This window comes from Trichoplax adhaerens, genomic scaffold, assembly GCF_000150275.1.
Source record: "Trichoplax adhaerens TRIADscaffold_1 genomic scaffold, whole genome shotgun sequence".
In the NCBI taxonomy this organism is placed as follows: Eukaryota; Metazoa; Placozoa; class Uniplacotomia; order Trichoplacea; family Trichoplacidae; genus Trichoplax; species Trichoplax adhaerens.
The window spans coordinates 726,121-788,644 of record NW_002060943.1 but is presented as its reverse complement, the minus strand read 5'-3'; the positions used below and the strand labels follow the sequence as shown (position 1 = coordinate 788,644).

Below are 62,524 nucleotides of genomic sequence, written 5' to 3'. Positions count from 1 at the left end.
CTATGTATTTGTTATTCAAGTTACCACCCTTAAAATATGCGTAGTAGCAGTCTAGGGTGCAATAAAGATCAAGCAGCCTTGTCATAGTTACTGTTGGTTACCAACTTAAGCTTTGGTTTTTGTATTTAGTAGAATGGGTACATTGCACTGCAATATTAATATTATTACAGGAGCCAGATATTCTGATCATTTAGCATCTACTATTGAAAAAAATTTATTGTGGAAATGTCAGACTGCATGGAAAATACTTAGGAATAGACTAAAGTACATCAATGCTGATTTGTATAATATTTAAATCTGATATTAAGAACTCTGTCAATGTTTAGATACCAAAGAAAACTGCGCTTTGACTCGAAAGGACTATTTAATTGATTTCTAGAAAGGTAAGTAGTGTAAGAAATATGCATTAATAGTAATTTTAAAGAATACTATTTGCTAATGTAGCATCTAGGAATTCGCAAGTATGACACAAGTTATTTACTGGTAGCATTACATCGATGAAATAACGGTCATTGAAAATATCATCTAATATTTTTGTGTGGAAGGTAATAAATATTGTAAGACTATCTAGGAAGTTTAATTGGATTTAGGTAAAAGGGATAAATTTGATCGTACAGTACTTGTATTAATTTCTTGAGATAACTGACGGCAAACTTCACGTTGGCAATAAAATGATATACTTATTCGTTTAGGGTGATATAAATTATCTTACAGGCATAATAAAAGAAAAATGATACCAAAACATCCAAACATCCCCAGCTACTCAGATCAGCGAGTCTGATTTCATTATCATATTGTAAAATGCTAAAAAAATAGGCTGCTATTCGTTGATTTCGTAAAACAGTCAAACAAAAGAGAGTGCTTTGTCACTTCGTTAAAAGTTATATAGAAGTTGATATAATGTCTAAATATTGAATAATGACATTCACGAATAATTTCCTGTAAGTACTTTATCTTTGCTTAGAATTGGAATAATAGATCATTAAGTCAATATTGTATACTTATCATAACGCAAAATCAATCCCGGCTGTTTTAGAATATTGAATGAAATAGATAATTTGATAATGTTGTTAAAGTTGCGTTATGCTATATTATAGATATAGAAAAAGAACAATTACGAAAGCCATAAAGACTTTCAAATTGTATGAAGTCATATCGCCATGGCATAAATTAGCATATTATAGCTAAACTATCGATAATTGGATTTTATCAATAGAAATACACTTTAGTGGTAAAAAATTTGGAATGATGTCGAAGATTTTCCTAAAATATCATACTCAGTACATAGATAATGCAGTAATCTATAAAAGTCTGCAAAATAATATAGATAACGGTATTATCAGCGAACATCAAACTATGCTATCTAACGAGAATAAGATCAGCATTAGTCGGTGATAGTCACCATGCAACACAAAGGAGTAAGGAGGAATAGTAATGCATTTGTAAAGAAATTGATCAGAAATAAAAGGTTCTTTCTGTTTTACCATAGCAATATCGCAAGTCCGACTAATACTTAAGAGAGATTTACCTCATTATCCATCATAAAATTATTTCTCAATTAACATTAAATACGTGGTAAGATTCAAAACGGGTGATAGAAAGTATACATAGAATCCCTGCCCATCGATAAATTAGATTAATTTTTCTTACAATAGTGACAAGTGTAGCAGGTAAATATGGTGACGGCACCGTAAAAATATCTTTCTAAGAAAGCAGGGAGCTTCCATCGACTAAGGAATGGAAGTTTAAGGGAGACTATTGAAAAAAATATTCGAATACCTAAGTTGGTAGATAAGCCAGATAAAATACCGGTGTTAAATAGAGGATAGAAATTTATATAAGAAAATAGAATTAGAGATGAAGATTGATAATGAAATTGATATTCTTATGTAACGACTTAAAAATTTTCATTTTGAAGACTGACTGTTCATACAAGTGTAAATTTGTTAACAGATTATTTAAATTTCTATTGCTATTACATAGAGGTTCTTATGATATTCATGACTACGATCAAATGTAATAGTGGTCAATCGAGAATAAATTAAATAAACACGACTGCGGTAATTTTTATGGCCTGAATCATCCATTATCGATGGCCGTCGATTGTGAAAAGATCCTATAAAATTTTCAATAAATTTAAAATAATGCTTACCTTAGTATTACCCCAATTCATGGCCAAAGTATAATTCGATAATATATTTGACTGGTTATTAATGTGATCTAAGGCTAGCATTGCTCCGCTAACGGTACTACCACCATACCATCCTCCATCGACACTAAATGAAGCAGCTAAGGTTAAAACTGATTGATTCTGAGTGACATTAATTGCTGGATAATTATGCAACTGTTGGCCTTTACAGTAGGATATTTCAATCATCCATAACATAAGTGAAATATAAGTCCACATTTCTCTCTAGTTTACTGTTCTTGAAAGAAGTAAATTAAAGAATTGTGATCAAGACCAATATCTTTAAGTATAATAATGACTTCCAGGTCTTGCGGGGAAAGTCTGTTTGGCCTAACTTTTATCTGCAATTTACTACTTGCTTCTTCTTGTCGCTCTATTTTGGATTTCTGTAGTACTGTAATTTATCATACGATATTTTATTTTGGTATAGCTCAAATTGGATGAATTAAAAATTTTCAATTCAAATTTAATGTCTATTAATTTAAGTATTAGATGGATATATGAATCAATAAAGGATTCCAGCTTGCAGGATTGGATATCTCCAACTATTAAGTAGACTATAATTTGTATTGTAATTTTGGAACAATGCATGGTATTTGTACAGCAATATTATTCGTCTTATTGTATAAATTTTTGAAAATCTAGTAACATGTGACGTATTGCAACATTATTCAACTACTTTCAAATTCATCAATCAATGTATAACTTACTTATTATTGTAAAGTACTCATTAGTTATTATGCTATGGTCCTGTTCGTCTATCCTATATAAACAATCCTTAATTAGTTGTAATTAATTATTAATATTGCCTTAGACAATCTTTTGAAATATCCAGATCGTGACTATAAGAACTGACTGCTGTCACTCTTACAGATTGGAAATAAACATCGCTAAAATTGATCGAGTACTTTATCACCCTACTTATTGCATTCTGATGAGGAGATATGCAGAGCAACATACATAGAAATACTACTACATAGGATCGACACTGCTGACTTTAATATTGCCTGGATCTTACTAATTATATAATATTACGTAATACCTATGACCGAAAGGGAAATTAAATGACATTGACATATTCGTCAAGAAAATACAGCATACGAAGCAAATCAGATGAGCATGCTTTAATAGCATAATTGAACAATCAAATAGAATAATAATGTTACTTTCGTTCGATATGACTTATCTTTAAATTATCACAAAGTATTATCCTTTATATTGATGATCGATAGATACCTTCACATTTTACAATTATGCAATTTATATCAGTATCTGAAGATAATCTAGCACATAGTCTGCTATCCGCATGAATTAGCAATGAAAATATAACAGTTACTTTAATACTCCAATTCCGACTTCTTCGTCTAGCAAACAGATTTTTAACTTGTATTTATATTTAAAGTTAACGTAATAGAGTTAAAATGACACAATTTATGTCGGAAAGCCTCCGAATCCTTTCGCATGCTTTCGATCAGAAAGAAATTTCCTGTTGTGATTTGCTCTAGATGATTTATGTCTTTCCTTATTACGTCTATCTCTCACCTCTAGATAAACAATTATAAAAAAATTTTTAGACCTGAACATTTAGGCAATTATCATGAGAGACGGTCTTTGTAAACGCGTACGACTTTGACTTAAATATGGCAGGCTAGTAACATAACTATAGATGGATTACAACGAATTAACAATTCTAGCTAGTAGTAGCAGAAGGAGCACCTTAAAATATTATTTTATGAAGGGTAGCAATGAGCTAATTATACAGTATATATTACTGGTAAGTCAGTTCTTACCATTATTATTGCCATTAGTGTTATTCCGTTGATCGTTACCACTACGATTAGATTGTTGCCGCGCACCACTACGCTTATTATTATGGGCACTGCCATTGGCTATATTGCCGTCGGTGGCCTATAAAATAGTAAAACAGCACTCTATTACTATCGCTGGAAGAGATGAATGCTTTTCACGATTTTAATTCCTTACAGTAAGGTGCAAAGTTTTTCAGTTATACAGGTGACAGTACAATATGTGGATTATTTATCAGATAAATTATACCTTGTTTGGTTTAGCCTGGGTTTTCGCATTACTAGTGGCAGTCGTATGGATTGTATCAGATTCTTGGTTGTCAGATTCATCGTCTTCCGCATCTCTCGTATTCTGCAACACCCTCGGTGTAACGAAAGGTCTATTTTTAAAAGGAACCGTAGAAATCATCAATACTGACTAGTAAAAACTCCTTTAAGGGAGTATTTAAAATCTTTATTCGGCAACGTTTATTCATTATAACAAACCTGCGTTGTATTAGGTCATCGTCATGTCTGACAGCGTCGGCCGTAACGGCGACTTCAGCGTCATCGTACGTGTCATCATACTCGTCCTATAAGTCAGTATGTAAGGAGGAAAAGTTTTACTCGATTATAATAGTCTATACTAATATCTAAATTGCAGCCAAAGTAACACTATAAGAGTTTGACAGATACGCTACATCGTATTCATCGAATCTTTCGAATACGCCCGTTCTTCGCATAATTTCGACAACAGAAGTATCATTCAGAAAATCATCTACGCTCTTATAAGAATTTCTAGCGAGGTAAATTGAAATAAATATCATGATTTTATGCGGACACATTAATAAATGACTTCGTGCAATAGTCGAAAAATTACTTTTTTCCTCGATGAATTCGAGAAATATCAACATCATCCCTATGGAACACGTCAAATTCATCGTAATCGTATACAGAAGCACGTTCGCTTAGTTGTGGTTTAGAGTTGCTATTAACGTAATCCTCTCTATAATGATACAGATTATAATTACACATGTCAAAAGTTGGTTAGTCCATAATGTAATCCAGAAAACTTTCAAAACGTTTTTCAACGAGCCTAGATAAATTCAGATCAAGTCGTTTTAACGAGGCTGATAATTGATCTTCTAGTATGGCATCAATAACTTTATCGACATCGCCATTGTACTCATCTAAAGATGCCTAAATTGATCAACAATTTATAAGAATGAGCCAAATTACCGAATATTAATTTAAGAAATACAACAGTCGTAGATTAGTTTTGAAAAAAGAAAATCGAAGAATACAAGGATACTTGTATATGCTTACCATAACGAAGCCTTCACCTAAGTGTGGGAGAATATCACGCACTCTTAGAATAGCAGTTTCTACATTGATTTGTGAATCGGTTACCTACATTGCATTAATCATCAAAACTTAAGGATGTACTTCAGGCAGAAAAATGTGATCAACGTCTTAGCATTTACGTTAAAAAGCCTTCCAAAATTACCGAAGCAACTGAGTCCTCAATTTGGTTATCCACGTAACCAGTGGCAACTTCTTCGGTTTCTGCAGGCTTATTGCTATCGCATAAAAATGATACTTCCTGACATACTTGAGCAATTGCTTCAGAAAAGTAATCTACATTTGATTGATCTCTAAATTTAATTTACATGCTAGTTAAAGAAATTAAAATAAAGTGCTTGTACATCTATTAGCAGGAAAATAGTTAATAAATTGGTTATAGATTTATAAAAGTAAGGATACATATTGCCGGAAGAGTGAAGACGTTGAAGATCATCTTTAATGCTAAATAATCCATGATAGCTCGCTATAAATCTAAGATTAAACACACCATTACTATTTACTTTGCTTTACGTGACACATCGCTATTTCAAACACTGTCATACTACACCTTTTATTTGCCAAGACATCAGCAATAATCTGTAAAAATTTGTTTACAGTCTTTTGTCTTTCGTCTTCATTTACACTGCAGTACATTGAAAATAATTGTATAATTTGTTTACTAATATACTAACATGTCTGTGTTCATCGATATGCGCCTAAAAGGATGTCAATAACGAATGATACCTAGTTACGACTGGATCCAGATAACAGGTAGTGAAAATGTATCGACATATTGTTATCGTTTGAATTTGTGATGATTGTAATCGGTTGTACACCAGACTGAAATCAAGATATTTCACGATTAGAATCAAGTAAATTGCCTCTTAGCTGTAGTATGCAGAGAGGTTTACAATTATTGCTAAATATGATTTTGCACTATCTATGCAGACCTTATTTGATTTAGATTTGTTTCTGCAAAACGATGGTAAAGTGTTGGAAATATACTTTCGTACATGTCAGCCAACCTATTGTAGTAACACAACAAACATGTCCAACATCAATTATTAGTAAAAGGTAAAAATAACGCTGATTTTTATGTCAGAAACCTGCGAATAAAGTCGTTTTCAGATAAAATACTTGCTGCTTTAGGATAAACTTCTAAAAACGAGCATAGTGTTGCCATGGTATCCGATAAGAGGAGAACTAAGTCTGCAACTTCAGTTCTAATCATTTCTATACTCCTACAATAGGTATTTTACAACAACACCTTTACTTTACAAATGCTATATATACGTAAAGTAGTGTAAAAAGTGAAAAGATTATGTGTAAACTTAAAATTTATAGTCCATTAAAACGTTATCGATGATTAATGACAAATGCCAATATATGCTTTCACATAACTATCGATAACCATCTGCTGACTAATGATAGATTACCGTGATTGAATTCGATTGTTGCGAGAGTTTATATCTGCTATTGCGGCTACGATGCCATCAAGCACCTGTACATCAAGTACATCAATTGTAGTGTTGATAAGTTAAATAATAAAGAAAAATTTCATTCGTTACGATCAATGATGAATTATTTTGAAGATAGTATCAACCTTTGTAAATGTCGGAATACAAATCTTTAAATCGTTAATATATCTACCACAGGAGAAAGGTAAATTTTACATATTAGAATCAATATAAGTCAAGCCAATCATTTCTATGACACTAATACTGTACCGTATATTGTCGATAGGTTCATAAAATAGACTTACTTTGGTTGACTGGTAAATATATTGTCAACCATTTTTTTGATTAAGGCTTCGTTAGCAGATTGGTAAAGCAAACATATATCCATGATTTTGGGTATATCAAATACATAACAATCATATATGATTTGGCCGAATTCATGTGGAGAAAAGTAATGATTCTAAATTGACGATTGAAATATCAACAATAGGAGTTGAGTTTAAAGCAATTTTTAATGTTAGAAAATAAGGAGACATGAATTATCAATAATAATGATTGTTATTGTGACTGGTATACTGAATTAAAAGTCAATCCAGTACGAAGTGGAGTACAGTTATTACGACTATTTATTGAATGACAATCAGCAATCTGGTACTACCTTGGATTCTTTATGAGTAGACAGTCTGAGTAAAACTATGAAAACGAGCCGATGTACCCGCCGATGAATATCAAGAATCTGTGATGGTAGTCGCTTCCATTCTTCAAGACAGCGTGGAGCGCGACTTAAATAAGAATCTAAAAATCTTCTAATAGAGCTATCATGTAAGACCTAAAAATAATAAGATAATTCATTATACGATCGTTTATTATCATGGAGTGAGCATGTCAATGAATAATTCAGCTATTGCAGCTATCAGGTTAGGAATAGACGAGATAATATACACGATAAAACAAAATGATTGATAGAATCAAACACGATACAGTAATACTGTTATCACTTATTGTACACGTCTAATGCAGTAACCTGAGTCCAAAATTGTGGATGAGATAAATGTAGGAGTTGTTGTAAGTCTTGCTCAAGTAATTCCATGGTTTCAATCCATTCACTTTCTATACCGTCGATGTCGATGTGGGAATGAAGATCCGTACGTTGGCATAAATAATTTGTAACCGATCGAAGTGGTCCAGGTAAGGAATATTCAAGTAAGTTTAAAGGCTGAACCGATGCTTCTACCTAAAAACGTATTTAACATAGGCATCATCAACATTATGCATGGATTTCAACCCCAGCCACATTGTCATTCATCAATGCATACCCGTATACCGTATCTGTTAACATACTAAAATCGATTACACTATATCGTTGGTTACGTTTCATCATGGCCATTGATTAGATTAACTATATTCGATTTAGGTGTAGAGCACTTTTGCCTACTATAAAATCTCTTTGGTGTAATCCTAACAAGTAACAATTATCCCATGCGATCCAATCTCGAGTGTCTACAGTACTACAGTGGTTGGATATCGCCTTCAATGGCATGACTCAATCTGGCTGGAATTGAAAATGATTTTATGACTGACCTTTTTGGATAGTAGTGTCTTTTTCCAATCACTTTGGCTTACAGCCTCAGCCATTTCTATGTAATTATTGGATATCACGATCAGAGAGACTGGGTAAAATGATGTATTCAAGTTAGCAAAGTAACTACTCCATGTTGACCAAGAAGAGGAACTTTATTATTAAGCAAAGAGCCACTTGGGCCTTTCTCCGCTTTCGTCATCCGAGCATGCTCAGAAGTATTTAGTCCATCTTTTCACTATTATAGTACGTATACACGTCTGCTGTGACTCAGTATTTGTATAGCATGGATGATGTCAGCAGACATTTCTATTGGCGTCTCGTGACTACAGTACCCGGTACAGTGTGCAGTACACTATCGTCATGCAAATTAGCTGCTCATACTAATAGCAGTGCGGTGTACGATTTCAGTAATAGCGTAGAGTAGAATGACTAGAAAAATAGTCAGCCTCGTCATTGACTTACTGTCATCTGCACAGTGCATACTTCCACAGTATGTACTGTACACTCAAGCACTTTTCGTATTGTAATCATTGAAATAGGACCAGGACTGGACCGGAACGGATCGGACCGGACTGTGCTGAGGGCTACTCTTGTACATTCCCGACCAGTCTTGGCCGTGCAGCCTAAACCAAGCTGAAAATGAAGATGATGGAGGTCCGTAGATAGTCTTGAGATAGTCTGATTGCAGCTAGATCGTCCTTGCTAGTTGTATCATCAACCTAATCTTATGGAATACTGTAAAGTCAAGTTTGCAAGAAACTATAGTTTTGGTTGTATTTTTGACAAGACACTTTGTCACAGGCTCGCGTTAGCATGCTACTACAGCTCAACTTTTGCGGCAAAACATGCAATCATGGACTACGAAATTCCATGCTATAGTCTATAGGTTATATATATATACTGTAGAACATTCTATCAAGTGTCCTATATACTGGAGATTCTTATTTCAGGGACATTCGCACGTACAGAAATAATGTTAATAATTCATTTAGATCAAATCCAATTTCAGCAACTTTGCAAAATGATGTTTTGACAAGTTTGCGGCTCACCGTGCAGTAAATAGTACAGCATGGTAAAATATTATACAAAGAGTAGAGTACATAAGACTTGCGGACTGATTGCTGTCGATAGCCATTTTGGTGTCCCTTTCTGTAGTCCAGCTGAAATCTTAAAAAGGCGCAAGTAAATATAGTATGACATAAACCTCTGTGGTAGGAATGTAACAAGTTGTGTGCGTGCACCAAAAACACGACTACGGATTATTACTGGTACTGTACTAAATTGTCCATGCTGCAAGAACGCTATAAGATACATGTCGGATCTATCGCGAGTTGTAACGACTATTGCAATAAAGTGCAAAGACTTCATAACTGTGATAAGTTTGACCGGCTTTTAATCCTTGTTTATTAGCGGACTAGTTCATAAAAGGTAATAAAGAGTTTATCAGTAAAACAATTATTAAAAAAAGTAGCTAGATAACGGTAGCTAGATAACGGTATACGAGTATAGTATACTCATATGCTAGTGCCATGATCATAATCATAACTGTGAAAGAATTTGACTGGCCATTAAACTTTGTCTATGACTGGATTAGTTGAAAAATGCTGATCAGCCTACGGAAATGGATATTACTGGTTGTTCGTCATAGTATTTAAACACTACTTGAATGTTTTTATTAAACTTCTTATATTCATGTTGCTGGTGTATTTGCAAGTTGTAGAATTGAAATTTAGCTAAAAGTGAAAAAGAACAGACCAAATAGAAACTATTCCGTCATGTTCCTTTATCACATCAATAGCAAAGATTGCTATATAAGCTTGGTATTTGCCTACTGGCCTGACCAGTTTATATTTCAATACTAAAAAAGATTCACATAAAATAAATTTTGAACTATCTTAATCTACTTGATTAACAATAGTAAGTCATTGAATTATCATTCGCAGCGATGAAACACAATTGAGCTAGAATATTGTAGCATCCTAATTCTGTCATTAAGAGTTCATCAATACAGAGATCGTCATAAAATCGGGAAATTGGTATTAGAAAACGAGAGTTAGGATTCTTAGCGTTGTTTATTTTCCATTTATATACGATTAGAAAGTATTAGCGGGTAAAATTAACAAATCATATCAATTATAAAGGATTTCCTCGGAAACCTAATATACAATCCTAGAAAATAAACTTGTATCAAAAGAATTAAATCATTAAAATCTTGTTCTAGACGGTGAAAATGTTATCTTCTCGGTTATAGTTTGAATGAATTTCCTCTTCTGCCTGCCATATTGTCCTTAAGTTTGTATAGATTATGTAGGAACAGTAAGGAAGAACGCCTGAGGGGCTATGATTGTTCTCCGTAATTAGAAATTCTGAATCAAAAGTAAATCAATGTATTAATTGATGTTTCCATACCTCCAGGAAAAATAGTATTGTTTTAGGCATTATGATTGAAAAGATGCCATTTTTGAGTTGAATACAATTACTACACTAGGATATACAATAGCAGCCATGACTAAATAATTAGGTTGTGCTAAGCGATTCTACCATGGTTGCCTTAGTTGTCAAATTGTAGTGCGTCCTAGTCATGAGTAACAGACAAGTAAAGGGTTCTTATAATTTTCAACCGATGCTGCCCATATCCATTAGGTAGGCGGCGTCTAATAAGGACGATATGATTTTAACAGTACGAAGCGATTTCAGATAGAAGGACGAGCATTGATCCAGATTAGTAGAGGTGTTATTGGGATAAAACTACGCTAAAATTGGTCAACTTGCTGTAAATTATTGAATGGTTTAGATTCTTAACCTTGGCGTAAGTAGAAGGCTGAACTTGTGATAAAATCGACTATTTACGTCTAATTTAAATCTTATAGGACTAATCTTCATTGATATTGGGCTCTAACGAAAGAATTTATTTATTTGTAAAGATACAAACCAAAACGATGCAGTTTATTAATTTATTAACTTATGATTAGTTACTACTGAAGTGATGATAGAAACAAGTAAGCTATGCGTAATCGCAATGCTTAGAGCATAGTAGTTATCTCGTAATATTGCAAACGTAAAATATGGGGCGTTAGAAGAACTAATTCTTGATGACATGATCACTTTAGAAGCAAAATGATAGATTACTTAATAGAGTTGTGATAACGTTTTCTATCCACACTTTCGATCTTAAAAGTAGTTGCGATCAATGATCGTTAAAATCTTATGTATTCACAATCGTTGAAGACAATATTTTGACCTTAATATCGTTTGAAAACAAACTCCAGAATTAATAAGAAACTATTACAGTCCAAAGCCAGAACTACAAAGTTATCCTCTACTATTTACCTAAATTCTAGTTTATTAAAAAGCCATTAGTTAATTGATTTGACTTGGTTACACTAGTAGGCCTCCAAGCAAAGACAGATGTTGAGCCCGCGATTTTTTTCTATATACTTCATCGCAGTCTATATTTCCCCCTTTGAAGATAGTTATTTACTTCCATATCCAACATTCATAAACTAATGTCTGGGAATAAATTACACTTGCAGATAGCATTAGATAGTATCGTTTAAAATTATCGTCAACAGATTTCGATACATAATCTAATTTATTCTATTATTATTATTAACTGCATATCCAGTCAATTTACTTATCGTAGATCCGTAAGGTATTTTAAACATAAAGTCTTGGTTATTTCATACAAGCAATTCGTGCATTAAACACCAATAGTCTATCCCATTTATCGACGTTGTGATCATAATCCTCTTTACATAGCTGATCTCTTATTGTCAATATTTATACATTGACACCTGTAGCAGTGAGGTTTACTTGCTTCCTTGAAGCAAGTATAACTTACTTTTATTTCTTTTGATTATAGCTTACAAAAGTAGATGATAAATCAATTCTATCTGAAACCTTAGTTATCGCACGCTATGATATTTACTATTTAGTAATACGAATATAATTCACTTGACTACTGTTACAAGTTATAATTACTAGTCTTGTAAACAACATGATGAAAAGTATTAACATTCAAGAGCCTAATACTCCTGTGAATTTAACGATGGATGTTATGTTTGCTCAAATCGAATAGTTTCTCGTTGCATTTTAGGCCAATGCAGTTGATGACTATTAGAAAATGAAATTGTCAGATTTAAAACATATTAGGAGTGTCAATATATCCTTCAATAGTGACTTAATTAAATCTATCACTGTAAAGTAAGAAAATTTACCGTTTTTTTAGAAGTTGCAATAGACTTGGTCATAGCCTTAATCTTCTATGAGCAATTCAAGCTAATTACTCCATGTGACATAAAAATTTACTCCAATACACGACGACTACACATTCATATTTAATTCAATATTTGTGGTAACCCTTTCAAGTAGCAGTACTTAAGCAATTCTTGTTCAAGATGTGATAGAAAGAAAATACTTAGCGATGATTTTTATTTACTATATTAACACTACTAGCTCTGATTAGCTACAGAAAGTTATCATCCATGTCGGAAAATACCCACAAACCCTCTGGCCAGTCTACACTGCCATTTCGACAGGAAGCATTTGATTGGGATGGTCGACCATCTATAAATCTACTTGAAGAGAGGAAAAGACTATTAAGACCGAGGAAAGCAAACTCGAGATTACCATCTTATTGCTGCAGTGTGCGTTATTTTATGTTTTTCATGGTCATTTTCTGTGGAATAATCACCATGGCCACAAAAATCAATTTAAGTATGACTATCGTAACGATGACATATCATCCTAATGATATTCCCCCGCTGGAGAATTCGGTAAGCTGCTTTATCATCCATCATATTGCTTTTATAACATTTTATTAATAAAAGCTTGACATCATTGATCATTAATTGATGTAGTAACGTAAATCAAACTTAATTCACGATCGAAATGCTCTGGAAAACTTTTATATGTTGCCATTTTACTCTTAATTCAGGTATGTTCTCTTTCTAACTTCTTCGCTATAGATTTACTTTTTAAATTGGACATCCACACAACAAGGTAAGATGGTCTCAGTGCCCTGTTGAGCAGTCGATAATCGGCAAAAGAGATCTAAAGGAACCAAAATCGATTGCTTTTATATTTGACACTGAAAAATAAGAACAATTTAATACTAATGTATTTAATAAAATTTGAGTCTTTTACTCAATACTAGACTTGTATTAAACGCCGTGACATTAAGCAGTAATAGTAGAGTAAGAAACCTTTAAGACAAATATTAATGTACTATTTATGATCTATGTATATTTACTTAATCATGAGGCCATAAACATTTCATTTTTAGTCAGTACAATTTCATGTAAGACTGCTGAAACTATTATTGCCGTATTAATCAATTTCGTAGTAGAAAAACTTTGTTCATACTATATCTTACCGAACGATATAACTTTAATTCAAAGATAATCTCTAATTTTTATTCTAATCGACCATCATGATAGTCGTGCAAGTAGTTAGAATCCTACTGCATTTTGATAATTACTATGTGATAGACAGCAGTTACTTCCTGATTTAGAACTGTTGTGGCTTATTTCGTCAGAATCTGATAAACTTCGCTACAATTTCGCATACGAACTTATATTGAGATATAACCATAATTGCGATGTACTATTCGCTATCATTCTTAACGAATTACTCCATCAATCGATCCTCCATACCTTTAGGTATTGCGCTTAGTGCCGTTCATTATGGCCAAATTGTTATGCAGTTACCTGGAGGATGGCTAGTTACACGAATAGGTGGATGGAAAGTTTTGTTAATTGGCATATTTTTGAGTTCATTATCGACCATCTTTCAACCATTGGCGGCAATGTATAATTTTACATTATTCGTAGTCTTACGAGTATTTGCGGGCCTCTGTCAGGTAAGCCTATAACACCTATATTATACAAGAATTCTATTACAAGCATTTATCATCTCCATCTTTTAGCTAATAACTTTTGAAACTATGTTCACGAAGATTATTACTGTATCGCTTGTCATTATATTCCCAACTTTACTCCTAATCACTTAATTGAACCATGATTAGGATAGTCTGAAAAATTGATTTCTAACCACAGAAATAGTACATAAGCCCTATCATGCCACATTTGAATCGATAACCTACAAGCAGTACTGTTGATATAGCATTCTTTACGTAATTAATACAGCAATAGACTTAAACCTTTATTTAACAAATGCTATTGTCGAAGAAGGATAGAGACAAAATTACCCTCATTCATATTGTTTAAAGCGTAGCTTGCAAACCCTACAGTAACCTAAATTAAGTTAACATCTATCTATTGGGGAAGCGATTTATTAGCAAAAGTACCGTACGGTAATAATATATAGATAGTTCTTACTGCAAATTGAGTCAATTATGGACCACTGGTTATCATATCTTTCATTGATTACCTATCCCAAGTATGGCCCTGTAAATGCTTACGTAGTGGTAGCAACACCTGATGTTTTGATGAAGGAATGCAATTAAATTATACATAACCATAAAGTTCTCAGCTTGATATGTCAATAATGTGGAGTTTTAAGTCACGGTTAAAATTTTGCAGACAGAATCGTTCCTAACCTTAGCAGTGATGTGCAGAAAAAAAAATAATCTCTATTTCTTCCGGAAAACAACTACTGTAACTAATCCTTTAGCATTTATTATTCCTCAAGTGGTCAAGTAGTGAAAGCCACAATTAGGTGTCTTATTTCCCATCCTTTGAATCAAATTTCTTTCATTCTGATGGCTTTCGTGTCAATATCTTATTTACAGTCTGATAAATTCTGATCTATTCGTTTTACCGGTACTTGAAATTTTTTATGTTATTTCTTGCATAAAGACTCCTTTCCATGCTGCTGTGAATGATCTATGGAGTCGGTGGGCTTCTCCTCAAGAAATAACACGTTTCTCGGTAGCTCCAGCAATAGGTATGTGAATAATCTGTGATGCACCATATCTCTTTAACAGCAGAGTTCTGTATCTAGCTTGAAGTAAATATTTTTCTCTGATTTGTTTACTGATCACTTGCAGGAGAAACGATAGGATCATTTATGACCATCTATTTTTCTGGATATGTGCTGTATTATTTTAGCTGGCCTACCGTGTTTTATATTTGCGGTAAGAGAATATATATTTTGAAAAGATTCTTGAATTATCTGAAAATAAATAAAGCTCTATTTAATGTTTCTTATCAACATGAATTCGTCGAAACTCTTATAGGTGCTACAGGAATAATTTGGACCATGATCTGGTGCATGTTCTTTACAAACTCACCAAGTATACATACATTTATTTCTTATGATGAAGCCGAATACATCCAAACCACGATTGAAGATAAGCAAGGACCATTGGGATATCAGGTATATTTTATAACGAGGAACTTTTCCAAAGGCAATTGAATTCGATAGCATTAGCTTAGTAGCGGTAACCTTCAATAGTAATGAACGTATTTTATCTTTTATAATTGCTTTGAGCTACCATTTTACCAAATTAATAAAGTTTATCGCAAGCCAGTACGAATAGGCTCTAGATTTCGTATCAGCGTTAAATAATATTATGTTATTTTGATCATACTAATTTATCCATGATCATACCTTCACTAAATTTTAATTTGGTTGGTAATAAGGCTAGTCATAAATGTATCAATACATCACCGTTACTTAAGTGCTATGATTAAATCTGCTGTTTATTTACAAACAGTAAAATCAGAGATAGTTTAACTTACTTGCCAGAAATAATTCTCTTTACCAAGAATATCTGCAGTATATTACTACAGCAGCTACAAATCCTAGCTCCCGCTTAATTTAAATATTTGCAGCTAATAAAACTAGTAATATAAGATTTACGTTTATTACATTCTTGTGGAATTAAACTCATCATTCTGATTATTTACTGCCCCTTTCTGTCTGTAATCATAGCCATACAAGATACCCTGGAGCTCCATTTTGTGCTCAAGACCTATCTGGGCTCTTGCACTGGGAAGCTTTGGTTTAGGCTGGCTTAATAGTATGCTGATAGCATACTTTCCTATACTATTTTATATTTTATACGACAAAAAAATTTATTCGGTAGGTTTATCATTATGTCGACTAACACATTACGAGATAATAAATATTGAACCTTTTCATTTATGAATATGTTCACTGATTCTAATTACATTTTTTTAACAATTAATCGTATAAATTTCTTTCAGATTGGATTACTATCATGCATACCATTCTTTCTCCATGCAGTTTTCATGTTACTATTTAGCATATTAGCTGATAAATTAATTCAGAATCACTTCTCTAAGACCGCTACCAGGAACGCGTTTCTATTGTTAGGTAAATAATACTCATTTGTCTTGCAGTCGCTATAAGCCTGCTTTTATGTTATATTTATGGAAAAATCGATTATAATCATTCAAAACACAGCCATGAAGAACATCGCTTTGATCATGTTGATATATAGGCTCCATTGTGCCCGCTGGTAGTCTAATGTTGATGACCTATAGCAGTGATCAAGGTATCCTTATTACAGCCTTGTACCTTATCGTTATTATCGAAGCAGCAATGTATTGCACAATCATGGCCAATCCACTTGATATAGCACCAATCCATGTTGGAATTATTACGGCTTTTATTGACATTTTCAGTAGCTTAGCATCGGCTATAAGTCCACTAATAGCTGGTTTTATTATAGAACCTGAGGTAATTGTTTTGCTTATTTGCTAGCTTTCATTAATGATAGCCAGATTAACTAGGTTTTCTAATTCCCTGAATGTACGCTGCACTGATATGGCATGCTTGATTTAAAAATTGTCTGTTGCTGTAGTGTGGTATCTAAGTTGCAATTTTCTATAATATACAATATCGATTAAAATTTGCTCTACCTGTGATTTGTAGAACATACACAGTTGGCATACTGTTTTCTATGAAGTTGGAGCAGTTTTAACGGCATGCAGCCTCATTTACCTAATGTATAGTTCAGCTGAAATCCAGCCATGGGCAGTATATAGCCTTAGCAAAGATCTTACCATTTATAGGACCTTAAATTCAGATGAAGAAACTGAAGAAACGCCAATTTCAAGCATATTTAATGATTGAAATCCGACCAAGAGTAAATAGCATTTGCATTTCAATCTATGATTACGAAACTTCACAATTTCTGTTATATTTTATTAAAAGGTGAATACCTAATTACTTTTAATTAAAACAACGAAGGTTTAAATAATGAAATGCTTTATAAAGTATTTGTATTTCGGTACTGAGTACAGGTGATAAATTAAATTGAACACCGTTTTAATTTAAATGGAGCATGAAAGGCCTAGAATATAACTTAATTTCTTATTTTTCAGCTGTTGTAAATGTAATTTAAATTGTTTGCGAAATAACATTTGCATTAAATATTCCTAATGAACTTTCAGTCAAATCGCAGCTGATATGGTCCCGATCTAAATAATATAAAAAAATATAATCTCTGCGTGACCTTCAATTATCACCCCCTTTTCATGTCTTGACGTATATATTGCCTTACTTATCCTCTCTTTATCAGATAGGTTGCTGTCTATTCATCAATAACATCGGTTAAATTTACAGATTTGATTATTATTTATATGTATCCGTAGACGGTACGATTTATATCAAACGATTACTTTAAAAATATAATTTATTACGCACTAATATTTTCTGGACTATTGCGCATTTAGTAATTTAGAGTAATAATTGATTTTAATTGAGTGGATAGCCTAATGATGATAATAGGCTGTCAGTTTCTTATGCATTTTCATTATTTATATATATGCGCATAATATGCAATTTCTATAAAGCTGCTTGTTTTAAAATTAACGATAATTAATAACGTCTTTCCAAATCCATATTTGAAAGTATCTAATTTACGAGTCGAAGCCTATATTCTCACTTGCTGTGAATTTTAAATGTCACTCATTTCATTTGAGATTACAACTCTGTTCGACGAAAAATTAGCATTACCCACCGATAATACTAAAATTTATATTTGGTAAAGCTGTAATAGCCTGATGTTCTAGACCGGCATCTTTAATGATCAAATTTGAGATATAAAATATCGTTGATTTCATTTGAAGATCATTTTATGCATTAGTTTTACTAATATGTTTCAACGTAACTAAAATTATTAATGTTTTGGGGTTCATTATTCACAATTTGGTGCTTACTAAAGCAGATGTTGAATCGAATTGTTCGTAAACTCTTAAATAAAATCGATTGTTTTCCAGATGCAATATTCTGACATTATAAAGACTGCAACTTCTAACGTTTGCCATGTATTACTATACTACGTTACATACATAATACCATTCGCTTGACCTAAAATTAAAACTTCATTCGATTAACATACTTGCTGTATAAAAGTAATATAGTATATAAAATCGAAAACCTGTATCCTATGGTGCAATCTCGAAATGCCAATACACTATATTAACGATACAAAATTTTTAAAACTGAAATTACAAGAGGCAATCAAAAATTTTAAAAATCTTGTAATCAATTATTATCAGATTTTGATATCTTACATAATACTAAATCATGTTAACATAAGGCTAGATTCTTAAATTAAAGCTATCACATTCGTATTTGATACTTGCAACTACTTTAGGCCTTATAATAACTTGCATTTTTCTTTTACCATCTGAATATTTAGAATACCACTCGTTTGATCTTAAGCTTTAAATTCATTCAAGAAAATGTGACAAATACCATGTATAGTATCGTATCAAAATTAAATGTTTTAACACTTATAACAGAATCCAACTCTATAGGCCAGTTTTGATGCAACGACTTATATCATTAAGGAAGATATTATAGAGTAGTTTATTGATCTTATGCGAAGCACCAACTCTTGCTGATCAATTAAAATTACTTATAGATAGACAGCGAAGCACTGGCTAAATGGTTATCGCGCAAAATTGTGCTGTATACCATTTTCTAATATCTAACCTTTTGACTTCGAAATGTCATATCTTGGCTTCAACAACTGTCTTGATACTGTTTACTACTATCTCAATGTTCCGATAATAGTCAGATTTTAGCAATCAAGAACATAAATTTACCATCTTGGATCGCAATGCTAGAGTTTACATAATGAATTTATATCAAGATCGGTCAAAATTTTACCGATCAAGTCCTATTACAATTTATTTTCTCATTGCACTCTTTATACAGAACGTAAGCAATGTAACATAAATAAACTTGTATATAGAAATAATTTCAATTTCTTTGTGTGTTTTGATAATACATAGCTCATATAGCGCATATTTTATTACCTAATATTATAGATAGATTCAATCTATTTTAACTTTTATGAATAAACCCTTAACACTTAACCCTTAACACGACCATACTCGTTTCGTAAAAATGATTGACAATGAACATTTCCGAATGAATTAAGAATCTTTCATGATATAAATAGGAAGCCAGTAGTTTAGGCTAATATTTCACAAAAATCAAAATATGATATAACTTTGAAAAATAGATTTTGATAGTCAAGATTTCCCAATTAAATATTATCAACGAGCCGGTCAATACGGATATTGGCCATAACATTAATATTATCGAAAATAGAGATAATTTGAATTAACTGTGTTTCCACTTGTATGTTAGGTCTAAGTACTACATTTTAAGGGAATATGTTTATTTGATAGTGTCTAAATTTTTCCCATTTGTATTCTCTACTGAAGCAACTCTTACAGATCTTATTACTATCACATCGATTAAGGTGGAAATATTAACTTTCACTCCATAGTACTCTATATGTATAAGTTTTAAGCCCATATGAATTAACAGATCTACATGTAAAAAGTGTGCACAAAACCTAACTTTTAGAGATATGCCAAAAATTATTTAAGACAAGATTCCGTTACTTCAAAGTTGATAAACGTTCGAGATAGATTTAAAATGATAGCAGACTATTGCTTGAGAAATTTTTAACCACTATCGCATGTGAGCTACTTTTTTAATAGTGGATCTTTTCTAAGTAGTTTATTCCTAAACTTGGAGGAATTATTGCCCCTGCAGTAGATCGTAACTTTTGCTGTCTTAATTAAGTACAGATCTACTGTCAGGTACTGGAGCTATTTTCGATATTTTGCTAATAATTTAAACTTTTTAGCGTAGAAAAGTCGTGATAAATAGTTGGCATAACTTAATACATTCGTCGTTATGCTATTGGAATAGAGTTAAAATCGCATCATAATTAAATTTAAATCAAATCTCGATCTTATTAATTTTAATTCATCTAGTATTAATATTTTATAATTCAATTTCAAAAATAAAGGTTTCTTTTTACACAGAAGCTTATTACAATTAAGACATCCGCTACAATACTCCCTCTCCAATCCGTTCCTATTCAGATCGATAGATGGAAATGTTGCTATAGCAACAGGAAGAATGAGAGAAAGGAATAATATAGCGAGGGCTTTGTGTAGACAAGATGGTTATTCTTTAGCTTTCTTAGCTACAAACAATATATCCGATGATTAATTAAGTTCGTCATCGAATTGTAACTATAATTAATTCATCATTTGCATACATTATCAAAATGATGGCAGAGTAATAATCATGGTTTAGGTTGTTTCTATTGATTCTATTTCATATCTAGATGTGAATTAATAATAGGTAACAATCAATGGATTGACAAAAGGCTAGAAATATCTATAGTCCTGTCTGCCACGATAGTGACGAATTATTATTTGATTTATCTTATTTTGTTTTCATAGCATAGATTGGCTATTTTTCCTTTCTATCATTCTATTTATTTTGTATGCAACCTCCGAAAGTTTATTCATAGCGTGTACGTTACTTCGCAATATTGATTTAATATTCAATATAGTTCTAGCTAACTATTTTTATGATAGAACTAGTAATAATTAATTTTGAAGGCTATTTTATCGGCTGTTATTGCTATTGATTTGTTTAGCTTAAAAAATTGGACTGCGAACTGATTTATTTTACAAGAGATTGAGATCCGAAGCCGATATAACGTAAACTAGGTAACGACGGATGATTCATCGGAGTCCTGCCCACGGTACGTATACCCGTCAACTGGATTAATTAAATACGAATTAAAAGACTAATAGATTGGCCATTTGTGTGAGATTAGTATTAGGTAAGTGATTGAAAACCTGGATATTAACTTTTAGTTGTTAGTCGCCAGTCTTTTTAATCACTGTTGAGTCCAAGATGCTATCAATCTACCTTAATTTTTATCAGAGTTCATGCTTGGGTATGAAATTATGATCAAAAGTAATGGATCGTCCATGTTTTACATGATATTGACAATAATTCATCTTGATTTGATTCAAATTAGTAATCCTAGTAGCGGAAAGAACTTGAAATCATGTCTGTATGATTTATTAAGGTATAGCAATGAATTGGCGTCGGTTACTCGTTTACTTTCCCTTTCCATCTTTCTTCTTTTGCATTCCGACAAATTAACTTTTTTGTGTAGATATCCATTTCATTGGAAAAAGAATTAATTTGTTTTATTGATTTCACTAAGAATATTTTCCTTTCGGTAAGAAACGGAATTGTTTGCCTCGGTGAAATATTCAGTTAATGCTTATATGCCATGGTCGGTTTTTTCTTCCTTGTTATTGTCACAGTTTTCCACTACCTGCATTACGCTATTTAACGTAAGATAATCCGGGCAAGAGAGAAGAAAATCTTAGCCTGGAAGTCGGATAGAACTTTTTCGATCTATTGGACGAACAGGGGTAGGGTCTCATTCATAAGCGATATCATTTTAAAATTCAATAATCGTAAATAAAATTGAACAGGCGCGGGCTAATGTGAAGGACACCAATATTATTCAGTTGTAATTTTTAAATCGTTTTGATATCAAATGTAGGACTACGGATATACAAGATCATCATTACCTATCGGATCGTTAATAAATAAGTGATCAAGTTTCTAATATTGAAGAAAATTATATCTTGAGCAGATGGCTGAAGAATCTTCAACCGTCGATATTGATACAGCCAATCGTAACGGAAAATCAGGAAAAAATGAAATAGATTTGGTGCCATCTACATTTCACCTTTCGGATACCATAACTTCAGATGACGAAAATGGAGATTATTCTTATAATAAAATGCGAAATGTAGCACAGACTTCTTTTCCATGCAGCTTCAAACGCTATCTTTTAGCTTTTATCGTAGTTTTGGCTTTTATTGCGGCATATTCAATGAGATTTAATTTGAACTTGGAATTTCGAGAAATGGTGCTTAATATGCAAGGAAATAGTTCGGTCTCTGTAGGAGAGAACAACCGAAGCAATATCAAGGTAAAGGATGCCATCTATACATTTACTTAATTAGCTTTGTCTAGTATATAAGAAACAGTAGAAATGGTCAGGACTTAATGCCTAAGGATAAATAGAGAGAAGATTAATAGACACTAATACGGCACTAAATTGTACCATATACGCCCTCTATTTAGCCTGGACTTTTAGTCTCGTTTAATAGATGTTGAAAACACTTACTATTCTAAACATGGGGCACTAATTCAGTTATAATAAAGTTACCGAAAGTCAGTTACTAAGAATCCAATAGCTTGTTCAAATTATTTAACTAGATTCTAGAACTCTTTAAAAGCTTGATTATATAGAAAAGTACGGGCGGTAAATAGTAATTTCTATTAATATTGGCTAGATCTGGAAGTTTAGACCAAGAGTATATAGTACTTTCCACTAAATTAAAACATCCTCTACAAGAACTTGGGTATCATAAGAAATTATTCACCGCTAAAGTTGTCGCTTTTTCATTTTTGCTCCGATTTACTTTTTACTCGAATAGATTTCCGTCTAGCCAAATTGCTAGACGAATCCTAATGTTATTAAAAGTTATCAAACATCAAAGATTATAAAAGCTTATTAAATCATGCACAATTCTTTGTAAGGGCCAATAAATTTTCGGTCATGATATAGGCAACAACAATTTACCAGGATTAAGTATACGAATTTTGTTGAGAATCAGCAATAAATACTTTGTCAAATCCAAGATTGGGCCGAATAGTTTTCCAATTGTAGTTTTTACAATTTTTACTTCAGTAAGAAAAACGTGTTACGAATGATTTCTCATTTAGCTTTGAAGATTTTATATCACGAATTCAAATGGCCATTCGTAAATTATTTCACTTTAAATTAAATTCATTAATAGATCTATCTTACCCTATCTTTAAATTTATGCTCATTTATGAATGAGGAGAGATAAATATTTGATTTCACCTAATAGTATCGTATAATTTCTTACGTGAGAGAAATCATTAATTTGGTAATCGATAATTTCAAAAACTACTTTCTAAGCTTTAAGAAATCTCTGGTTAATAAATGATGGTATTAGTTCAGCTAAGTTTTTCGCGATAATGGTAGACGCTAGACTCATTGATTATGAATTTATATAATTCTCATCAAAGAATATTTCTTGCCGAGCTTCATAAATTAGACTGATTCTCATATATGACACTCTGTTTTTAAAAGCAGATAAAGGCGGAGATTTAACTTAGTTAATTTGATAATAAATAGTGTAGCTTAGTACCGACTGATATTAATGTAATCAAATAGTGTAAAGAAGCAATTATAGAGCGTCAGAATTGTCAGTATTTCGTGCTCATGCCTAACTTAATTCACAGTAATGGATTTTTTAGAACGATATATATTGAACAGCATAAGAAAACATTGATTCTTTGCCAATTAATTATTCTGAATAGGTTTCATGGAATATATCGCAATTATTTACATCCACATTAACATCTGGTATTTATACGATTTTAAAAGAAATTGATAGTTTTTCAGTTTATAAAATTCGTCAGGTCCAAATTAAAATACAAGACTTATAGTTTCGTTTCAGGATTTTAATCGCTTAAATCGCTAAATAGTTGTAAAGTATGAAATCTTGTAGATTAAATTGATTCTTTATTTTACATAGTGTGATTTACGAGTCCGATGAAAAATTTCTCTATTAAATTATACTGTTTAAGAGATAGTCTAAGTCACAAGCAATAATATTAATTTGATATCTTCTAAATTATTACTTCTTTTACGTACTGGAGTAAAATATTAATCGAGTACAATATCACACAATTTATTTTTTAAAACGCTCTGAGTAAACCGCATCTAAGAATAAATTGACTGTCCATTTGTCTATTGGTAAAAAACACTAGCAAGGCTCTAGTTAGTCAGAAAGAGTATTTCTTTTCATTTCGATAGAATTATTACCGCAACTATCATGAATAACAAGCTATTACTATTTTATGATTTTAGGAGATGCCCATAGGTCGTAATGGGCCTAAACTTTACCATCATTTTTTATCAATTTCGTATAACACAGCAACGTTTCAGGTTTCGACTCTTAATGCAGCCTTCGTGCTGGTAATAAAACTGGAGTCGTTGATAGTCGGTATAATTCAATCGAATGACAATCACTATCAATAATTAATTCATCCTTCAGGCTAAATTTGACAACTTTTGAGCTTCTTTCCCGGCTAGCTTAATTTGGTACTCTTAACACATTTGTATAGCAGTGCATTTGAGTACGAAGTGATAGAAATTACTTTATACATCATATCAAATTAAGTTGCAGCAACAAAACGACAGGCAAATCGTTTCATGACAAGATATGAGCAATTTCAATGCTAGAAAGTTCCTTAAAATCGAAATCTCTACTTTTGATCTATCTTAAATGAAATTGGCTAAAAAATTTGATAAATGTCTCTATTTATAAATGTTCTATCCGGTGATAAGAATTATAGCCTGGATAGGGTTGATCATTGCTAAAATTAAATCGATGCTATAGTTGGAGTAGACTTTCATCATCATCTACGTGTATTCTAATATTAAATTCAGGACTTTATGTTTGTAATGGATTTATTCGAAGTACTGTAAACCATTGCTAGCCTTTGTGGTCGACTATCATCAATTTGAATTGAATTAAGTGAATTAATTTTTGCTAGAGGTTAAATTCGATATTATTGACTTTATAAATAAAAATAGATGTATCGCTTAATTATTATTGGAATACTGACTATTCAAATGTATACCTTGCAGCTGAATTGTTTCTTCACCTTTCTTTTTCTCGCAGGTGTTTCATTATTTGTGGGAACCGCATCTTCAAGGTAAAATGTAGAACAATAGATTTGTATACTTAAAGATGAAATAGGGTATTTTATTATGAAGAATTTACTTCATATCATCACGCGATAATATGAAATAAGCCTTTCAGAATAATAATGCAACTTTAAAAGGATGTTTATTTTTGATTTTCTGAATATCTTATCAAATTTGCAAATCGAGTATCATTCCATCTCTATCTCTAGTAATTATGTAATTGCCCATCAAAGCTCAGTATGAAGCCCTAATTTAACTTACTATTTATGGATTACAAAATATTTTTTGAGCAGCCAACAGTTTTAATATACCGGCTAAAAGTTGCATTCTAGAAACCGCAATTTTTTAAAAGTGTTTTTGCTCGACTTAATGCGCCTACAGTTTGTTTTTGCCACCCTCTTAAAAGTATCAAGTACCCCGATTCTATATCAGTTGTGAAGCATGGAGTAATGTATGCAATTACTATAATAGATCTTTACTAATTGCTACACTTTAATATATGAAATGATAAATCCGAATGAAGTAAAATATTAAGAATAAGCATCAATAGCATTCCCTTTTACATTCAATTTCTCTATTTGAAATATCAAATTTGATCCTATTTCATATTCCACGATTAATTTCATATTGAGTTCATAATTACGATAATGAGCGGCTCTTTATAGCTATATTTAGTGTTGATGGACTTTCTATATTGTAGTTGATTGACCTTATTTTATTAGTGAAAGAGCACGATAAAATGCTCCAACTTGATACTTGCTGAAATCAGTTTTCGTTTATTGATGGAAGAGTGTATAGTTAATCCGTTTATACAATACTTGAATTTTGAAAATAATTTAATGTGTTATCGATCTCATTGTAGGATTTGCTTTAAGCGTATTTTTCTACGGCTATACGGCTATGCAAATTCCTGGCGGTTGGTTAGCCCATAAGTTTGGTGGATTCTCCATATTATCATTTTCAATGCTCGTTAGCGGAATCTTAACCTTACTGGAACCAATTTTGATTACTACGGGTTATGCAGCATTTATTATTTGTCGCATCCTAATCGGCGTTGCTCAGGTTAACCATTTACTATTAGGACAATTTACGTCTTTTCCATGGTTATTCATTTACTATTAGGCTACTAGCTATTTAGTCCATTCCAGTAATGCAATTCATTCTATACGTAATATTATTCCTACTTTTCTCGAATAATATCAAACGTAGGGTCCAATCTATCCGGCTATGATTGAATTCTGGAAAGAATGGTCACATCCAAACGATAGAGCTCGAATGGTTACCACTACGGAGATTGGTATTTCCCTCTAATGTCATTCAGTCTTTTTCAAATCCAATACAATACTGTAAAATTTACATTGGTTTAACGTTATCATCTTGCAGCTTTTACTGATGATTAATTAGTACATTTACCCAAATAATAATCGATGAGTACAGAAAATAAAATTATTTGATGTCAGAAGATGCTGTTAGTTTCATTTTTATTAACGTGTTGCCAATCTGTAATAACTAATATAAAAAAGGTCATTAAAGCTTAAACAGTCCATTCTATAATGCAGAGATCTAGAGAAAGTCGGATACTAATGTAGTCAATGAATGAAGAACTCACTCTATCATCTTCTTACCTTTATCTAGGGGCTAGTATTGGAACAATCTTTGCAATGATCTTGCCAAGTGTGATCGTTCAACGTTTGAACTGGTCTTCACCTTTCTACTGCTTTGGTAATTACAACCTATTTTTCTGCATAACAGTAGTTACGATATAGTACTATCAAGTGATTAAAAAAGTTCATTAAGTATTTGGAAGCCCATCAATCTTTGCTCTATAAAAATTGTGAAAATTGATGGCGACTATTTCTAATTATACTGACTTCTTTGACATTCTTTCTGTAATCCTTGCCTGTGATACCATTTAGGGATTATTGGTATTGCATGGCCGATTTTATGGATTGCTGTATCAAGTCGAACACCAAGATCTCATAACTGTTCATGTATGAATGAAGTTTCGGTTGGAAAGGAATCAGATGAGGTTACTCTATGATTTTCAGTTACCTTACTTGCCTAAGATTCAACCTTGTATCGTAATACCCTATCATTTGGGGGTTGTGTACTTGCTAGAAGTTTACTGATTAATTTTGAAGACAATATATATACCTTTAAGTGTTTTACTAATAAATGATCAGCATTAGTAGGACATTGAAGATAATCGTACATCAATATTATTTATGACAGGCCTGCATGCCAGAATATAATGAAATTCCATGGAAATTAATTTTTACCTCGTTGCCAGTATATGCCTACGCCATTGCTTTCTTTTGCGAAGGATGGATTCTATTTACAGCTTTGACGCATATACCTAAATTTTTACTGTTGCATAGGGAATACGATATTACACATGTAAGTCTGATTTGACTTGCATCCAATATTTACAATAGCTGATATATAATTTTCATTCGTTATAGATATTATAATAAGAATAGTAATTTTCAATTAGTAACTGTAACAAGTAATTTAAATTATCAAGCTACTGTAATCAATATTTACCGAGTACTTGCCACCCTACGATGTAAAATATATCGTTGATAATTGGATATTATCGTTTAGATAGCATGCAGGATTGTAAATGTTCTAAAATGAGTATCGTTAAGACAACGACTGATGATGGAGATGATAATTTATACGTATTCTTTGTAATGTTTTAGACTGGAATTAAGTGTATTATTCCTTTTATTGGCCAAATGATTATGTTATTTATTAGTGGCTTTCTGTCAGATCTATTTATTTCTCGTGATTATTTAAAACCTACTATCGTCAGAAAAGGAATTTACGTTATCGGTAAGAAACGAAGTTTTAATTTTAAAGCAATATTTGAATAGATAGGAATAAATGCTTGGACCTTATTAGCAGTCTATTCTAGTGATGTTAATGCTGTTACTTTTTATTAATTTATAGGAAATGTTATCTCGGCCGCTTGCCTTATTACGATTGGTTTCCTCGATGATTTAAACGCTGCTCTAATATGTTTATTTACGACTATTATAATCGATGGTGCTACTCGTAGCGTGATGTTGGTTAATCCTCTTGACTTAGCTTCGCCATATGCTGGTTTCATCATGGGAATTGGGCATGCAGCATGTAATTTAGCGGGATGTATCTGCCCACTTATGGCAGGCCACATTACCGAGAGTATGGTAGGCTTGCTTATTAAATATTAATTGCAAACGTGATTTCGCTATAGCATAATGCCTTATCTTAGATAGAATTGAAATTACATTTTTATATGTAGTACGGATACATAGTTAGAAATCCATATGGTTAACTTGTTAGAACTATTTTACATTATCTGGTCTTATGAAACATCTCGTTTTGATTTGCTTTTAGGCTATCGAAAGATGGCGATTTGTTTTTGGAATAACAGCGGGTATAAGTCTTCTAGGTGCAGTAGCATATATTGTTGGTGGTTCAGCAGAAGAAATCGAAGGAATTTCATCAATGAATAACAAAAACAAATACAAAAGCCTTCCTACAGCAGACAGCGAAAATGTTCATTTGCTTCAAAAAGAAAATGCTTCACCAGGAATTAATGACAAATAATTTTAAGACCAATTCAGCAGGCTCTATGTTAATAAATTACGTTATCTGCATGTGCTATGATATCTAAAATCAATTCAAATTTCATGACTAATAAATTTTCAAGATTAGTTATTTAAATGTTAAACTTCATAACACACTATGTTGAATGACTATATCATTGTTTGATCATTGCAATAATGGATCTATCTTGTTAAAGATGAATAAACCTTCTTATGATGAAAATGTGGTTGATGTTATATCTTTGCTATACCCGTTTGCATTGCCAGCAAAATGTATATAGATCTTACGTATCAATAGTTGATCATATTGATTCTCAAATAGCCATGAAAGCAAATTCATTGTGCAAACAGATAACGTCATGAGTCGCGTAAAGTTATTTAAAGAAAATATTAGAAAATCAACAGGATATCTATATATTTCGTATTTAATACAATGTTAGCCTTAAGTTCTATATACCGCATTGAAGTGATTTAATCATCTACTGTACTATACACCTACTATGTGATGCTAGACTTTACAGGTATCTCATAAAATAATTTACTCTGAGTAATTGTTAAATATCGACGTCATCTTATTCAAACTTTTTTCCGATAGTCAAGCCGTCGGGTTTTATATTATAGCGGTCCCTAACAGCTTTTACCGAAATGTTAATTGGTCTAATATAAGAACCATCCATTAAGTCATTCCATTTTGATCTTAACCATGATTTACATGTCTTGTTACGATCTTATTTATCCCCGTATAATAGTTATTATAGTAATTAATATGCTGGATGGGCTTATAAATATGTGTAAGTGCTGTTCCCGTACAGATTTTAAGGTAATATTATTGAAACTGTAAATTTTGATAGTTTCGGATAATTAAATCTAACAACGTATCAAGCTTTCTCGGTCGTGTTTATCGATACCAAAGAGTGAAATAATTATAATTAATCCCATCCCGAGCAGGCTATTCATAAAAACCTTCTTGAAGCTGGGAATATAACTACTGCTCTTATTACATACTGTATATATTGAATACTGTTGTTCGAATTATTTTGAGGTCTTAATCTTGAAGGTAGATAGTCTGTGTCTATGCATGTGCAAAATTTGATTATCTCTGTAGGTTCAGTTTTCAATAAGATCCAAGAAAGATATAATCTAAATATAAGCTGTGTTATTTAGCATTTGAGACTGTTGCAGGTTTATAAAGTTCATAGAGCTATCGCTTTATTTTGATTTGCTGCATGGCTGATGTATCAAACTCGTATAGGAGAGGAGTGCACACTGCGCTACATATATGACGTATGATGTCTCTGGAAATATAATATATAAATCTTGATTAGCTAGGTACTCAAGTATCATACCGCCTGATGCCTTTTCTGTTTACCGCTCTATCTCAGCATTTAGCCAATACTGTGACATTAAATTAATCATACTCGTAGTCAAGACCAAAGAATAGAATTGGGCTCTTTATATTGTCAACATTATGCCAATCATATATTTATTTCACAGTGGCATCAGTAAGACATTTAGGAGTATAATACTGTCGAATGGCATTTTTAGCTTTTTCAGTCAAGTGCTGCAAAATATTGCATTCGCCAGGGTGAGAACGTAATCTCAAGTTGCTGCGTGGATACTACATTCCCGTGGCAAGTGAATGCTAGATTTGAATTCTGGACATAGGGTAAGAATACATCACTGATATTTCAGCAATAAATCCGTCGGTTCAAGGATGTGTCAAGTATCTGCAAATTCCTTGCGAGAAATTTCTGACTCCTTATTTTTATCAATTTTCAAGTTATTCGCATACCTACAAAGTTACTCAATTCGGTTGCAATAATATATGGCGTTTATTTCTACAGCAAACCCTTAAAGTACATACAGTATAGCGTACAGAGATGATAAAATAACGTAAATATATAGTTTCATAGTACAATACTATAGAATCGTATTCAATTTTTCAGCAAGAGCAAGCTGTGTTCGAACCAAGCTGCCAAGATAGGTAACCATCAATAAATCCTATAGATATGTGAAAAAATAATTTCGCAATCGCCAATTAATATCATGGGAGAATATGTATTAATAATCTCTTAATATCTATGTAGAGTATACGGTAACATAACTTATCGTACACGAAAGTAAAATTTTCGAAAATGATAATGACATATCAGTTAATACCCTGCACTTTTTTATTACCTGTGTCGAGTTGTTCATCATATCCTTAAATACTGATTGATCGATTTGTGGAACTGCCATTATTGCATCGCTTAATGATCGTCCAATCTTGCTATCAAATGGAGTATTCCCAGCCTGGAATGGTGCGTTAATTGATGTTTGTTAGTGAAAAAAATTTGTATATTCATCAAGGTTGACAGTCTTGTGAATATTTAGGCATAGTCGATTACCGTCACGTCTTCCACATATTTTAAAACTTCATCCAATAATTCATCAATTTTTGTTGACGTCCTATAGAGTGCATTGAAAGCAAGCAAAGCTATTTTTTAGCTCCTTGTAAATTGTATGAACTAAATTAATATCAAATTCAATCTGCTATGATATTAATTATTGGGATATCTTACGCGATAACGTGTTGCATATCATTATGAACAGGAGCGATCCCACCGATTGCTAAATTACGTTGAAATAATTGTGCTACAAAGACGACGGTATCAAATAAATGGCAAAATGAGAAATTTTGACTCAAAGCCTAGTATACTGCATTTTGTGTATAGGTAATCTTTACGAATTATTTAGCGTATATGCTTATTATATAGGAAATAATATCGTTAATAGACGTCAGAGCTTACAAGCACTCATCTCTTCTGGATAATAGCCCATAGCATATCGTATAGGCGTAAATATAGAACCATTATCATTTCCAGGCACGCCATATCTATGATATACAGAAGCTTGAATACCCATATGTGAGTCGGTTAAATTAGTATCAACCAGTAGGTGAATTGGAAATGCTACATAGGATGATTCAATAACTCTGCTGAATAATGCCTGCATGGCCAATGCGGTATCATCTATCTGATCACCAGTTGAAAACCTATTTGCATTGTAAAACATCTGGTAAAGCAGCTAATTTCGGAATATGATCCATCATAGTAAATACTATACTACTGTCTAGTGGCATCATTGCACACGCATCAATATCGTATTCATTCCAATTCAATAACAAGGTGATTCGGATACAGTCTACATTACTTACCGTCCAACAATGACTTCATTAGGATATACCCGTTGGTGTAAATCGAACAATCTTTGAAATTCTTCAAGATTAAACTTTTTCTGTACAACAAAAAAAGCATCCGCTTCATTTAGACACATGATCGCTGGCGTTTCTTAATATAGGTTATCAATACAGTTTGCTATGGGTTTACTAAAACGATTGTGAACAAAAAAACTGATGTAAGCTCCAGGAGTGAATGATTGGATCGTATCGAATACTCAATCATACCGTTATGCACTGTACTATACAGCAGTATCAAATAACTCGAATAATTCTAATGATGGCATTGAATGAAACGTGCAATCCTCTTGCTTTCCATCGTCAACTGGCATGTTGTATAGGACTTTAGACGGGGTTTTTCGCTCTACATTACAGTACTATATTGTACTGTATTGAAGGCGTGATTCAGTGGGAGCAAAAGTTGAATCTGAATTTCAATGTCGAGTTTGTTGAGAAAATTCGACCGGTGAATCGTATACTAGATTCAACTCAATAATACACTACATATTTTATCCAGCTTTCATTTCATGAACCAACTACAACAATACACAGTACTGCATGGTCCAAAGCAATTGATGAAATACTATCCTACAGCAATACATGACTGCAGTCCTGCGAATAGTTGGTCCATTCCATTCTCACCTTTCCTGATGCAGTAGGATTGTCGTCAATGAAGCAATTACGAATCTCGATTCGTTCCTTTTCCACCTTGCCTAATAAAGTGCCATGGATTTTTTCTATATCTTCGTTACGTCGTTCATAACTATCACATATAGTAAGTACAACAACTGGATGGATTACTACCGAGAGTTGTAAAGGACTAGAGACCGCCATGCTTGATTTTACCTGAAGCCAACTGCGCATGCGTCTTATGGTTTGGAGGGCAAGCTGTCCTTAGCATCTTGAGTTTGCCTCCGGTTATGCTATACTGTGCTATACGCCGTACAGTGTACACCATACACTGTACAGTGTATCCTTGTGATTCTTGACCACCGTAGGCTCGTCTAGTGCCTGTACAATACAGTACCAGTACCGAGCGAGTGCTCACGTGCTAGTAGTGAATCATGGTGAATGTAGTCCGGTATGGTGGTCTACCCCATCCAGCCGACTTCAGAAGTAGTCCAAATGTGGTGAAGAATCCACTAGGAGACTACTTGCTGATCACCTGTATACTGTATACAGTACGTATGTGGTGATTGATTGATTGGCATGGACTGGAGGAGTACTAGAAATTCTTCTTCTACAGATAATCAGATATTGCTAACTGCATATTGGTCTTATTTTGGACTGTTGAAGTAGTTCTGATATTTCTTATACTGTACACTGTACTGTCGTGAATCGCATATACAGTACTGTACTTTACAGTATACTACAGTAACATCATATTACTGTATGTTACAGTAAGACAGTGCAGTATTGTATAGTGTACAGTATAGTACATGGACTATCTACTGTACTGTATAGGACCTGGCCTGATCACTTTGGGACGGACAGACATACAATACAGTACACAGCGATGGACTCACTACAATACTGTATGACCCTGGACTGATTACTTTTGGACGGATAGACGACATACAATACAGTACTGTACTGTACAGTACCGTACAATGGACACAGCGATGGACTCACTACGATACTGTACAGTACAATGTACACAGCGATGGACTCACTACAATACTGTACAGTACTGTACCGTACTGTATGACCTGGACTGATCACTTTTGGACGGATAGACGACATACTGTACATTGTACAATACAGTACCGTACGATGGACACAGCGATGGACTCACTACGATACTGTACAGTACAATGTACACAGCGATGGACTCACTACAATACTGTATGACCCTGGACTGATCACTTTGGGACGGATAGACGACATACAGTACTGTACAGTACGGTACAGTACCGTACAATGTACTGTACACAGCGATGGACTCACTACAATACAGTACTGTACTGTACAGTGTATGACCTGGACTGATCACTTTGGGACGGACAGACACCCCGGCTTCATTTCGCCAAAATATTATGCGAACACGTCGCTATGGCAGTGCTTAAGTATGCAGACCGTCGATTTCAAATTGACTGATGCTTTCTCAATTAAGGTTAAGTAATATTATATTGAATCTTATCTGTTACAAAGTTGTGCTTGAAAACAGTTATATACTGTAAGATCGGTAGATTCTATTTCAATGAGAACCAGTGATTTAGAAATAGACATTAAGATCCATTGGGTAAGAAAGTCTGCCTATCGGAGGCAGTACTAGTTGTGTTCGTTGTGTTAGTGGACTGTAGTTCAATTTTCTCAAGCTACAAATTGAGATTTTTCTCAAGTAGTCCATTGTCCAATAACATTTTGATAAGAATAAGAATGTCCAAGGTTAGATTAGCAGTCAAACAAAAAATAGGAAATGTCAAAATCTCCTCTTGCCAGTAAAGCGTCATCTTTACGCCTGCGCAATAGAGTTGACATTTTGGGGTCAATCAAAAACTCATAAACTTGCAAACAAATGCTGTACAGTACACAGTGTACACCACTCTGCCGTGGATTACTTGAAGACTACCTACAGTATACAGTAGTACTATTCTTCTAGTAGCAGTTCTGAGTCTGCGTTCAGTACAGTACGGCATGACAAACAGACTGATCAAAACGAAGTCTACTCCAAATATCAATACAGCAAATTAATTTACATTAGTGCTGTTCTCTGCCCTAAATTCTTGGTGGCAAGGATTAAAGTCTATAAAAACAGTTTACAGTACTGTATATGTCAACTGCAGGAGACAGCTGGTGATAACGAACGTACGCATCGTTCTATTGACAGTATTTCATATGCAGTATGTTGATAAACTTGACACGATTCTCGTCTCTCGTCTCCATTCGTTTGGCTCAGAAAGATGGCCAGCAGCGCAACACAAGTACTGCCATGATGGCATTGGTTCTTGAAGAAAACCTTCTACACTAATAATAGCCCATGACTACAAGTACTGAGGACGTGTATAATCGACTTTGCATTTCTCGAATATTTTTACGAGTATGCGCAAGCCTAGAATTGATCACATTAGGGAAACCCCTTATTATTACATAAAATATTATGATTGTGGCATCCAGCAGATGCATGTACTATGGACTACTCCAATTACTATTTAATCATTTGAGTAGTCCATGGGCCATGGCTGCACTTGTACTTTGACATTCCACAGTTTGCGCACAGGCAGTACTGGGGGCAGCTGAGAATGGGAGACTCCCCACGGTTGATACTCCAGCAGTCTTAAAATTGTTAACGGTACTTTACAAAGCAGTGCAGCATCTGTGAAGCTTTTCCGGTAACAATTATGGATCAATTCATTCATTAATGAATTGATTATCTCCAATTATGCAATACTGTATGTAGAAAATTGAAATTCTATAAATCCAATAACAGAATGATTACAGACCATGGCATTAATCTAATGTAGATAGTCAATCGCATTATAGTAGGGGGATTGTTTGTATGGCTCTGCAAATAGGGTCGCCAAATTTGTAAAAGTCACGACCATCACGACAGTTCTGACTGGTACATAACAGTACATAATACGTACCGTTTACTGTCGTCCATAGTACTGTACTGTATTCAATCGTGTTTTTTATGAACTCTATCTATGGCTGTGCTGTAGATCAAAATTCCCAATTTTCTACATTGACTGTAGGATTTTCAATGGCTATGTTCCTTGATATTAGGAGACTGCGTTGTATTTTCGAGTCCTGCAGCAACAGTGCCTAATTAATTAAGTTAATTAAGCATGACTAAATGGTTATTCATCGTTACTCGTTAGCGATGTTTACCGCCCAGTACGATAGCGACCAAAAGCGAGATGATTTGATACACTAGATTTGAAAGTTCACCCTCCGATAGCAGACGCTTGCTTCTTCTCACTGGCACTGGAATAGCATACCCCTACTGTAAATAATGACAGTGCAGTGCAGTAACTGCAATTGTCATGTCATGGATCGAAATTTGTTATCACATCATACAGTACAGTGGGTTGCTAAGTGCAAATAAGTTCAGTTCAACAAGGTGCGCCATTATTCCTTCTTCGTCTTGTTCGAACGCACCCACCCACCCATCCTTAGTACGATACGATACGATACGATACGATACGGTATGGTACGGTACGGTATGGTCCATATGTGGGAGAGTACAGTACAGTGAGTACACTGGTTACTCATTCGTTCTGTACAGTGTACAGTCTGGTCCTTTTTTCCCAGCTACAGTACGTAGTGCAGTCATCCCATCACTCGATAGGATACTGTAGCGAGCTGTACAGTACTACTGCATCATCCTCCATAGTGAAGAGCTGGACACGTGTCGCGAATGTCACAGCCTGGTGTGACGCTATGCCGCTGCAGTACAATGTACTGTACGGTGACGCTCGGATGATATTTCCGCTATGTAATCATTACACTTGCCAGTCACGAACACCGCCTTGACTGTACACTGTACTCTGGCCTACTGTACTTGGATTGGACCATGTGATCAGCCTTTGACGCGTATCACAATGGTAAGAGAATCCAAAGTCAATACGGCCGTCGATCACGTGAACACAGCCTGTGGCACGTATAAATATGGGCTGCCGGGAAGGCGAGTGCCACTCCTGCGCAGTCTTTCTGAAACTGCGAACTAGCGGTGGTGGTAGATTTTAGCATTGGTCGACCATCGATTTCATCGCAGTTTACACTTTTTCATTGAATTTTTGAACTTGTTTATATACTTCTATCAATCTCCAATTAAACAAGTATGACAGCAGACGACATTCCGCCATCTTACGTTGTCCATAAGAAGGTTAGCTGATCATAGACTTCGTTAATACGTGATAGAGACTTTTTTCTGTATTGAATTTTTGACACCCATCCTTTACTGTACGATCGTGTATCGCCCAAACCGCGTGGGCGAATTCGGATAGAGGTTTTGAAAACTTGCTTTGCTTCTTGATCGTCTTCACAGTTTACTGCAAGACTTGGCCTAAATGTTTCCCATACAGTATTAAAATACCCGCAGAGATAATAGTAGACAGAGAGAGACAAAATAGAAATCACTACACTAGTGCAATTTCAAACCAGTCGACAGTAGAAATCTCTCCACTTCAAATGTTCGCTTGCAGTCCTGGGACGCTGTAGGCGATGCCTTACACGAGTTTGCCATAGAGTTGTATACGCCTCGATGCAATCACGTGTACTAGACAGTACTTCGGCCTGCAATTTTTTTCTACCATTAATGGCTTAGCACGATATCATTGTTGATCTAGGGACGATATTAATTAGACATTCTTGATTGCATTTTGCAATGACCTTCTTTATTGAACTACAAATGGAGATTGTTGTCTTATCCTATACTGTCCTACAGAGAGATCGATAAGGGAGCGATCGCCTTCCGTGGATAGGATTACTGTACTCACTAGCAATATTGACATGCGTCCCCAATTTTAGCCTCGGGAAATGTTTTTATTATCATTATTATCATGAGTAGCAGCTGGACTTTGTCAGCTTTCCATGTGGCTATCAATACTGCTAGAAAATGATTCCAAATTAATCGTTTATGTTATCCTAAGCAAGTCCATTCGTTGTTATTGTCACTTCAAAATTGCAAACGGATTCGGCTTGCTATGCTTGGACGCCTATTCATGACTTCAGCATCAGCAAATGCCAAGTCGTTAGGTGATTCACCTTGCAATTTTTAGTAAAAGTTGTTGCCTATCCATTGCAATAGCATGTAGTCCCTACGCAGTAGAAAAGTGACCTCGAGTCATTGAAGATGTTGCTTTTCCTATGACAATGCTACATGTATTGTAATCGATGGCATCTGTGAAGACGATCAGATCGAGCAAAATTGGATGTAATTTATCATGTTATTTGACTTTTTTAAAACACGGTTATTCATTTTATACTCTAGCGTGGTCGCTCGGACAGCTATCGCCTTGCTAATCCTAGTGGCCAAGTCGAACAAGCCTTTAATAATTATCACAAAAAGAAAAGTGGTAAAGAAAATATGGACGACTTAAAAAGCGAATTAGAATTGGTTAGTACCCTTCTGCGTGTTTTAAATCATTGATTCTTTTTCAACTGTAATCGTCAATCGGATACAATGAAGAAAATAGTTACTGTTTGATCATTTTTTTTATATGTTGTCATGCCCTGAGCGTAGAAAGTGTAGTGGTACGATACCGTAGATTAGGAAACAAGATAGTTATACCCATATAGTAGAAAAAATGATGTCTATATATTGGCTATTTTTTGGAACTGTGTTTACTGATTATCGCTAGCGAGTGCACGAGAATACAAAGTGTTCATTACTACAACCTTAGTAAGTTTCTGGCGATAGTATTCAAATTTGCTACAGTATGTATGTGCGCTTTTTATGGACAATAGAAGCCCATATTTAAAATTATTGCGACATGATGTATACCAGTAACTATGAAGTAGTACAGTAGTATTTTCAATTTTTAAAGTGCAGTATACGAGTATTACGATATAAAAGATAATCCAGACAACTATTCTGTTTTTCAAAAACTCTTGATAAGTCAAAACGTTATATTTATTTTCTCCGCAGCTTTACCATACATATGATAACGTTCATCCAAATGTCAACTACTTTATCATTCTAGTACTGTATATGTACTTCTATCTATCACTACCATCAGTCCTATCATATGATGTATGGTATTACTAAATATTAGCTTGTGTTGTACCATATCGCTTAGCACGTGATAATGTATGCAGAAGGTTCAAGAATTGTTCAATGTGGCCAAGTTAATAAATGTAACTGGAGTACAGATGTACTCTTTACAACTGTTGCAACGTTTGTAGATTCGTCTACTTTTAAAATAATGGAGTTTGTGGATTGAATTTATGAATTATAGGATGACCATAAGATTACGTTGACTGAATTATCGGAGCGCTATGAAACAGACTTATCAAAGGTAAGATTCGGAATCTGTTCATCAATATGTTACAGAAAAAGTTGGGTTTAATGCGATCTGTTACACAAAGTCCGTCGTTTTTCGTTACAAATAAATGGATTGTGCTATCCAGCCGTTCAATCGTTATCCTCTTTATCGTACTTAATGCACATTTCCGTAATTAAATACTAGTCAATCTACTCAGTTTGTGTAGAAGGTGTTATCATTAAAATTAAGTTAGCTTCGATGATCATACGCTTATATCGAATGAACCGTAGGTTCTCTCTCTCTATATAAATAGTATCCGCTATTAGCGAACGCTTTATTCACTTTCTAATTAGTTTAATTTCTGTGCTTATTGTAATGGGAACGGCGTAAGTTAATATGGTAATTGCAATGGTTAGACAAACTTTCGTGTATAGATTTGATGGCTAGGTTGGAAAGAATTGTCAAAATTAGAGTTTGATATCGCAAGTAATATTGCATTCCGTTGCTATCTAGTAATACCTGAGATATACAGCGACTGGTAATAAAGAATTTATCAACAGATTGATAGATTCGGCATAGCAATCGTATTCAAGATTTCGTTATTATCTTTCGTTGTATATGCGTAGATAGTGAAATGGATAGTTTCCGATTGGTCATATCCAAGCAACAATTTTTCGAGCTTTCTTAACGGAGTACAATACTTGTAAATATTTACTATTCCGTATGGTCACTATCATCTACGTATGTCCTCACCACAGCAATCATAATTCGCTGTTTATATAGGCTATACATATTGCTTGAAGAGTCATTATACGATTTTGTACAAACTAAACCAGATGATAAATCTTCATTTAATGCTAAAAGTGATGCAAAATGTTGTATTATTGTCACGCGCAATGTAAACTACTTAGTATTGTCATTAGAACTTCAGGATCTGGAAATTAATCTATGTAAATACTCTATATGTTATAGACGTGAAAATTCAAGCTTATATTACTTGAAGAAGCTCGTATTCTTTGTTTGCTGACTTAATAAATTATTAGTTATGATTCTGTACCGATCGTAAGAGGATAAAGTTTCGGGAGTAGGAATTACTTATCCCTGGGTATTAAAAATACGTTTGCCTGCATACTTACTTAACCCTTAATAAAACAAAAGCGCCTAAAGCATGGTACTGTCGGCGATGTCAACGGGCTATCGTGCTGTTACCATTAATAACTAAATAGGCAATTTTCAAGTCCATATTTATTCCTTTTATTTGTAGCTAACAAGTAGACATTAGTAAAGTATGCTGGTATTGAAATACTGTAATGGATTGCTAACAATGTATAATTAATTAACTATTAAAAAAATAGCGAGCGAATGACTACTCCTATTTCCATATGGAATTACACAATTACTCGACTGAGATTGTAGTTATCATGAATAACTTGAGTAGTTTACCCATGCTAATTACCATTGGACAGTTTATTGAACGTTAACTTGCCTTTCAGTTTACGATGCCCAGTCTGCATACCAGTACATGATAAGAGGCAAATTACTATCGCTAAATTTTGTGCACTATTATATTGGTAACTCCCATTTCAAAAACTAGCGATACTATGATTGAAGATTATAAGTTAACCAAATAAATTACCAGATTTACACGATTATAAGTTAACCAAATAATTTACCAGATCGACTTCGGTCGTTACTACACTTAGTGAAGTAAAGAGAATAAAAGTTATACTGCTGTATTGATGTACGCGTGTATAATGTCGTATCTGAAATGATTGTCCTACATAAAACAATTGATTCAAATTCTTAATTATAAATTAGGGACATAATGCAAGTAAAGTGCTAGAATATAGAGAGAGAGATGGTCTAAATGCTTTAAGTCCTCCTAAAGTAACACCATGGTGGGTGAAGTTTGCAAAAAATTTGTTTGGTGGCTTTGCTCTTTTGCTTTGGACTGGAGCCGTGTTATGCTTTGTGGCCTATGGTATCGAAAGGAGTCAAAGTGAGAACACCCTACCAGATAATGTTAGTATTGACCTCAATAATGTAACTTGTGCTATTAATTCGTTAGATGGCATGTTGTCTGATCTAGCATTTTGCTACATTCACTATTATAGCTCTACTTGGGAATAGTATTGGCTTCTGTGGTTATTATAACAGGTTGCTTCCAGTATTATCAGGAAGCGAAAAGTTCTAAAATTATGGAAAGTTTTAAGAACATGGTTCCGCAGGTAAATCCTATATACTTTCATCTAAATTTATTCTGTCTTGCTTATAATAACACAGTACTGCAATCTTGCAGTTTGCTGTCGTTGTTCGTGAAGGAAACAAGGAAACTATTGGAGCTGAACAGTTAGTTAGAGGAGATTTGGTTGAGGTTAAGTCTGGCGATCGAATTCCTGCCGATATTCGTATTATCGAAGCTCGTAGCATGAAAGTCGATAATTCATCATTAACTGGAGAATCTGAACCTCAAGTTCGACTTCCTGAGTGTACGAACGATAATCCTATTGAAACAAGGAACTTGGCTTTTTTTTCTACTTATTGTGTTGAAGGTACAAGAGTTAATTATTATAGGTAATCAACGAAATATTTTTGACCTCCTACTTCTTGTATTAGGAAATTGCAGAGGTATCGTTGTAAACATTGGCGATAACACTGTCATGGGTCGAATTGCCAACTTGGCTAGTGGACTTGATACTGGTTCAACACCAATTGCTAGAGAAATTGCTCATTTTATACATATAATTACCAGTGTAGCCGTTTTTCTCGGTGTAACCTTTTTCATACTTTCATTTATCCTGGAGTACACTTTCATCCAAGCCGTTGTGTTTCTTATTGGTATTATTGTCGCAAATGTACCAGAAGGTCTCTTAGCTACCGTTACAGTGAGTTATCCTAAATACTCAAATATTACTGTGTTTTGTACTTTTTTTAACCTTGTTACGCTTAATTACTATTGCTAATTGGTCTAAAAATTGAACACGTCGGTTAGGTATGTTTGACATTAACTGCAAAGAGAATGGCAGCTAAAAATTGTCTCGTCAAGAATTTAGAGGCTGTTGAAACGCTCGGTAGTACATCTACTATCTGTTCAGATAAAACTGGCACATTAACACAAAATCGAATGACAGTCGGTAATTTGCTATCCTAGAATTATTGCATTACTTACTTCGTTATTTGCCTCCGACATTCATTAAAAATTTTAATTACAGCACATATGTGGTATGACAATCACATTGTTGAAGCTGATACTTCTGAAGACCAGTCTGGAAAACATGAGAAATCATCTGTGACATGGAATCATTTAGCCAGGATTGGAGCTTTGTGCAATCGCGCAGATTTTAAAGCAGACCAAGAGAGTAAGCCTATCTTGCAAAGGTATGTAGTATATTAGCAGCACTTCTGATTACATGGAACCTGTTATTATGTACCGCCGGTTGGAAGCAGTGAAACAGATGTCGCTGTTTCCATTAGTAGCTACGAATATACACTTATTACTTTTACTACTCTATAGGGATTGTACTGGCGACGCTTCTGAATCTGCCATATTTAAATACATCGAATTAGCTGCCGGTTCAGTTGCTGGAATGCGTGAAAGAAACGGCAAAATTGCCGAAATACCATTTAATTCTACCAATAAGTACCAAGTTTCTATTCATACGAATGAAGATGGCCAGACACCATATATTCTTGTTATGAAAGGTTTAGCATCTTGTAGCAATTAGATTCCGCTAATTTGTATTTTTAGTTTTATAACCGCTTTTAAACGATATAATATGGGAATTTTGTCGCATTAGGTGCCCCAGAGCGAATTTTAGATCGTTGTTCGGAGATTGTAATAGATGGCGAAGTGCGTCCTTTGGACGATGCTATGAAAAAATCTTTCCAAGATGCTTACGAGGAACTTGGAGGCATGGGCGAACGTGTCCTTGGATTCTGCCATTACTATTTATCAGGAGATCAATATCCAGAAGGGTACAAGTTTGATACCGATGAGGTAACAACTGTCACAAATACTTGATAGGTTAGACTATGATGAAATCTTATCGGATTCGTTAATTACTTCCTAGCAAAACTTTCCGTTGGATAACTTAACTTTTGTTGGTCTGATGTCCATGATTGATCCACCTCGTCCAGCTGTTCCCGATGCTGTCAGTAAATGCCGTAGTGCAGGTATCAAAGTAATCATGGTAACAGGTGATCATCCGATCACCGCGAAAGCAATTGCGAGACATGTTGGAATAATCTCAGAAGGTGAATTTTTGCTTTGTGATACCAAAATAAGCATCCGATCAGTTATGATAGCAAAACATCTTCTTCCTGTCTAAATAGGGTCCGAGACCATTGAGGACATAGCCAAACGTGAAGGAGTTCTGCCAAGAGATGTTGATATCCGGTATATATCCACTACTAATTGTTATTTATGCTTTATTTAATTACTAATCTGACATGAAGTTTATCGTAATTTTTATTTATAGTCTCGCTAAAGCCTGTGTTATTCATGGCAGCGAATTAAAGGTAATTAATTAATGTTTGCTGCTGTACTGTATGAAACATACCTGTCATACTAATTTTTTGATTAGTACATACACGGTATTATGGATATTTTTCGGGATATCATTGATCTTCATTTCAATTATTTTATTGCTATTACTAACTCCATTTTTAAATTTATGTTTTTGTAGGAAATTAGTCAAGATGCATTAGACGATATTTTAGCTCATTACCCGGAGATTGTGTTCGCACGAACGTCGCCGCAACAGAAATTAATTATTGTTGAAGGTTGTCAACGTCAAGGGCAAATTGTCGCTGTAACTGGTGATGGAGTTAACGATTCTCCAGCATTAAAAAGAGCTGATATTGGTATACATTTTAAGCTGTAATACACTAAGTTATTTCAGGATCTTAGTTTCTGACAAGGGTTATCCTTGTAGGTGTTGCTATGGGAATTGCTGGATCTGATGTTTCTAAGCAAGCTGCTGATATGATTCTTTTGGACGATAACTTCGCTTCCATTGTAACTGGTGTAGAAGAAGGTACTTTTATTACTTTATGATGGATGTGTTATCGCTTGATTCTGATCTTTTTCTAAATTTATAGGTCGACTTATCTTTGATAATCTGAAGAAATCAATTGCATACACTTTGACCAGTAATATTCCCGAAATTTCACCATTTTTGATATTTATTATCACCAGTATCCCATTACCTCTTGGAACTGTTACTATTCTCTGTATTGACTTGGGAACGGATATGGTAAGCCTTACTACGGGTATGATATGATTGCGTGTTTTATCTTATTTAGTCTTTTCTGCCGAAATTTAGGTTCCAGCTATTTCCCTTGCTTATGAAAAAGCCGAGAGCGATATTATGAAACGTCAACCTCGTGATCCTGTACTTGATAAATTAGTTAATGATAGATTGATCAGTATGGCTTATGGCCAGATTGGAATGATGCAGGTTCGAAGTGGGGCAAAAATATTTGATATATTATTTAATTGCTAACGTTGATTTCATCAATGAATGATGTGACTACTTTGTGTTATTCTTTAGGCTACGGCTGGCTTTTTCTGTTATTTCGTAATTATGGGTGAAAATGGCTTCTTACCTAATAGACTATTTGGAATTCGAGTATTTTGGGAAGATCGCAATAACCATGCCCTATTGGATTCCTATGGCCAAGAATGGGTAAGGCTAATCTGGTATGGTAGGTTTCTTGACTAACTAAGAAAGTTTGATGAATTAATTGGTGATTATGTATTTTTTGTAGACCTTCTCGCAACGAAAAGTGCTAGAGTATACATGTCATACGGCTTTCTTTGTCAGTATTGTAGTCGTGCAATGGGCCGATTTACTCATCTGTAAAACTCGTCGAAATTCCATAGTCCAGCAAGGATTTTTCTCGTAAGACATTATGAATACTTTAGTAAAGGATAAGATGAATAGTTTGCCTTGTCTTATCAAGTTATGAATTATCCAATTATTTTTTATGCAGGAATTGGTACATGCTTTTTGGAATATTTTTCGAAACAGCATTAGCTGCAACTTTATGTTATGCACCTGGCACTGATCAAGCACTACGAATGTATCCTTTAAGATTTACTTGGTGGCTTCCCGCGTTGCCATTTAGTCTTTTAATATTTGTTTACGATGAATGTCGACGTTACATATTAAGAAGAAACCCAGGAGGTCAGTTTAAAATAACATTATAAAACCTAGGAATCAAAGTTGTTACTTAAATTAAGGGGAAACTTACTTTCTATATTTCAGGTTGGGTTGAGAAAGAAACTTATTACTAAATAATTATTACGGCCCCAGTAAGTTTCTTAGTACGATTTGCCTTCATGACATTTGATAATAATTTTTGTGCTTGTGCTTATGGAAAAGGTCGTACATTTTGTAGCTATTTTGTAGTATTAATATGTGAGCTCGTCTGAGAAGTATCTCAAAATTTGCAGGTTACTATAATACTGTAAACTTTTTCTTGGTATCTTACAGTAGTTAATTAATTTCATCACGTCTGTCGACAGCGACACGGCTTTTAGTTCTTATTTTTGAATTCTATCTTATGTTTACTGCTTTGGATTAATATTTAGCATTAGCTGATACAGCTTATCAGTCAGTGTCATTATGCTTGAATGCTGGGTACGTAATAATATATATATATAGTAATATAACGTTTCGAATTGTGCCTAATAAAAATCTCTTAATTAATTAACTATTAGTCAATTGTTCTATTTTACTGGGAGCTATTTCGATTTCATTACTTATTATAGACCATCGCATCTGCTTAGATAATGGTTGTTGTTGCTACTTTATATAATTGAAAATGATGTTGAATATATCGCTAGCAGTTAACCGCGTTTGAGTACTTGTGCAGCAATTTTTTGCTATCGTATTCTTTACGTACAATATATTATCATTCCATGCTCAATGTAATCTAAAAGAACCAAGTTGATCTAAAAAATAATTCATCAATTTTATATGTTGTCATTTGCTTTGTTAGACTTGGTCAAAACATTTCATAATTTATTAATGCTAATAAGCTAATAAATTTAAAATTATGAGGTACCGTACCCTATTAGGGCATCGAGTTCACAGTAAAGACCAGATATTAATCATTTCAGTCACACATGCTGGAGAAAAGTAAAGTTGGAGGTCGAAGCAACAGTTTAAAAAAATTACTTTAAATTTATTGTACATTATTAAATTAAACTAGAAATTGATTTTCTATCATTCTTTGGGTATTTGACATTCCTCGCTACAACAAATTGGATAACTATTATTTCAATAATACAGATCGATTCAGAATATTAGATCGTATGACATTCGTAATTATCTATTTATACCAAGTCCTACATTCCTTGATAGTACTAATCGGTGTGGCGAGATAAAATTGAACAAGAAACTATAAAGTATACGTTTATTATCGCTTTGTCACAAATTTATAAGCGAATTATTAATTAAGATATGGAGCAAAGTAGTAACAGTTTAAGCCAATGTTGAATCTCAGAAGTTTGGCCCACATGTGTAAAGAGAACTTTAAAAACAATTTTTAGAAAATCAATTAATACGAATTCTGTACCCTTTTTGAGTACTTTCGATGCTTTCCCGGAATTGGGTGGAGTGCTAAAACGCCTTCGTATAAATGAAATACTGGAATACGATAAGATGCCGGCAAATTAAATTATTAAATTGAAGATTTACTAAAATTCATGGATGCATAAACAGTTGCTTATAAGAATAAGTAGTGTTGACCTTACATTACTTATGGACATAACTTATCATACGATAGATCAATGAGAAACAGGCATGCTATGATCGAGAATATTACTATGTATCATAAGTATATTTCAGCTATATTAATCTATTTTTACAAGCTAAATATGTAAATCAGCCTCGTCTACATATCGCAGACATGTAATCACTTTGCAATTTGAAAGTATAGTATCAAATTATGACGCTATTATTCAAAATTGATTGATACTTGTACGCAGGATACTAATCTGGCTAAATATTTAATTGTGCTTATGAAACAATTTGTGTATTTCAATACTAGATAACAAATAAAATGGTATAGCGATTTTACTGCTTAATTTATAACGCTATTCGCGAAAATTAGAGATTTGAAATATTCGCCGTCTGGCTAGCGTAAATGCTAACTGAAGTATTATGATTAGCAAACATTTTGTCTACATACTAACTTTAATTTTTCTGTCGTGATATACATGTACAGATCACAGTTTAAAATAATTTATACTTTACAGTACAAGTAATATTAAGACTTCATACCTACCTATTTTAATCCAATAACAACCTGCTGGCCTAAAGCAAGCCTCCATTTCTATAGCATGACGGATAGATTGCATGATAGCAGTTGTTTTTTACAGCTAGCCATTCCATGAATCAAAATATCTTTATAATCCATATCGATCTCCTTCAGTTTATCACTGATTTCTTTGATGAAATTTGATCTCTCAGTACGGTAACTATCTGGTGTTAAGGAAAGATTTTGAAGCAAATCTTCTATAAATTTAAATCAATAGAAATGCAATTAATATTGAAATTATCCAGAGAGCAGCCATTATCTGTTTCATGGACATTAATATTTACTATTCTACAATTATGAGACCGTTCTCGATAATTTCTAAAATATCTGTGCAATAGTATTTAATGAACAAAACTAAGATCATGATAGCATACCGATAGAATCATTATTCTGGCTCTAATCATTACTTTTATCCGATAGATTAGCTGCAGGTAATTGCTCTACAGATATTTTTATTTCTACTACATCTTGAGCCATATCAAAGTATTGCCTTCATGTCTCCACTGCAATTTATGCGATATCAGCGACTTGCATTTTTTACTAACCTAAATCCTGAGCCATAGCCATGTTTCGTCTGTCTACCCTTTGAGATGTATCATTTATTCTATTCATTTCGGCAATTAGAGTATCAAATTTCTGTTCAAAATTTATCAGTAGACTTTGTGCATCGGTAGGCTTGTCATTTATCTTTGATAGTGCATTCTCTACTTCATAATGAATAATATCTACAAGATCGCTATTTAATTTCGACGTACTATCCTTCAACTCTTCTAAGGATGCTTTTATTTCTTCAAAATTATCAACAGGAGCAATTTTCATCTCTTTCTCTGCGTAATTTTTAAGCTCATGTACGTCAGAGATGTAAAATTAGTTGAATAGAAAGGTTACACTGGAACTCTTCATCTTTAGGTTTCTGCACATGGTTAAGCCACTCATATTCAGTATCGTCATTCATTCGGCTAGATAGGCCTCCATCGATTATTGAATGTTTACGAAAACGCCAGGCTGGATAACGGTACCGTTGATCTGTCTTCAATTTATCTTTACGGTAGCAGTATTTGACTCCATCTTTGCTATTTACTCATACTATACCTATCTAATAATTTACCTGTGTACTCATATTTCCCTAGCTGCTCTCCATAGATGATCACTTTTACATACTTATCATACTTTGATTTATTCTTGTTATATTTAGCATTTTTTCTAAAACGCCAAAGAAAACCTACTTTGCTAATAGATGCTCAGACTGCAGTAAGTCTTCTCTAGGTGATTATTCTTCAATATAGTTAAGGATTCGATCACCACTTCCTTCGCATATTTCTTAATATACTGATAGTAGTAGTCAGATTTGCTATCAATATTGTAAATCTGTTACTGAAGCATTCCAGCTAAGTCATAAACTATCATGGCTATCGATAATTTAGCAATTTTCAAACTAGGAGGCATAGCAGTGGCATTTTTAGCCTCTTTGCGATAATCAGATCGATTTTCTTCGCTTTATCAGCATATAAATGACCTTAATAGGAATCAGGAAATTTTGACTCAATGGTATGTATCCACTAAGACTTTCCAATATTTTTGCTCGTTCCCCGGCTTTAGCTGGTACTTTATATTCTATAAGCAGCGAATGCACCAATAATTTACGTTTTTAACCTTCGAATAAACGCAACCAAAAAGTGTTTAAATTTAAGGGCGCCACCAGTATTCAATTCCTCAGTAGTAGTGACCGTCCTTGATCGTCTTAATTATGTGCAACGATTCGCCGATCTTACCAGTTTTCCTTTTTATTCTTGACTCATGGTGCCCTTTTCCTTGAATGATGCTATTGCAGGAGATAATTTTAACATCTACTGATACTTTCCGTGTTAAAATAGGTTTTTTCCCTTTAGCCACTTGTATAACAGAAGTGATAACAGAATATTCCAGTGCAATCTGCGACAATTTAATACATGTTAGCTAAAAATTACGCTAATTTTATTTCAACTTTAACATATACAAATACCCTCACTATGATCTCCACTCTAACTATTCCGTTATTGTACAGTGCTTAATAACAGGTTTTGATAATATAATATAAACTACAACCTATTTAATTATCACCTTATATCAATGCTTTGGCTTATAGCTATAACTATTTCAATCTAATCAAGTGAATTTATTTTTGCATCCTCCAATGTTACTTCTAGCTTAACTCGTAGATAATTATAGGACGCCTTCATAGAACAGCTTCAATTCATTAGTGTCACGATGTTGATTCTTGTTATGTATAAATTAATTCTAGTTAGTAGTGCTAATGGACGATGACATGATTATGTTTATGATATTTAATTTAACACCAACCTTATTATCGGCTTATTATTAATTTTAGTCTCTTAAATGATTTAGTGGTGCTGATTCTCTAGGTCTTAATTGATCGTTAATTGATTTATATTAATTACGGTTGTTTACTGTTAGATTCTATAGTATGTTATATTATAAATCTATCTCTCATTCTAATACTAATGTTAGTAAATTGTACAACCGGCATATTTCAACAATGCCCCATTAGTTTATGGCAAATGTATATAAGCCAGTGTAACGTTTTAGTTGACTAATTATCTCTTAGTCGTACACAAAGGTTTATACTTTTGTATATACTAAGAATAAAGACTCTTAAAAGCTAAACAAACTTCTACCCGCTTATAGTACTTGTGAGACAGTAGTTAGTCTAATTCGCAGTATTAATTTATCTCCTTAGTTAGTAGGAGCTCGTTAAGTAGCTAGTGAAATAGCTTAGTCGATCACAACGACGAGAACTAACAATTAGATATTTTATATCTTGTCTGATGATTTATGAACTGTATTACCATCTATCTTTCTAGTTTTTTCTTTACCTAACAGCTTCAATTCATTGCATATGTCAGCTTATTCTCACATTTCATTATAAGTGATTAAATATCGTACTTCTTATTACAATTTTACGTAGGTGTCCAGGTATGTAAATCCATCACCGTTCATTTGTACGTTAATAAATTAGTTCTGGGTAATAATAATTATTGCCTTTGATTGCCAATAGCGAAAATTATTTCCCTTTATGCCATTTAATCTAGCCGTAGCATTATATTGCATAATAGGAAGTGGATAGTTGAAAATTTATTTTTTACCAACCATTTTATCCGCTGTTGACTTATTATAATGACGAAATCATCACAAGAAATTGATTAACTACAGCACCTGAAATAATAGCGAAAATAGTTGATGCAATCCTAACATTATCAAGCGCGCTATAACCCCTTGTGCCGGCTCTTTCGACATCCCCTCCCGTAAGACAGAGACAAGAATATTTACCATTCTTTTACTCACTAGCTTTACCAGCTGCAAAATATTTGCTTAAAGAAAAACATTTTTAAAGCTAGAGATAGATTCATGGGCAGTTGCATTCAAAAAGAAACAGATCCATTTTTTGATCCCATCCTTTATTTATTGCAATAGATCAATTATTGACAAAAAATAATTTGTTGGTCTGTTATATACTGTGAAACATAAAGCGAGAACTTTCCGCTTAACCTTCAGCCATAAAAGTTGGACAAATTGAGGAAGATTGTCATATATCGTGACATTAATGACCCTTTATTTGGAATAGAGTAGTACTATAATTACGGTATATTTTAATTTCATTTTAAAGTGTATAGCCGTCAGAGTTCCTAAATCGCTAAAAGTAAAGCGTGACTGATAGGACTTAAACTTTGAAGTATTAATAAATCAAGATCTATCTTAATATAAGTAAATAGTATCCCATTTTAATAAAATCGAAAGCTAAATGTGAATAAAGCAATTAACAATGGTATATTAATGGATGGAGGAAAGCGAAAGTAAAATGTATTATTCATACTATGCTATAAAATGATGATTGTTTTAAATTCTATTTGCGATTAAATATTAGTGCTATCTAGGGTGTTATTGATAGCCTGGTATTTCGTCGCATAAAAGAAATTTATTATAGATTTCGTTATATTATAAATGTGCTTTTTGGTTGCGCATCTAAACAACAGCGAACAATATGTTACACCACTTTATGAAGTAGAGGTTTATCATCCCGAATAATCAATAAGGATAAAGATTAATTTCATCCAATTTTTAATTAGGGACATAAATGTAGAAATTAATAATGTTTTCCATTTTTGTTTAGTAAAAGCAGTAATTAATTATTCTATATAATTATTAGAAAGAACTTTTCTTTTAAAAGTTCCTGTACAACCAATAGAATCACCGGCAGATAATAGATTGATTATTATATACCATCTTCGAAATTATTACGCAATAATACGTAAGTATTTCCACATTTTTCTGTTATATTCCCTTAATTATACAGATTTTTAAACCGTGGATATCTATTTTCATGTAGAATCTTATTTGCCTATCAATTTACTGGATGCCATACAGTAACAACAAGCACCTCTATATGATTTACTAGGGCTATTGGCGGGATTTTAGTTTATGTTGTTTACTAATGAATGACTTTATTTACTCTCACATAACTTCATCCATGCACGCTATTAATAATATTCACGCATTTATATGGCATACAAAACCATTTAAAATTAATTTCGCAGTATTACAGGCCAAATAAACCTAAGCTTCTAATAAGTTTCATCTCACAGTACTTGCAAATATATTTCCAATTCCTTAGCCTATCATAACCACATACCTTTTATCGATACTGATAGAATTGCTACTGCTAGTTGCTCACAGATGCATTTGCTGTTCCGTTGCCGATCATAATAAATATAATGCTGTATAACCTAGATCGTAAATACCAATAGTATCTAGGGTAATGATATATAAAACGTTGGTATGGGTACAATTAATATCAATTAATATTCGTGTAATTATACATTGATAATCTATAACTTATCGCATCATGTATCTTGGATACGATATTAATGGTATTCTACTTTGCTAAAGCAGGCTATGTAAACTATCATTCCATTCTGTCAGTGTTGCATATTCTAAAAATTTAATGATGTACAAGTTGCTTTGTCCGTTAATTTGCTCGCTATAAGAGTCACAGGATTTAAACTTCCTGCAATATTATAGCTTAGCCTTGCTGCAATTCGATATTTCATTGGCTATAGACACGTTTAGCTTGCTATCAAGCCTGGACAGTTATCTTTGCTAGTTAATTTCAATACATACAGTGTCGATAATATTAATTCACTGGATAATTCTCCAATTGCATTGCCGTTTAGACAACAAGTTATTATGCTCTGCCTATTTGATTTGCCTATCCTCGATCCTTATTAATATTTCAAATATCTTTCTTAGCCTTTGCTAGCCTAAAATCGATCCTTAATAAAACTGAGAAGAACTGGTAATAATTTTTTTCATTTGTCGAACAGTCAATTATTTCAGCTCGCGTCTTTCCCTTAGTAATAATTTCAGTTCCTAGCTAGCAAGTAACATTGAAACGTGAAGAAAAAAATAAAACAATAATATTCAACCACCTTGAGTCAGAATAAAACATTGATGATAAAGGCGGACAAATAAATAATTAAATTTAATTCAGCTGATTATAATATAGAGTACTAGGACTAACCTACATGTTATGCTAAACTCTAACTAAAAGAAATTTATTAATCATTCTGTTCGGTTTATTGACGTTAAAGGTATAGTAGAACATTAGTATCGCCGTAACTTATAAAAAAAGTAGGAGAAAATGAAATTTTATCGGCATGATTAAATGGTTACAATTAAAATCATAAAATGGACTATAACATAGTAGATTTCCAATAATATCAGGCCAATACAACATCCAATCTATGCGAAATAATTTTATACAACAACTACTTGAGTACAAAGAGAGGAATAAGACTAGAATGCCACTGCAAATAAAAATTAAGATAATGAAAAAAATTGAAATAGATATCAATATTAACCAAGCTAAGACAAACTAAGCGAGCAAATAGAAGCGAGCAGCCTAAATCCAAATCAATAGTCAACATCATGCAACAAAAGAGATCATTCAGTGATAATGTCGACATGAGATCAACCGGTAATCAAGACAAAAGTGGATACATCCGGTTTAAAGTTCGATTCTAGTCAGATCTCAAGTGATGAGTATTTATGCAATGCAAAAAATAAAATAATTTAAAATTGCTACGACACAAACAGAAAATATGATCGTGATATTCCAAAACTTTAGATATGATAGTACGGCGGAAAAGAAAATTGAAAAATTGAATTTTACACTTAACCATCAATTTTCTATAGATATTATAACCTTTCAGTTTTGTGTGAAAATTACATTTGGTCGCTTAAAGTAGCAGCAACAACAAATCAAATTAATAAAAAATATTTTATCCGATGTATGCCGTCAAGGAGGATTTTAATAACTTGCATCCCTAATATCAATTATAATTACCAGCCAAACATGCCAATTCTTATAATAGATAGGCAAGTTGACTACGGGATATGAGTAATAAGTTCTATTTCGTATAGAAAATCAATTAAATGTCGTGATCCTTAATGATCTGAACTCTACATAAATTAGTTGTCGTCAAAACACTGATACCATAAGGATAAAAGAGATTTTAAGACAGGCTACTCGTTTGCAAATAAAATAGACTCGTATAACATAAAATAAAATATTAATCAAGTCTATTAGCTATGTGTAAATTAGGGTATGTGATCATCTCGTCATTGCAATAATAATAAATAATAAATTAATCAAAAAATATGTGCCGTATAGTAGCAGAAAAGATGTCGATTACTTTTCATCAGACTTATCCTTGTCGACTTTGGCTAACAATACATTTGTAAGGGAGAGTTAAGATAGAAAAAAGATCCACCATCGACTGCAATTGAAAGAGAAAATTTTCAATCTATTGATCTAAGTATAATGTACTATCATCAATAGATAGAAAAGCTCAATGATAAATACCGCATCAAATGAATAAAGAATAATAAAATTGTATCTTAACTCCCTTGGAGTCAGATGCGATTACTACTATCCTGATGAACTGTGGATATAATACTAATGATCGTGACAACATTGGAAATAACGAGGAAAATACTGTAATAATAATTAATAGATGGCTATTCTTGCAAGTAAGTTGATAACTAATACTGTACGCCCACGAAAAATTTCCATCAATCAATGGCTGCCTTACTTGCTAATAGAATACCGACTATCAATCATTCTGGCCATCAATAAAGTTATTAACTATTTCCGATCTATTATTACTTATTTACAACCGTTGTAGCCGCTAATCAATCAAAGAGAGACAAAACTATTCTAATTATCAATTCAATACAATTTAATGTAAAGACTATGGAGGCAATGCTCAAAATGAATCAATAACATCCTTCACTTTCTTTAGGATAGCATGGATTATTAATTTTTTTGGCTCCAATATATCCAGTGTATTAATGATATGTCTGCTATTATAGTAGTGGATATTATTTTTCATCGCCTGCTTTCTTATTGACAGTTTAATGTTGACTTTTCTTCTTTCGCTTTTACTTCTCAAATTTTTTTCCCTATCTTACATTTTATTCGCTTGTACGGGATAAATAGAGGCAAGATCGAGAAATAAAGTAAGTGCTTAAGATAAATTCATTAGACTGACTAAAAATATCTATCTAGCTCGGTCTATAAATAATGACGTACGAATTTGATTTCAAATTCATGTGGCTATCTATTACAACCAGGGTTAAATCGTATGCAACTGATTAATATTTACAAGGGGTGGGTAAAACTAAGAAGTGATCTATAAGAAATCATTATGACAAGATTAAGCAACACTTACGGCATTCAGCAAGCTATGCCATTCAATAAGACTCTGAATTGGCTATCTATATATTGCTCTATTCCATCCAATCCTCATAGACAACATTTAAATAAGTTATCCCCTTGCGCTGCATTTGCGGTATCATCAGAAAGAGTTATTTTGAACAACTTGACGTCATCTTTGAGCAATCATAAGACCAATTTTCAATAGGTATTAAATATTCAGTAGCGTTTTATTAACAATTTAAATGATAGAAAAAATATAGACAAGAAGATTATTGATAACGATGACTTCATTGGTGCATATAAATAAATAAAATATTTAAAAGTTCAATCGTTATTTAGCACCACGGTCATGTTTTTCAATCATAGTATCAAAGCAAAGAGTGTTTATAATCTATTCTAACCTATTTATACATTAAATTCTCAATTTGATCGCAGCTATCATCAAGAATTATGGTTAGTATTAATTAGCACAGTCTCTAGTTTACCCATTAAAAATCATATTGGTCCAATTGATCATCGCTCATGATATGAGTATGCTAAATTAACTAAGTTCGTTATAAAAAGTCAAGTACCGTGAAGCCGTAGGATAATAAAATGAAGATTTATCTTCTAAACAAGTAGTTACAGTAGCATGATTGATAGTCAAGGAAGAGTTATAATCTTAAGGAATTAAGAATCTCAATTTAATGCCATGCAAAGTGTTCGCGAGGGTGAGAATAAAAAAATGAATATTCTAAAGTAAATAAATGTCGACACGAAATTATACAATAAGATTTGAATTTTTCATCATATCAGGCGTTATTTACTAAAATGGGTAGAGGTAGGTTCAAAGATTTGATTGATGAAACGCAATTAATGAGAATATTATGATTGTATACTAGCGGAAATAATGATTATCTCGGTCCTTTCTTCAATTATCACATGGGGAAAGAAAGGACTGTTTCTATCCATACTACTAAGTCAAGATGGTAATTATCTATGAAAGATAATCGTCCCTATTGATACCTCAGTAAGCCTAAACGATGTACTACTAATTAAAATACTCCAAAGCATGAGACAATATCTACAAGGAATGAAACATGACTAGTTAAGTAACAATAAAGCAATCAACGCAAATGGTTGCAACGGAGATAAAGGTGTGAAACCAGCAGTCAGTAGCAGTGTAGGGATTTAGAAAGGGAAATAAATTGTTAATCATTGCTTCACTAGCAAATTTTCAGCACAGTAGGTATTGAAGACGAAGGGGTTGATATAAGCTAGTCTAGAGGTAATCAACCTACAATATTAATAGCTTAAAATATTGAAGTTTGGATAATGATCTATTAAAGGTAGTCATTTTTCGGGCATCAAGAAGATGATCATGATGGTAATAGCTTCCATCTTGACTTTTAAATATTCTTTAGTAAAACTGTAGTGAAAGTGCTGAGTAGAATACTATCTATAATGTTCTTTATGCCATAATCAATACAATTGACATTTTGCTATTTTTTACTGACTGTGAATAATTAAATTGCTAATAATACTCAATCCATCAATCCTAGTCATGAGTAATATTACGTCCTGTATCCTTTAAAACATGATAACGATGACGAGTATGATAGCTGTCTTGCTATTTTTCGGATGTTTATTGATAAGTCACATCATGCTAGGAGCACTCTTTCGTCCTAAATTATTAACTAAAATTACGATAATAGTATTGATAAGTTTCAATCTTGATTATTTTTGCATCTTTCAATTTTACTAGTATAGAAGGAATGATTCATCGACAATCATTAAAATAACGATGGTGATGATGATAATAAGGTTGTATCGTAGTTGGTTATTTATTTATTTATTTGTGTATTGTTTTTATTTTACTATTTTGCATTTGTTTTCAATATTTTATTTGCAATACTCTTATGCTGGTAGAAATCAAGCGTATAGAAAAGTCTATACAAATAGGTCAAGGAAGCTCAAAACAATGAAGATGAAATTGCAAAGTGGGAAAAAAATTTTTTCTCTTCATCTAGTGCCTCCCATTTTAAAGCCTATTCAAGATATCGTAAAAGTAATGCTATCATACTAGAATGACTCCATTTTACTTTTTTAATTCTATAATAAAATCAGTTGACAAGGACTGTAGCTAAGCTATTCCTCTCGATACTTAATCTATATAAAATATGACAAACTGGAGAGTGAGTAAAAAGTCAAGTAGGAAAGGAAACGACATGAGGAGCCAGATTCTGTATTAGCTACCACATCGATTTGAATAATGGATGGACGATGAATAATACGGAAGTCTTGACAGATTGATTATTGACCAACCAAATTATAGGAATCTATACAACAAGGCCAAGGAGAATAGAATAAAAAACTTCAATTCAACATGAATACCCTTGGATAGAACAACAGGAAAGAAAAAATTATTTGTCAACAAAGAAAAGAGAGAGGGAAAATGGAAGGCAAAAAGACAACCTCCTCACCATATTATTTAGCCCCACCTCCTGATCATTATACCACTCATCTATTATGACGATTATTATTACTACCGAGGAAATTTAATAACTATCAGAATAATAATAAGAAAAAAATGAATGTCTACAAGGGTTAATATCCAATAATTTCCATTCTATTCTAATACTATAACTTTGCCAATCGACCCCTATCCAGCAATATTAACTCGTTTCCTATCCAGACGTTATTTATTCATCTTGTGGCATCATCGTCGATCTTGCGCTGCAATTCTTTCTCCTTTCAAAATCAATCGTTTTAAGCAATGAGCCAGACTGGTTCTCCAACTACTACAACTACTACCGTTCTATCGGATTCGGATCAACCTTACCGTGTGGTTATTATTCACAGTAAGTTCTACGCCTATTCTGTGTTATAAAAATCGTCATAATAAATATTATTAAATAGGATAAAAATGAAACTGATGATCAATCTTGCTAGCCTATTTGATAAAAGAAAATTACAATTCAATCATCATCGCCATCACTTTTTATTCTAATTTTATTGATATTCTGAATATAGTCCAATAATATTCTTCTACCCTCTATATCCAATTTGATATTTGATCATAATATTTAATTTAAAGTTTGGACTGAAGAAGGTTAAAAAATACTTTCCTTTAGTATGTAGTAAGCAAATACTTTTTAATTTCTTTCCCTCTCATCATACTTGCTAAATAACATCAACTATTTAATATGGAGGAAATTAGACGGAAATGAAGCAATAGCTTGTTGTTGTATTTTAGAACATACATCAATCCTATATTCTTGTAGAATAATTATAATTTACTGCCATAATGTAAGTAAATTGATTCACACGTTGTATAGCAGGTTATCTACCCAATAATAAATTTAAATGTGAGAGAAATTATCTACCAATAATAGTCAAAGCGTCGTTGTTTCCAACTAAGCTCGTCAGTTCTTATCAAGAATTGCATGGAAAATTTAAGAGAAATTAGTTAATTGATGCTTGAGTAATGCGGATAAATTAAAAATATATTTAAATTATTAGCTAGATATTTTATAAGCTGTGTAAAACATGGATACTGTAAATTTGAAGCGCAAGTGAAATGATTTGAATATGACCGCATTCAATTTGCCAAGCCGATAGTAGTATTTTCGATTCTACGTATAAAAGATGATCATGATCATTTTCGCTAGCTAATACTACAGATCAGTAGTACGTCCTAGTTTGTACCCCAAAAACTGATATTAACCGTAAATGAACTAATTAACAAGGTAGTAAGCTTACCAAATTATGAAGAATATTTCTGATGGTAATCGATATCATTATACCATATCAGCGAATCAGAGCGATATTCATAAGCAGATTATATAGTTATAGGGTTATCAATATGGTTTTCGATGATAATCGATGACCATTCAATCGGCAAACTTAACAGACATTAACTTAAGAGATCCTGTAGTTGCCCGATCGTAGACGTAAATTTGGATACTTGCTTAGAAATGCTGTAGTACCTGTATTCGATATTGCTTATCACAATTACAAGCAAACTCTCTTGATAACCATCAGTCGATTACCAATTTATGGCAACATCAATTTGAAATTAGTATACTCGATTATGAAATTAGAAGGCGTCATAATAATTCAGTTTAATTATAGTTGGGAATTTTGGCCAATACCGACTACATTTGTAGTTGGAAGAATTTGATCAATCGATTACAAGGCGATGGTAAAGACTACTTTTGTCGCCCTTTCTGTTGATATTTTACTACATACTTCTGGATTGTACAAAAATAAGAGAAATGTTATGGTGTATTTGCTAGTGCTTTAACCATATAACATGACCGGATCATTCCTGATAAATTCCATTGAATTTGATTCTACTTAATCCCTCCGAGTAATGTTATTAGCTTCATTTAATAGAACTAGCAACAATAATATCCTATAGCAAATCTTAAACTACTGCTATCACTAACATGTTATCTACCATGACTCCCTTTCAAATAATTTTGGGGATCACGTAATTTTATGGACCACTCTTTGATTCAATTTATCATATGTGTAGTAAATTTTCCATCTCAATATAGATTATATAAATAGTTGGATAGAAAAAAGAAAATTTAGTTTTTATCATTTTTGTACTTTTTTCTTGACCTTACTACCAGCGATCATAACTATGATTGAACCTTTATTTAATATGCAAACAAAATTGGATCTGCTTTACAACTTTTAGCCGTCACTATATAAGCAGTACTTTTCTTGATAAGTTTGCCTATGGCCTTTATACGAATTACTCGTATTTGGATTGCACTCATGATTATAAGCGACGATGTATTTTTTAACCAATATTAATTATCCTTTTGAATAAGATTGTACTTTAACGTGAATAGGAAAGAGAAATGAAAAATGCCCATGATCGCCGATATCATGATCAATCATTGAAGTAATAATTGTAGGATATTAGCTACCGTGGAATATAGTGTTAATCAATAGCACATTTTTTTCCTGCTAGGTGTTTATGCCTTGAATTGAGTCTTAGTCATACCACTTTTATTGTTCATTCTATCATACCTCCTCTTGTTTCCTTCTTTCTGACCAATAATTGAGAATAAAAAGTCAATTCAATATCCAAGTACAAAAAGAGGGAAAATTCATCTGTTCTTTTCTTCCTCAAATTATGTTATTATCTTCCGATGTTTTGTTCATTGATCAATACATAATATAAGTCAGCAATTTATTTATTGACTTTGATATTTAAATGTATACTGGTGCTATTTTCCACTAATTCAATTTTAGACCCAAGCATTTATCAATCCTATATGAAGAATATTGAGCAACGTGATCAAGAAAAAGGTAACACCCATTGCGCTAAAATAGCCACCTTAGCCAACTTATAATTAATTATGGCGAAGAAAATTTTTTCCCATCTCGCATGCCTTGAAATGTGGTCTAATGGAAAGTCCTTTTTCAAGATTGTCATTGAATTTGGTTATTATTACCCCCTCAATATTTTTTCTTCTTCATAATTTAATATTAGAAATGAGCGGTAGTAGTTCATCCTATTTTCAGAAATTGTCAAACAAAGGATAGAAATGTTTTATTACTATTCAATATCCTTAATTGATGCTAGAGTTAACTGTTGTAGTCCTAAATTATTTTCAATACGCTAAATAGAATGGAAAATAAAAATAGTGTAATCGGACCCATCTTACAAGATGATTGACATTACTCGTCAAATCATTGTAGTTAACAGTGGATAAAGTTGATGACAATAGCTAACGATCAATCAGGAAATAGATTTGTCTCCTATTTAAATGAAAAAATATCTTGGCTAGAATGCAATAGAATTGATTTCACTTGGATAAAACGATAGAAGCAGAAAGAAGTGTATGCATTCGTAACCATGACAAAGAATTAATCAGTAATATTCTTTCTATTCTATATAAATATATTCACCTGTTCAATAATCGTTATTTAATAGCTATCGATCAAGAATCCAACATCAAGAGTGAAAATAAGCCTTGCATTAACATGACTCATGAAAACTCCATCAGCGAAATGACCGACTGTACAGGTAAGATTATGCAGTAAAAATAGAAAAAAGGATTAAACTAGAGAAGGTGACGATGATGAATTAGCTAGAAAAATACATGAAAAATGGATTCTCTCCTATTGCCGATCTTAGTGGGATTAACTTTCTCCTTAAGCAATATCATACAACAAGTCAATAACTGTTTTGTCTTTTAGCTGATCATTACTTTCCCTTCAGTCATCCAATTATATTGATCCCACCTTAGTTATTGACGATGACTATTTGATGAGATTAATTTGAAAATGATGAAAATTGCTAGTTAGTCACCATTGCACATGAGTAAAATTCATCAGGAGAAACTAATCACCTATTGGATACTCCCTCAATAACAGTTAAACATCAAGATACGATGTTTCTGCTCTCATTCTACTTGCTACAATATAGCATGTCTATAGGCTAAATTTTCATTAGCATTATTGCTAATGTCAATTTTTAGCTTGAGCATAAAATAGGCAGATAATTATAACATCTTTGAAGTAAAGATAGTGCCTGTTTTGAATCACCTAAAGGAGTAGTGCCTATAAGATCCATTTTACCCATTATTTAGCCAGAGAAAGTCAATCCTATCTCCTACATTTTTCTTGTAATAAAGGAAATATTATCCTATTGTCATCATTCTTTCCAGTATTTTACATTAAGCTTACAGGAACCTATTAGCTACTGCTTTGAACTATTTTTGAATGCATAAAAAAGAATTGGATATAGAAATAGTTAAAATAATGGATATCCTATTTATGCTTTGATATTCTTTATCGGCAATCACTACTCTACTACCTTCTTGGTATTTTACCCACTCGATATTGATTGAATTTTTCATCGTGCAAATTTGAATTGTAAAATTGACAATCCATAACTATCCATTGACCATCAGCTGATAATCATGATAGAACTATGTCTGGTAGTGCTATTAGGTGACCAAGATGGGACTAATTTCTACCCTAGTCAATTACATTAAACTGCAGCATAATTAGAGTGTCGATCATTAAGAAAGACGGGAAACATTAATGTCGACCGAAGTAACAATGAGCATCCTATACGTGCATCAATCTTTCTTCATCATTTAAAAAATTGTCAGTTCTTTTATTGCTTTAAAAGCAATAAAAAATATCCGACTGTCGACTATGTTGTCATTCTAATGGTCGTAGGATGTGTTAATTTGGAGTTTATTAATTTTAGCAGTTTTTACC

At 33.0% G+C, this 62,524-nt stretch overlaps 5 protein-coding genes across 5 annotated transcripts; 3 read left to right on the top strand and 2 right to left on the bottom strand.

Annotated features, from left to right (window-relative positions):
• Positions 1–3,619: 3,619 nt before the first annotated feature.
• Positions 3,620–8,408, bottom strand: TRIADDRAFT_51322 (uncharacterized protein; the record flags this gene model as incomplete). The annotated part of the gene is made up of 18 exons (XM_002107586.1): positions 3,620–3,732; positions 3,979–4,096; positions 4,244–4,373; positions 4,480–4,565; positions 4,674–4,770; positions 4,853–4,978; positions 5,099–5,172; positions 5,299–5,382; positions 5,480–5,627; positions 5,885–5,959; positions 6,267–6,341; positions 6,423–6,557; positions 6,753–6,817; positions 6,920–6,962; positions 7,079–7,233; positions 7,489–7,602; positions 7,798–8,007; positions 8,355–8,408. 18 exons carry the CDS (start codon positions 8,406–8,408, stop codon positions 3,620–3,622), a joined length of 1,902 nt encoding a protein of 633 aa, XP_002107622.1.
• Positions 8,409–13,954: 5,546 nt separating this feature from the next.
• TRIADDRAFT_18643 (uncharacterized protein) lies at positions 13,955–17,418 on the top strand (the record flags this gene model as incomplete). Its single annotated transcript, XM_002108402.1, has 8 exons — positions 13,955–14,215; positions 15,174–15,261; positions 15,365–15,451; positions 15,554–15,693; positions 16,261–16,401; positions 16,527–16,656; positions 16,784–17,022; positions 17,218–17,418. The coding sequence occupies 8 exons, from the start codon at positions 13,955–13,957 to the stop codon at positions 17,416–17,418; spliced, it is 1,287 nt and encodes a 428-aa protein (XP_002108438.1).
• An 8,893-nt stretch (positions 17,419–26,311) lies between these two features.
• On the top strand, positions 26,312–29,223 carry TRIADDRAFT_36875 (expressed hypothetical protein). The gene is made up of 8 exons (XM_002108401.1): positions 26,312–26,512; positions 26,660–26,747; positions 27,086–27,172; positions 27,367–27,458; positions 27,683–27,847; positions 28,153–28,285; positions 28,403–28,641; positions 28,832–29,223. Exons 1-8 carry the CDS (start codon positions 26,351–26,353, stop codon positions 29,042–29,044), a joined length of 1,179 nt encoding a protein of 392 aa, XP_002108437.1. The 5' UTR covers positions 26,312–26,350; the 3' UTR covers positions 29,045–29,223.
• Positions 29,224–30,963: 1,740 nt separating this feature from the next.
• On the bottom strand, positions 30,964–33,094 carry TRIADDRAFT_51319 (uncharacterized protein; the record flags this gene model as incomplete). The annotated part of the gene is made up of 7 exons (XM_002107585.1): positions 30,964–31,044; positions 31,222–31,335; positions 31,431–31,491; positions 31,605–31,677; positions 31,833–32,077; positions 32,240–32,319; positions 32,903–33,094. 7 exons carry the CDS (start codon positions 33,092–33,094, stop codon positions 30,964–30,966), a joined length of 846 nt encoding a protein of 281 aa, XP_002107621.1.
• Positions 33,095–38,291: 5,197 nt separating this feature from the next.
• TRIADDRAFT_63163 (uncharacterized protein) lies at positions 38,292–45,487 on the top strand (the record flags this gene model as incomplete). The annotated part of the gene is made up of 21 exons (XM_002108400.1): positions 38,292–38,321; positions 39,163–39,222; positions 41,008–41,211; positions 41,304–41,417; positions 41,489–41,741; positions 41,806–42,074; positions 42,182–42,323; positions 42,402–42,567; positions 42,704–42,891; positions 42,987–43,186; positions 43,260–43,443; positions 43,522–43,585; positions 43,668–43,707; positions 43,875–44,052; positions 44,124–44,225; positions 44,290–44,444; positions 44,514–44,648; positions 44,742–44,876; positions 44,959–45,092; positions 45,184–45,377; positions 45,459–45,487. The coding sequence occupies 21 exons, from the start codon at positions 38,292–38,294 to the stop codon at positions 45,485–45,487; spliced, it is 2,976 nt and encodes a 991-aa protein (XP_002108436.1).
• Positions 45,488–62,524: the final 17,037 nt, after the last annotated feature.

Coding starts and splice junctions, on each gene's coding strand:
- TRIADDRAFT_36875 (XM_002108401.1), top strand. CDS start 26,351: ATGCAAATTCCTGGCGGTTGGTTAGCCCATAAGTTTGGTGGATTCTCC. Junction 27,459..27,682: donor CATGTATGAATGAAGTTTCG/GTTGGAAAGGAA, acceptor TATTTATGACAG/GCCTGCATGCCAGAATATAA. Junction 27,848..28,152: donor GGGAATACGATATTACACAT/GTAAGTCTGATT, acceptor GTAATGTTTTAG/ACTGGAATTAAGTGTATTAT.